Genomic DNA, 72089 nt, shown 5'->3' on the forward strand with positions numbered 1-72089 from the left:
TGTGACACCTCAAATGGTTCACACAACATCATGAACTCTTGGAATAACCATGAGAAGAAGACATACATGTTCAAATTGGCTAGCCCTCAAAATATGTATCACTAGTCTCAATTTCTTGAACTAAAGGGATTCTTATATAGTGTGGCTATTAGGGTTACACCATGTAACTCATGACTTTACCCATTCATTATGCTCCATGGGTTTTAACCTCCATGGAGTATCCATGGATCACCACATGGGTTAAACCCAACATAAAGGAATCTTGGATCATAAGCCCACATATATAAGAATGAATGATTTACAAAATCCATCCCCATATATTTAATTAGTCTCCTTTTGATCACTAAATTAAGTCCAAATTAATTCTTGATCAATACTAATTAAATAACATGATTTCATATTAATATATTAGAACTTATAATATATTAATATGTCACAAAATGTCTTTTCCTCATAAACAGTCTATCCAAATGTTCCGATGCCATGCAACCCAAATGGACCATGCCGAGTCGGGTCAAGTACATACCAATTATAGTTATGGACTTAGACACTAATCCAACACTATGTTCTCACTATGATTTGCAACAAACAATTAAATATCAAGAACCCTAAAAGTACATTGCTATTTTCGAAATTAAGAAAGGGATATTAGAAATTACATACCTTTAGTTTATTGTAGCAAATAAACTAGTATTCCTTCTTTATTGGTCTTTAGAAAGCAAGTACCAGAAGTCTCATGCCTATAGTGGCTCACACCCAAACCCTAGCAAATTGGAAGCTTAAGAGGAGAGATGAGAGGGAAGGAATTTTCAACTCTAAGCTCTTAGAGAAGGGATGGCCAAAAATATGAATCCCATAAGGGGTTTATATAGGTGAGTAAGAAAGCTAGGATAAGGCAGGTTTCCTTGGATAACCTCTATCCTTTTTCTTGCTCCCTAAGGCATTCTAAGCTTCCTTAAAGCCCAAGAATACCTCCAGAAACCTCCTATAGAACTGCCCCCTCTTGGGATGTTCTAGAATTGGTCAATGTTAAACTTTTGAACATTGTCACATTTAGTCCTTCTACTTTTAATTAATCCAATTAATCCCAAAATTAATTCCAATTAATTTCTGATTAATTCTTAATTAAACAATATTATTTCTAATTAATATATTATTCTCATAATATATTAATAAATTATCTATTTTGATTTATAATTAATTTATTAATCATATAATAAATTAATAAATCAGTCTCTCTCTAAAAAAACATTTCAGTCAATTACTAGGTTTAAGGGCAACCCAAAATGACTTTGTTAATCATTAAAGATTATACTAGTTTAGTTATTGGCTTAGACACCTAATCCAATAGTCTCCCACTTGGATAAGTCTAAAACTAACTTACAGTTATAACTTCTAAATCAAATAGCAAATGGTGTTTTCCAAAGAAACTATCAAACTCTAATCCGATCAGATATTTGTCCTTAGATAAGTGATCAAATATTCCTTCGTTCTACAAGATATCGTATGGATATGAGACATGAATTAGAATCAATCTAATTTTCCAAAATTCTTTTTCCCGATTTCCTGATTTGCGATAACTTCATAAGACTTCTAGTTGAACACATCAATTTAGTCCCGGTTGGGCCCAACACTATAAGTCAACACCAAATCACCGATGGGCCCAAAGATATCGCTTTTCCCGTCAAGGAAAAAGGAATGAATAAACTTTGACTCATATGCTTGTATCCTTTACTCACCAAATCATACATCACACTATGTTTTATAACATCAAGTTACTGATGCGTTTTCACAATACCAATGTACAACCGACTTGTAAATTACAACTCATATATCTCCATTTTAAGAATATAAGATATTATCATCTCAGAATTACTCATGATATAATCCATGAAGTAATTCTCTGAGTGTGGATTTATCCAATACTCAAATCTCAATTTTCTAAGTACTCATGAACGTTGTAGCAACACAATCGCTATGTCTAAACTCCTTAGACAATCTACAATCCAATTGATGACAGTCTTCATTCACTACTTACTTCCTAAAGTATGAGCGACTCTTGAAACTCTCAAGATCAATAAGACTCCCACTGACTTCTTGACATATGAGTTGTTTCTCTCAAGAAACATTCCTTGACGAGCTAAAACAAATATTCAAAAGTTTGTTCGGATTTCCGACAAGAAAACACTTTATGAAATAGGTCTCAGTTTATCTTTTCTTTCTCGATCAACGAAAACATCACAGCTCCGATTCTAAATGTGCTAGAGTAAGAAAACATTATTACTCCACATATTACGAGGTGCTGTTATCCTTCTTAGTTTTGAAATGAGTTTCAAGATATGATTCATATTTACTAGAGCATGGCTCTAAAACTTTGATTCGGAACAAAGTATGACTCTTCTTATGATTGAACCATTTATAACAATGTTCGATTCCTCTTCTTAGTCATACAATTGTACTAAGATGTTCTTGGAGGATTAGTTATGATACAATTCCACAATTACTAAGACAATCGTAAAACATGATACTAAAGCATTCTCGTTTCTTTTCAGATTGTAGAATCTGTTTCTGCCTCATAGATTCTTCCATTCTTTCTGCTACTCATGAACTTTTCAAAAGTATTAGAATTCTGTTTAATCTTATAAACAAAACCATATTTATTGAAACATCAGTAAATCATGATGAATAGAGTTATCATCCCTTGTGGTGGATCTGAAGAGTGCATATCAACATCTACTAGATCCATTAGTCCTTCATTTGCCTCACATAAACATGTGAATAATGATTTGTGTCATAATTTTCCAATGAACAAGAATCTCATATATAATACAATTCGAATAGTATGATTCCAAGTATTCGTCTAGTTGGTGATGAGATTTCTTTTCACTTAGTTAATTATGATATTACCACAACCGATATCATAAGAATCAAATCCACAATTAATATTGCTATTATTACAAACATAACCAACACTTTCATTAATGCCATTGAAAGGAAATAAGATAAGGCAACTATGTAAACCAAAACTTCATTTTATTGCTAAAAAGAAAATTAGAACTTGTCCTTACAATGCATAAAATGGAAAACTATATTTCTAGACATTTCTGAAGAGTAATAGCAATCTATTAAATTATCCTAACTCACTAGTAGTAACTCCAAATTATGACCATCGAACCATGTGACCAAAGTCCATTTCCCACGATCAGATTTAGCTCACTTCACTTAAGCTTCCTTCTTCCTTTTAGATCCTTCAATACCATCAAAATGTGATCATCACATTATGTATTAAGAGTCTAAGAATAGGAGCTTATAAAACAATGGAGCTAGATAATGGATGTACCAGAAGTAGAGTCATACGGATTGACTTTACCATCTCTGAGATCCTTCAGGTACTTTGGGCAGCTTCGCAACCAGTGTCCCTTCAATTAGCAGTAGAAACAAATGGAATCTTTAGGTTTAACACATGGAAGGATCCAAAAACAAGCCTTTCTCTTAACCATACGATCAAACGTTTGATCTTAGACGACCCCTTTCCACTGGGAAGAGAAAACTTTTCTGGATCACCAATGTCACCATTGCCAATGTCACTATTGCCAATGTCACCATTTCCAATGTCCATGGAAACCTTGGAATTAGACCCTATAAGAATCTTTTCTTCAGATATGTTCTTTCACATCTTGAGCATTTTTGCCTCAATAACCACCAACATCTGGGTCATATCTATTAGGGTCACATCGAGATTCCTCATATGAAAGTTCTCAACAAACCGACCATATGACTTAGAAAGCGAGATAAGAACCAAATCAATGGCTTGCTCCCTTGGAAATACGGCACCCATCCTATCCAACTTGTCAATGTACGACTTCATTTTTAGAACGTGCGCACACACAGAATTTCCATCTTCATGTTTACATGCCAAAAGGGCTTGAGTTGTTTCATATATTTCAACTCGTGACGTTGGGAGAGTGACATGAGGATGAGGTGGAAGAGTTGAAGAGAGACGATGTCTAGTTCCACCATTTCCTAAGGAAAGGAATACATTTTCAACTTGCCTTGAAAGTGGAAGATCAACTTGTCTTGAAAGTGGAAGATAATCTCCAGAAGACTGAGGAAAATCATTTCCATAAGAACGATGAAGACCATTATTATCTTGACTTGACATCTAATATTTGGGAGAAGAGAGAATTCAAGTTAGTTGATTTTAATCATTAATTATTAACTCGTAATTAAATTAAGGTTAGAATCCATATTTTTTATTCGACCTTTGAATAAGGATGTCGTAATCAGATCCGAATGTATTTTAGGTAGGTAGAGTCATCTCACCAATTTCAATCACATGAAACTCCTAGGTCTTTTGAGATTCATTGAATATTATCAATGGCATGTTTAATCTCGATTATGATCTTACCAATTGTGATTGGGATTCCGAGGATCACAATTAAGATGTGAATAACCATGCAAACCTGCTCAAACACCCTCAATCGATTTATGATTTTGCATTAATGTGTCTGTTAACCATACACGGTCAATCAACAATCATAAACATGAGTTGTTTCACTATTTCACCTTTATAGTCCCAAATTAGTCTGCCGTTTAACCACTCACGCTCCACTAACGACTCATAAGGAAATATTGTGTATTTTCATGGAATAGCATACAATTTCACATTTTTCCTAAAGTAACTAGAGTGGGATTTATAAAAGGTTTAGTTACTTTATATTATCATACTTTTAAAAGGTTATGTCTTATCAAATCCGTTCAGCTAACGACCTTCTGCCATATAAAGGAGTAGTGGGTGAGAGTGGACACCCATTTAACGGTCGTTTTATAGGCTGCTTCTGTTGAATATTTGAGATATTGAAACTGATTTGACATTTTTGTTATTTATGGAAGGCTTTTTAGGGTTTTGTATTTTTGGTAATTGTTTTATTTTCCCTATATATAGTCCATAGTTTAGCTTGTGATGTAAGCTTTTTCCTGAAAAAGGTTTCTCTGTACGTTCATTTCCAAATCAGTGAGAGACAAAAACTTTGTCAGATTACTTGCAACTTTATGGTGATTGATTCATGATTGTTCTTCAGATTCTGCATTCGTCATCTCGTTTTTCGTTCCAACAAGTGGTATCAGATCGGGTTCTTGTAGATCTCAACTAACTTCAGATCTATAAGCTTGGTCTCTTCCTCCAACTCTTGATGCAATGGTTTCCTCTTCAAGCACTCAAGAACACACCAAATGAGTTTAAACACACAAAGGGGAGGCTAGGGTTTGGGAAGGACGAGTATGATCTGTGGAGGCTGAAGTAAGGGATGCTTTGGTGCTCTTTATGTTGCTTATATAGGCCCCAAACCCTAAATGTTAGGGTTTCACCCTGACGTTTATACGCCCAGCGTACACAAGTGTACGCCCAACATACTAAGGTGGACCTTAGTACGCTTAGCATACTCTTACGTACGCACAACGTACTCCCTATTGGCCCAAATTTGCAAACTTGGCCCTTAAGCTTATCTTGGCTCTCCATTACCAATCCCAAGGGCTATAATCGACAAAGTAATGATAGAATAGGGTTCGGAAATACCTGAAAAATCTCAAGATGTTACAATTCTCCCCCACTTGACCTAGACTTCTCCCTCGAAGTCTGCTGCGGCGAATAGATCCGGGTAATGCTCCCGCATCTCGGATTCGAGCTCCCAAGTCCACTCGTACCCTCTCCGATGCTCCCACTATACCTTTACCAAAGATATATCCTTGTTCCGCAGAACCTTCATCTTCCTCTCCAGAATGGCCACGAGCCTCTCTACATAATTCAGGCGCCCATCAACCTGAATATCATCCAACGATACTACTGCCTCCTGATCCATGATGCATTTTCGCAATTGCGAAACGTGGAAAGTGTTGTGGATCCGACTAAGCTCCTCCGGTAGCTCTAGCCTGTAAGCCACCTTGCCAACCCTGGCAACAATCCTGAACGGTCCAATGTAGCGGGGACCCAATTTCCTCCACTTCCTGAAGCGGATCACCCCTTGCCAGGGTGAGACCTTCAGGAGCACCATATCACCCACCTGGAACTCTAACTCAGATCGGCGTCTGTCGGCGTAACTCTTCTGCCGACTCTGAGCGGTCTGCAGTCGCTGCCTAATCTGCTGAATCTTCTTGGTAGTCTGCAAGACTACCTCCGTCCGTCCCATCACCCTGTGTCCGACCTCACCCCAACAAACCGGGGTGCGACATCTCCGCCTATACAACAGATCGAAAGGCGAGACGCCAATGCTGGATTGATAGTTGTTGTTGTAGGCGAACTCTGCAAGAGGTAGGTGGGAATCCCAGCTCCCATCGAAGTCAATGACGCACACCCTCAACATATCCTCGAGGGTCTGAATGGTCCGCTCACTCTGGCCGTCGGTCTGCGGATGAAATGTTGTACTAAAGTGCAGCCGCGTGCCCAGTTCCTCGTGGAACTTCTGCCAGAACCAGGAGGTAAATCTAACATCTCGGTCGGAAACAATAGAGACCGGAACCCCATGGCAAGCGACGATCTTGTGAACATACACGTCGGCCAACTTTTCGGACGAAGAACTCTCCCGTATAGCCAAGAAATGAGCACTCTTGGTCAATCGATCTACGATGACCTATATAGCATCAAACCCCTTCGCCGTCCTCGGCAGTTTGGTAATGAAATCCATCATGATCTACTCCCATTTCCACATGGGAATCTCTAGGGGCTGCAGCTTACCATGCAGCCTCTGATGCTCGGCCTTGACCATCCTGCAGGTCAAGCACCTCTCGACGTACCAAGCGATTTCTCGCTTCATACATGGCCACCAGTAACTCAAACTCAGGTCTCTGTACATTTTGGTGGCCCCCGGGTGAATAGAGAAGTGAGACTTATGAGCCTCCTCCATGACTGTCTGTCTGACCCCACCAGACATCGGAACCCATACCCGACCGCATCAGGTCAATAATCCCCGACTATCCTGCACAAACCGGGTGTTCTCACCCCTGATCCTCTCCAGCTTCCAGTTTTCTGGTCGCATGCCCTCAACCTGAGCATCACTGATCAGACTCACAAGCGAAGAATCCACCGCTATCCTCATACATGTCACTGGGGTGGAAGACCCAGGTGACTTGCGGCTCAAGGCGTCTGCCACCACATTCGCTTTACCGGGGTGGTAAAGGATCTCGCAATTGTAGTCCTTGACTACATCCAGCCACCTGTGCTGCCTCATGTTCAGGTTCGGCTGATCCATGATATGTCTCAAGCTCTTGTGATCCGTGTATATGGTACAACGGACCCCATATAGGTAATGTCTCCATATTTTGAGAGCGAACACCACCGCTCTCAGCTCTAAATCATGCGTAGGGTATCTCGTCTCATGCGGCTTCAGCTGCCGCGATGCGTAGGCTATCACTCGTCCTCTCTGCATGAGGACCACCCCAAGCCTGTGATGGATGCATCACAAAACACCACAAAATCCTCAACTCCCTCAGGGATTGTCAAAACTGGAGCCTCGCACAAACGCTGTCGGAGGGTCTCAAATTCCCTCTGCTGCTCGGGGCCCCACCGGAAATCCACCCCCTTCCTCGTCAGACGAGTGAGGGGTACTGCAATCTTGGAGAATCCCGAATGAATCTCCGGTAGTACCCTGCTAATCCCCATAAAACTCCTGATGTCTGAAGGAGATCTCGGCACCTCCCACTGCATGACTGCCTCGATCTTGGCTGGGTCGACCGAAATCCCCTCCTGGTTAACGAGATGTCCGAGGAACTAGACCTCTCGTAACCAAAACTCACACTTCGAGAACTTGGCATACAACCGTTCTCGCCTCAGAACTCCCAACAACTCCCTGAGGTGCTCCTCGTGCTGCTCTCGGGTCTTTGAATACACCAAGATATTATCTATAAATAAGATGACCGATCGATCCAGCATCGGTCTGCAGAACCGATTCATCAGGTCCATAAATACCGTCGGTGTGTTGGTGAGCCCAAACGGCATCACCACAAATTCATAATGACCGTAACGAGTCCGAAACGCGGTCTTCTCCACGTCCTCCTCTCTGACCCGGACCTGATGATATCCCGACCTCAAATCTATCTTGGAGAACCAAGATGCACCCTGCAGCTGATCAAAGAGATCATTTATCCTCGAGAGTGGATAACGATTCTTCACCGTCAACTTGTTCAACTCCCTATAATCTATGCACATCCGGTGCGAACCATCCTTCTTCCTGATGAAGAGGATCAGTGCTCCCCATGGAGAACTGCTCAGTCGAATGAACTGCTTGCCCAACAGTTCCTGCAGCTATGATGACAGCTCATGCATCTCGGGCGGCGCCAGTCGGTACGACGCCTTGGCGATAGGGGCAGCACCCGGCACCAGGTCGATCCGGAACTCGACCTGCCTCTCCGGAGGTATCCCTGGCAACTCCTCCGGAAACACATCGGCAAACTCCCTGACTACTGGAACCTCTGAAACCGAAATATGATCCCTGGCTCGCGTATCCACCACATATGCCAGATAACCCGCACACCCGTGCTGAATATATGCCGAGCCCTGGTAGCTGAACAGAACCCTGATCCCACTCTGGTGCCCCGCGCCATATACAATCAGTTCTCCCCCACTTGGGGTGCGAACTACAACCCGCTGGCCCTCACAATCTATCATAGCATCAAATCGACTAAGCCAGTCCATCCCTACAATCACACACACCTCCCCCATGGGAATCAGAATCAAATCTATCGAGAAAGATACCCCAAAGATCTTCATCTCACATCCTCGGTAGACCGAAGAAGCAGAAACTCCGTGTTCGTTGGCGATAGAGACTCGCAACAGACACTCTAACTCGCCTACTGTCACACTAAACTCCCTACTAAATGTCTGAAATACGAAGGACCGACTCGCCCCCGAGTCAAATAAAACCAATGCAGGCAAGGAGTTCACAAAAAACGTACCTAATTATAGGTACAACAGATAAGCATCAAACATATATAATAAATGAGATAAAGGATAGAAACATACCGGCAATCACATTCGGTGCTGCCCTGGCCTCCTCGGCTGTAAGCTGGAAGGCGCGCCCCTGAGCCCTCGGGGGCTCTGCTCTACCCTGCCTCCCATCGGTAATCCTCAGTGTAGCTGGCGTTGGAGCCTGCGCTGGCCTAGCAGCGAGTTGCGGACAGTTGGTCATCACGTGACCAACCTGATGACAGTGGTAGCAGATCCTCATATCCTGAACTGGGGCCGTCTGGCGGCAATCCCTCGCGAAGTGCCCCCTTGGCCGCATTTGCGGCATCCGCTACCTGACCTACAAACCCCTGAATGACCCTTCCCGCACTTGCCACAAGTGCGGCCCTGCTGTCCCCCTGCTCTAGAATCAGCGGTCTTAGACCGCTTCGGTGCTGGCTGAGACTGCGTCGGGGCCCACCACTGCTCCCTCAACTGCAGCTCAATCTCCAACTCTCGCCGCCTGGCGACCTCCTGTAGCTCTAGCAGGGTATCACACCGCTGAGTAGCAACGAACTGACAAAAGTCAGTCTTGAGCATGCTCAGATATCGCGTCATCTGAGCCTGCTCAGAGGCAAACTCCGGGCAAAACATCGCCCTCTCAGTGAACATACGTGTGATCTCCGTCACCGACTCACCATCCTGTCTCAGGTCCAAGAACTCCTGTGCCAACCGCTCGCGCTCGACACGAGGAATTTAGCAAGCGTGGAACATATCCCTGAACTGCTCCCAAGTCACAGCAGCTCTCTGGCCATCTGTATATGACCCTGTCACCAGCCTCCACCAGTCCTTTGCCCCAGTCCGCAACAAGTTCAGGGCACATCTTACCTTCTGGTCAACAGGACATGAACATGTAAAGAAACACCCCTCCACATCAGACAACCACCTCATAGCCTTGATGGGATCCTGGATCCCATCAAAAGTAGGGGGCTTCGTGTTATCGAAGTCCCGGTACTGAAAAAACCGTCCGGCTCCCAACCCTGCTGCTGATACAGCTGCGGTGGCTGTTGCGGCAGCCGCCTCAGTGAGGGCTGCATATCGCTCATCAAAGTACTCCACCATAGCAGTCTTGATAGACCCGAACATCTCTGGAAACTGAGCCCGGAACATAGCAACAACCTCATCATGCAGGATCTCTCGAATCCTGGCATCTAGCTCCTCGGTCCCCATCTACAACCACCATTCTGAAAACATACCAAGAAGATATCAGATAACCACATAATAACAGGGGACCAACTTCCAACTAAACCCTAGGGGTTGTGACTTCCTTGCTACGCGTATAGGTCTTGTGCTTTCAGTAGTACGGGCCTATACTACCTTCCACACCTACCCATATTTGTCTCAAGTATCACCACAACACCCCAACACTATACATGCACATGGCGGTCACTCAACCTCACCCCTAGAGGAAGGCTAACTGTCTCACTACTGACCTACCGGTCTCACACAACCCACCCATCCATGAAACTTCCACCAACCCTGCAGCACTAGTGTATGCTAGCCATACATAACGCTGGACCCTATAGACTTTCGAATACCTGATCCTACCCTAATCCCTTCATCAAACAAGAACACGAAATAAGGCCAAAACAAACATTCTCAGGCTATAAGATCTTAGTTATGTACGACCGTGATGCATACACTAAGCAACTACAGTAATGATGTCAATCTCATATAAAGGAAACCCTAGGCTAGCAGGCATCATGTCATCAGGCAATTCTATCATGCAATTCCTGAAGATCCCTAGCCTAGTACTAGCATGCTGTTCTAACATATCATATAATCAATTAACTGTATGGTATTTTGGGGTCTACTTACTGGCTCCGGCTGATCGTACACCCTGCATCCTCCTTCACTTATTTTGAAAACCATTTAAAACCATTTTGAAAATCTTTCCTCGATTTGAGATTGGATTCATACGAATGTTCCTCCAATTCACTCAAACCAAGGCTCTGATACCAACTTGTAACATCCATAAAAAATCATACCAAATTTCAACTTTTAAAAGTATTTCAAAACCGTTAAATCATTACAACTTGTTTTAAAAATGTTTAATATCAGAGTTTTCCCAGAAACATAAACAAAACATGAGGAGCTGTACGATCACGCCTTCGCCTTGTCGCGATCCCCTGATGTACCTGAAACAATAAACTGAAACTGTAAGCCCGAGGCTTAGTGAGTTCCCCCAAAATACCAACGCCATACGAATATAACCATATCAAATACAAATACAGCATGCATAATGAGCCAACAGTATGACTGGACCGAATCCCGGTCCTTAGTCTGTCTGGACCGCTCTCCGAGCCACCGGTACGTCTGGACCGCCCTCTTCGGGGCCTTCAGCCTATCCGGACCGCTCGTTGGGCCTTCGGCCTGACTAAGTTTTGCCCGGCCCGGGCCTGCAATCTACCCGGTCCGCCCAGGGTGTCTTGGCCTACTGCACATAGCATGACCTGCCTCAACCCTTTCCCTCAAACCAATAAACATGTGCACATACATATAAGAAATTAAGCATACAGATCTAACAGATCACTAATCATGGCAACCATCCTATACTCAGGATACTTAACTAACCGATCTATAACATAACAATCATCCTAACTACTAGGATGTAATCTACAACATATCATGAAATAAACCTAGATACAGATCCGATAAGGGCCGGCATTGGTGCCTTAGACCCTGTTGACATAGTGAGGTCAACTCACCTCGCTAGTAGTGCTGAAATACTGTAACTCTTCTTGACTGTTGTCTCACCGGGAATCCCGAACTGACACATAATAATACTAGGTTAATACCCGACATAACTCCCTTGACTAAGTGTCCACATTCCTCATTAAGTCCATTCTCCAAGTCCTTGACTTGAAAGTCTTAATATAAAGTCCACTATTGGCCCAATTTACTAAATTGGGCCCAACCTCCTAAATGGGCCTAACCCCATGATCCACTATCACAACCTGGCCCAAAAAATCTTATTTACAGAGTCTAGCAAAGGCGCAATTCCATTTAGTCCATAAACAACCCAAAACCCGAAGCCCATTTGTCAAAAGCCCAACAGAGGACGTACGCGGGGTGTTCTCATCCAACGTTGACCACCATCGGGGTGGTTGACCCAGTACGCTGGGCGTACTGGACAGTTTGCCAAAACCTTATTAAGTGCTTAATGGCTCAAGCACTTAAACCCAAACTTCAAATCCAGAGACCTGACATGCCTAGAATCCATAAAGTCGTGAACTTTATCACTTTGGGCGTCCATAAAGTTCTTAATGCTTGGTCTTAATCCATTAAGACCTTATTTTTCCATGCATGGGACACATTCAGCTAATGGGACCTCATTTTTATCACTCAAGGTCCCCTCAAGAGTCTAGAAGGACAGTCCTTTTTGTCCAAAACACAACATGCACCACCTTGTGGTTTTTGGGACAAGAAAATGGGTCTTTCAAAGAAAAATGGAGAGATCTAATCATATATGCATAAATTTTGGAACTTTATACCTTCTAGAGTTTCTTGAGCACAAACTAACTTCAGATCTACAAGCTTGGTCTCTTCCTCCAACTCTTGATGCAATGGTTTCCTCTTCAAGCACTTAAGAACACACCAAATGAGTTTAAACACACAAAGGGGAGGCTAGGGTTTGGGAAGGACGAGTATGATCTGTGGAGGCTGAGGTAAAGGAGGCTTTGGTGCTCTTTATGTTGCTTATATAGGCCCCAAACCCTAAATGTTAGGGTTTCACCCTAACGTTTATACGCCCAGCGTACACAAGTGTACGCCCAGCGTACTAAGGCGGACCTTAGTACGCTTAGCGTACTCTTATGTACGCGCAGCGTACTCCCTCTTGGCCCATATTTGCAAACTTGGCCCTTAAGCTTATCTTGGCTCTCCATTCCCAATCCCAAGGGCTATAATCGACAAAGTAATGATAGAATAGGGTTCGGAAATACCTGTAAAATCTGGGGATGTTACAAGAAAGTTCATGAAGTTCTTCAAGTTTCTGAAGAAAAAGTGACTCCAGATGTTCTTGTTGAGGGGGAGTCAAGTGTTTCAAGTTTTTCAAAAATTTCACATTCTGAATTTGGTGGTTCTGAAGACAAATGTCAATGCAAAAATTCAGAAATCGTGAAAGTAAAGGTGTTTTGTTCTATTGGAACTCAAACACAAGATTTTTCATGTTCTGATGATGTTTTTGAAGGAATGGTTCCTTACAGAAAGCCTATCATTCAAGATGTTCAGATTTACCAAAATCCAAATGATTATGTTCAAAAGACTTCTAATGTTCATATCACAAAATGTGATGAACATGTTAAGATCCGAAAATCATTTCTGAAGCCTCGAAATCTAAAAAGAAATAATAAGAAGAAGAAGAAGAGTAAAGTGAAAAAGGTTTGGATGCAAAAAGTACAAGTCCCTCATGCCTGTGAAAAAGTTCAGAAAGTACAAGCCAAGCATGTTGAAAGAAAATTCAATTCTTATTTTTGTTCAGATGAAGATGTTGGAAGTTGGAGAAAAGAGAAAAGGGTATTTGGTTGGTTCAATGAGATATTTGGAAATTTTTGTTTTCCAACTAAGAAGTGGATATCATTTTCAGAAGATGATTGTTTTTCTTCAAAGAAATGGGTTTGCAAGAAGTTTTCTTCATTTTTAAATCTTAAATGGATTCCAAAAGCTTAAAATTAAAAGTCACAAAAGTTTTCAATAAAAAAGGGACAAAATCTGACTTGAGAATCCGTCAAAAAGTGAAAAAGGTGACATTTTCTGCAAAAAAAGTAAGGCTGGAATCTGGCAAAAGCTGCAAAAAGGAGTTGGAATTGTCCTTTTTTTGAAATATTAGGGGTCATATCTGGAACTTCTTGAAGATATGGTAAAAATCGGAAATTACTGCACTTTTTCATATTTCGATCAAATTGTCGATGTTGGCCTGCAAAGAGTTCATCTGAAATCATAATTGGAATTAACAAATCAGAAATCGAAATCAAATTTCGTTGATTTCGGAATTTTTGTGTAGAGGCTCGATTGATTTAATGGAGGAAAATGTGAAATCTGTGTATACTGATTTTTCTTCTTCGGATGACATATGGAATGACATTAAGAGAATCTCGATGTGAAAAACTGAAGGTAGAATATCGATAACTTCTTTAAGAGTAGGACATTGTGAAACGTCCCAAAAATGTCAACAAATTTAAACCTTTCAAAAACAACTCATTTATTAATAAAAGTGTTTACAAATTATTATTTCCAAAACATTATTTAAAATCAGGGTCTTCCAAGATTCGCCTTGCCACGGTCCACTGAAGTACCTGAAACCATAAACCAGAACTGTAAACACGAAGCTTAGTGAGTTTCCCCCAAATACAAGCACACAAACAAATTTATGGGTTTTGAGCATTCTAACACTCCTATGGTGTGCATACAACCCTAGAAACCTTGGATCTATGTTTTCTCTATTATACATGCAAACTTTCATTTTTCCAAGGTTTCATCCTAACTAGCATATCATGGGGTATATGTAATATAAAAAACTAGTAGAATGACATACCTTTCTTGTTGCTTGGATTCCTTAAGACTTTGTGAGCCTAGCACCCCAAATGTGATGCCTCAAATGCTTCACACAACACCACCAACTTTTGGAGTAACTTGAGAGAAGATTATCTTGCACACAAAATCGGCTGGCCCTCACTTGTATCACTTAAGTGACGATTTTGCTAGAGTGAGGCTCCTTTATATAGTGTGCACATTAGGGTTACACCATGTAACTCATGCCTTTCCATATTCCTCATGATCCATGGGTTTTAACCTCCATGGAGTATCCATGGGTCACCACATGGGTTTAGCCTAACATGAAGAACTATGGATCATAAGCCCACTATATAAGAATGAATGATTTACCAAATCAATCCTCATTTATTTAATTAGCCTCTTTTGATCACAAAATTAATTCCAAACTAATTCTTGATCAATATTAATTAAATAATTCATATTAATATATTAGAACTTATAATATATTAATAAATCATAAATATCCTCTTCTCACAAATGTTAGACTTATCCAAATGTTCTGATGTCATGCAACCCAAATGGACCATGCCAAATCGGGTCAAGTACATACCAAATATATTTATGGACTTAGACACCTTATCCAACAGTCTCCCACTTGGATAAGTCTAATAATTATAGTTGCAAGTACAACTTCAGGATCCGACCAACAATCGTAGCTCTTCAAAGTCTCGTGGAACTAAGTTGTGCCATTTTAGATAAGTGATCACATAATACTCTGTTCAAGATATCAGCCGGACAAATACATGGAACAACGTCGTACTTATTGTCTAGCAGTTTGTTTCCCGATTTCCGATTTGTTTGACACAGAACTTAATCAAACACATCAATTCAGTTCTGACCGGGCCCGACACATAAGTTAAAACAAAATCATCGAGGGGCCCAAGATATCGCTTTTAATCCTCCAAGGACTAAAAGGAATAGATAAACTTTGACTCATATGCTTGTACTGACTAATCATCAAATTGTACACAACAACACGTTTTATAACATCAAGTTACTGATGCGTTTTCGCACTATCAATGTACAACCAACTCATAGTCAACAACTCATATCTCTTGGTTTGAAGAGTTACATGATATTACCGTCTCACGATCACTCGAGATAAATTCCATGAAGTGATACAAGTGAGTATGGGTTGATTTCAATACTCAGAACTTATGAGCACTCATGAATGTTGTAGCAACAATTGCTATGTCTAATACAATTCAGACAAATCTACAAACCCAATTTACGACAGTCTTATTTCAATACCTACTTCCAAAGTATGATCAACTGTGGATAGTTTGAATAATATGATATACCATAACATAATTATTCTGGAATTCAAAACATGCAAAATGAAACAATAGTAAATGATTGACACAAGACAGTACCATACTAGTAAATAAAAACACCTTTTATTTAAACATCAAATGTCAATTACATTTCAACTATTACAAGTTTTGAAAGCTATCTAATTACTAAAACTAATATCATCCCTCAGCCCAATGCGCCTCACATGCTGTAAATTCTTAACCCTACACAGTCCCTTCGTGAGGGGATCTGCTGGGTTCTCATCCGATGATACCCTCTTTGCCACGAGGAATCCTTCTTCTATTCGATGTCTAATGAAGTGGTATTTTACGTCGATGTGCCTGGATCTGCCGTGATCCCTTGGTTCCTTGGCTAAGGCAACTACACTCTCATTATCACAAAAAATCTTCATAGGCTCCTTAATAGTTGGTACAACTCCAAGGTCTCCAATGAAGTTCTTCAGCCATATTGCCTCCTTCGCCGCCTCACTTGCTGCTATGTACTCTGATTCGCAAGTTGAATCAGCTACTGTCTCCTGCTTGGAACTTTTCCAAGTAATTGCTCCTCCATTTAGGGTAAAGACCCGGCCCGACTGAGAGCGGAAATTATCCCTGTCAATCTGAAAGCTGGCATCACTATACCCCACTACTCTCAAGTCATCACTCCCACCAAGGGTAAGGACCCATTCCTTAGTCCTCCACAGGTACTTGAGAATGTTCTTTACCGCAGTCCAGTGAGCCTTGCCCGGATTCCCTTGATATCTGCTGACCATGCTCAAAGCAAAGGTCACATCAGGGTGAGTACAAGTCATAGCATACATGATCGAGCCTACAACGGAAGCATATGGTACTCGACTCATCTCAGTTATCTCAGCCTCTGTACTCGGGCTCTGAGTCTTACTCAGTTTGGTGTTACTCTAGACCGGTAAGTCACCTTTCTTGGAATCATGCATGCTGAATATTTTCAGCACCTTATCCAAGTAGGTACTTCGACTAAGTCCAATTAGTCTCTTACTCCTGTCTCTCAATATCCTTATCCCTAGGATATAGGTAGCTTCTCCAAAGTCCTTCATAGCGAAACACTTCCCAAGCCATGACTTAACCTCCTGCAAGGTTGGGATGTCATTTCCTATGAGTAGTATGTCATCCACATACAATACCAAAAAGCTAACTATACTCCCACTAGCCTTAACATATACACATGACTCATCCTCGCTCCTTGAAAAACCAAACTCTTTGACTTTCTCATCGAAACAAAGATTCCATCTGCGAGATGCTTGTTTTAATCCATACATAGATTTCTCAAGCTTACACACTCTGTTAGGGTACTTTGAATCAAAAAAACCCTCTGGCTGACTTATGTAAACATCCTCAGCCAACTTTCCATTAAGGAAAGCGGTTTTGACATCCATTTGCCATATTTCATAATCATGAAATGCATATATGGCTAGCATAACCCTAATAGACTTAATTTTCGCTACTGGTGAGAAGGTTTCATCATAATCAACTTCCGGAGTTTGAGTAAAACCCTTCGCAACTAGTCGCGCCTTATAAGTGTGTACATTCCCATCCATGTCGGTCTTCTTCTTGAAGATCCATTTGCACCCGACTGTCTTACGACCCGGTACATTGTCAACCAAGTTCCAAACTTGATTGTCATACATGGACTCAATCTCGCTGTCCATAGCCTCTTTCCATTTGGCAGACTCAGGGCCTGCCATGGCTTCCTTAAAGTTTTTAGGTTCATCCAAATTTATCAGTGTACTATCACTTATAAATGCATCACCTTCTATAGTAATATGGAAACCATAATAAAAATCAGGTGTGCTCCTAACTCTTGTTGAATGCCTCAGAGGTACGGATTCATCAATTGGCTCAACAGGAGTTTCCTCCTCAGGTTGATTGCTAGTGTTTGATGTTCCTTCACCGCTTGACTCTTGAAGTTCTTCAAGGTCAATTTGCCTACCACTGTTTCCTTGGCTTATGAATTCTCTCTCACGAAAGACTCCTCTCCTCGCCACGAAGACAACATTGTCACTCGGTCTGTAGAAGAGATAACCAAAGGATTTCTGTGGGTAGCCGATGAAAATACACCGCTCACTTCGAGGTTCGAGCTTGTCATGAGTCTCGCGCCTCACGAAAGCCTCGCAACCCCAAATCTTGATGTGATATAAAGTGGGAACTTTCCCAGTCCACATCTCGTGAGGTGTTTTGGCAACCTTTTTGGTAGGGACTAGATTAAGGATATGGGCGGCAGTCTCTAAGGCATACCCCCAGAATAAGATTGGTAACGAAGCTCGACTCATCATGGAACGAACCATGTCCAACAAGGTCCGATTGTGCCTCTCAGCCACACCATTTAGCTGTGGTGTCCTACGAGGTGTCAATTGTGAAACAATTCCACATTCATTAAGATAGTCAGGGAACTCGATACTAAGATACTCACCACCTCGATCGGATCGGAGCATCTTTATCGTCCTGCCCAACTGATTCTCCACTTCTTGTTTAAACTCTTTGAATTTCTCAAAGGTTTCTGACTTATGCTTGATTAAGTAGACATAGCCATATCTACTATAATCATCAGTTAAAAGTCACATAGAAGCGGTTAGCATCCCTTGTGGCGGTTCTGAAGGGTCCACACAAATCTGTGTGTATGAGATCCAATAAACCTTCACCCCTAGCACAAGTACCAGTGAAGGGTGACTTTGTTATTTTTCCAAGTAAACAAGATTCGCAACTATCATCTGACTTTAAGTCAAATGACTCTAAGACTACAGCCTTCTGGAGTTGGCCTATGTGCTTCTTGTTGACATGTCCAAGACGACAATGCCACAAGGATGCCTTATCCAAACTAGTGGAAGAATCAATATGCAATACATTATTTCCTAAGTTGTCTACAACCGACACAGTTTCATATACACCATTACAAGGTAATGCTTTAAAATAAAGAACACCATTATAAAAAGCATTAATAGCGCCACATTCATTATAAAAGGAAATAGTAAATCCTTGTTTGTATAAACCATGAAAAGAAATAATATTTCTCGCCATTTCAGATGAGTAACATCATTTATTCAAATCTAACATTAACACACTACTAAGCAATAAAGAATAAACTCCAATCTTGGTGACAGGTGAAGCTTTCCTATTCCCCATGATCAAGTTTATCTTCCCGTGCTCCACATCCTCACATCTTTTTAGGCCCTGCAAATCAGAACAAATGTGAATTCCACACCTTGTATCAAGGACCCAAGAATTAGAATGTGGTGAGTTATTAGACAATATAGTGTAAATACCTGTATGGGTGGGTTTAACTTTCCCATCCTTAACATTCTGCAAGTACTTGGGGCAGCTTCGCTTCCAGTGCCCTTTTTCCTGACATTAGAAGCATTGTGCAACCTTCGAGTTGGAAGAGGGAGTGGCAGAACCACCTTTGGTTCCACTCGAAGAGGAGCCATCAAGAGACTTCCCTTGGTACCCTTCGAAGGGGTCTTCCTCTTTTTCCCTTTCCCTTGCCCGATTGCCAGAACAGGGGCGGTGGTAGGAGTGGTAACAACATTCTTACCTTTGAGACTACTTTCAGCAGTCCTCAAAAGTCCTTGAAGTTTGTTAAGTGTGACCTCCTCCTTGTTCATATGATAGTTCATGCGGAACTGATCATAACAGGAGGGTAAGGAGTGTAGAATGATATCTATTGCTAACTCCTCATCAAAGTTCACATTTAACTTAAGAAAACGGTCCACGAATCTTTGCATTTTCTGTAGGTGGCCCGTGATAGACTCTCCATCCTTCATTTTTGTTGTTATCATGGAGGTGATGATTTCATACCTTTCCTGACGAGCACTCTGATGGTATCTTTCCATCAGGTCCTGGTGCATCTCATAAGGGTAGAAATCTTCATAGGATTTCTGGAGTTCTGCTATCATGGTAGCCAACATGATACAAGATACCTTAGTGACATCCTTCTCATGGGTAGTGTACTCAGCAATCTCCTCGGGAGTAGCAGACGACTCATCGATGAACTTAAGCTCCTTGTCAAGGACATATTCCTTGTCATCATAACGAGTGACCATCCTTATGTTCCTAATCCAATCATTGAAATTAGTTCCATCAAAGATGACTCTCCTACAAAGGTTCATGAGAGAGAAGGAGCCGGTAGGGTTTGAGCCAGAAGCATTGTTGGAAGACATCTGAAAAGGAAGAAAGACAAGTTTAGATTAGATAAAGAGTCCTTAATAAGACACCCAAAATGAAATATTAAGGCTAGGACCCAACACAATATTTTATAACTTGGAAGAGGGATGCCGTAATCCAAGCTACAAAATATTTGAAGGTAGGTAAATGACGATTTACCAATTTCCACCATGAAAAATGAAACAAATTATTAAGTTTTAATTGGATTGAAACTCCAAGATCTTTTGAGATTCATTGAACAATTCAATGGCATGTTTAAATCTCGATTATGCCCTCCAAGTTTGTGACTGTGATACCGAGGATCACAAAAAAGGTGTGAATAACCATGCAAATTAACTTGGTACTCTTAATTTTATCACCTAACCGATGTGCCGGTTAACCACACACGCTCCACCGATCTATGATAAACCTTAAGCCACCCTTTGCCACCCTTGTTAAGTCCAAGTTAGTGTGCCGGTTAACCACACATGCTCCACTAACGACTTTAGCAAGGTGCAAAGTGCAATTTCATGGGTTAGCATCAATTTCACATTTTCCTAAAGTAACTAAGATTGAGAATTTATAAAATGTTTAGTTACTTTATATTTATCATTATACTTTTAATGAGAACTATAGTCTTTGTCATACCCGTTCGGCTAATGACCCTCCACCAGTAAAGGAAGCGGTGGGTGAGAGTGGACACCCATTAAGCTGTCATTTTATAGGCAACAACCTTATACCCCCCTTATAGACCGGCTTCGTGAATGAGGCCTACTAACGGTAAGACTGACTTGATCTTATACATATAAATATATTATTAACTTATAATACTATAAAATATAAGGGTTGAATTTTAGACTTTAAAAATTCTAGGGTTTGGAATTAAAGTATTAATGTGTGACTTTACAAATTCCAAAACTTGAGGGCAAGTTTTGAAACTATTCAAAACCTTTCATTTCTATAACTTATGAGTTTTAATGATTTTAATGAAAAGACTCTTGGAATTCCATAACTTGAGGACAAGTTATGGAGTCCATTAAAAAGCATTTAGATCAACAGTTAAACTAAGAAGCATGTCAAATAATTTCTATGATCTAACAAAACTCATAAGCATGTATAATTCATATCAACAATTTTCAAGAATCATATGAACTTAATATAAAACTTGAAACTTTGACAATTATCTTTCAATTGGACAAGCAAGAACATTACCCTCTTGGAAAACAGATTTCTAGGTTCAAAAAACAGTTTAGGGTAGTGATCCTCATTCAATAGCAAGCAAAAACCCAAAATTCTGCACACAGGTGCATCACCACATCGTGGTAAAGACTGCCACGTCGTGGTGAGCAGTCAGATGCAAAAATGACAGAATTTCAACTTTGGAAAAAACATGTAGCATCAAGTATAATTGAAAACAAGTCTAGGCTCTGCTACCACTGATGCGTTTTGAGCATTCTAACACTCTTATGGTGTGACCCTAGAAACCTTGGATCTATGTTTTCTCTATTATACATGCAAACTTTCATTTTTCCAAGGTTTCATCCTAACTAGCATATCATGGGGTATATGTAATATAAAAAACTAGTAGAATGACATACCTTTCTTGTTGCTTGGATTCCTTAAGACTTTGTGAGCCTAGCACCCCAAATGTGATGCCTCAAATGCTTCACACAACACCACCAACTTTTGGAATAACTTGAGAGAAGATTATCTTGCACACAAAATCGGCTAGTCCTCACTTGTATCATTTAAATGCCGATTTTGATAGAGTGAGGATCCTTTATATAGTGTGCACATTAGGGTTACACCATGTAACTCATGCCTTTCCATATTCCTCATGATCCATGGGTTTTAACCTCCACGGAGTATCCATGGGTCACCATGGGTTTAGCCCAACATGAAGAACTATGGGTCATAAGCCCACTATATAAGAATGAATGATTTACCAAATCAATCCTCATTTATTTAATTAGTCTCTTTTGATCACAAAATTAATTCCAAACTAATTATTGATCAATACTAATTAAATAATTCATATTAATATATTAGAACTTATAATATATTAATAAATCATAAATATCCTCTTCTCACAAAAGTCTATCCAAATGTTCCGATGTCATGCAACCCAAATGGACCATGCCAAATCGGGTCAAGTACATACCAAATATAGTTATGGACTTAGACACCTTATCCAACACAAATCACATATATCGATAACAACATATACTGGGTCCACAACTAAAAGACTGGATTACCCTTGAGCCCATAGTATGAGTCTGGCATGCCATACACGGCCCTCAGCTCATATCTGGCTTGCTCTTGAGCCCACATCATAAGTCTGACTTGCCCTCAACCCACAACTTATGTCTGGCTTGCTCCCTGTCCCAATCATTCATCGGACTGGAATACCAATGTTCAGCCCTTAGTACGAGTTTGGCATACCAACCGGTCCTCAACTCATATCTAGATTAATATTGAGCCCTCAGTATGAGTCTGACATGCCCTACCCGACCCACAGCTCATATCTGGAATGCTCCAGGGTTTGTTGGCTACAACACAAAGCAGTACAACCTCAACCCAACCCAATATGTCAACACATAATAGATAACAACATATACATATAATCATGCAGAGAGAATCACAGTTAGCCCTACAGATCTACCAGACTAGTATATCGGTATCTAGCATAAACATGCATATTTGTTCCATACTCAACATATCAACGAATAGTAGGATATCAAACCAATGGGCCGGCCTTGGTGCCTTCGACCCGTAAGTACAGTGAGGAAAACTCACCTCTCGATCTGATCAATAGCTGATGAGGCCCCGACTCTGAATCTCAGCTTTAACCGCCACCTATCCAACCAAAATACCAATTCGGAATCAACATCCAAAAGACCAATTCTCAAACACCAACCAAAAATACCCTTTAGGTCAAACTTGGTCAAAGTCAAAAGTCAAAGTCAACAGTCCATGTTGACCCCAACACGCCGTGTTGCCCCTTGGCCACGCCGTGTTCCGCCAGCATCCACACAGCCGGGAAAATCCTAGCCAACACGTCGTGTTGACCTAGAAACACGTCGTGTTTGCCGCAACTCTAACATCTTAAGACATTAAGTTGTTTTCTTCGATTCCTAGAGCTCCAAAGCTCAGATCTAGCCCAAAATGGGATCCAGAAGGATAAAGTTTCTAAATTTATCCATTAGGGCTACCCAAAAAGGTCCATAACCCAATCCATAAAGCTTAAATATACAAGGGCTTAACCAATAAGCACTTAATCCTTAAAGATCCATCCATTCCAAGAGTGATTCTATCAGCAAAACCATCCCAAAGGTTGGTGCTTTATAGACATACATGTCCAATGCATGTCTTGCACCCAAAATAGGTCAAAATGAGGATTTGAGACTTAATCTCTATGCATGATATCAAGACTTGATTATAATCCAGATCCAAAACATTACTAGGTCACATTGACCTGGAGATTCATAAAGTTGCAAACTTTATGAGATCTAACCATTTCAACATTCAAGAACAAGAAGCAAAAGGGACAAAACCCCAGATCTAACAACTTGGAATGATAAAAATCGAGTCTTGGACACTTACAAAGGTCCAAAAGAGTGCCAAACTGAAGAATGGGGGCTTGCTTGCTAGATCTTTGCTTCATTCTTCCACTTTCTTCCTTCTTTAGTTTCAAAAACACCAAACTAGCTTCAAAAATGGTGGAAGGTGATTAGGGTTTCTTTCAGATCTTGAGGGGATGAGGATAGACAAACCCTAGCCATCTTATTCCTTTAAATAGGGAGAAAAAACCCGGAATATTAGGGTTTTCATTCCAGTTGTCAACACGCCGTTTTCCAAGAGGCAACACGTCGTGTTGACCTTAATAAAAGCCATGCTTTTTCTTATCTAGACACGCTGTGTTGGTGCCTCCAACAGGCCGTGTCGAATCTCAGAAGGTGATTATACCCAAAGTTGATCCTCAAATTTCTGGGTGTTACACCCTGTGTACGGACTGTTTTCACCTTCTCAAAATCAAATTCCAAAAATACCTTTTGGACTTTTGTTCTCAATTGATTACAAGACATCTCATCTCGACATATAAACGTATGAGCTAAAACCGCTAGTGTCTGAACCAAGAGTTTTGAATCGAAACAAATTGCATGTTTGGAACGTCAATGGCTTGCATCTATCAGAATAGAAATTAGCAATCGGGTTCATCGGAGTTTTTTGGATTCAAAAACCGAACGGTTCCGATCATCGAAATTGATTGGAATCAAAACCGTATTCAAAGATTCAGAAACCAAAAATTGCAATCCATTAGGTTCAGTAGTTCGTCTCGGAATCGGAATTAATTGCAAATCGGAATTGGATAATCATTGAAGGTCTTCAGTTCAGAAATTGTTTCGGAGGAAACCTGCATCGGAATTTTATAAATCGGAATTTGTTGGAGCCGAAATCGAACGTATTTTTCTGATTTTGACATTTTCCAGTCAAAGAAGTATCTTTTTTCCGATCCAATGAAGAAGAAGGGTTAAGTTTTCAACTCCGGTCCCTATACTTTCAGAACTTAACATTTACTACCCTAGTTCCTAAAATCTTTACAAATACATGGGTTTTTATCATTCATATATATATATATATATATATATATATATATATATATATATATATATATATATATATATATATATATATATACCTTTTCTACCCAGTTATTTTTGTTTCTTAACTTTTTCTTTGGACTAATTTTTTCCAATCCCTTCTAATAATTGTTTCTTATTCTTTTCTTTTTGTCTAAAATTTAAAAACCGAAAATACAAAATGTTCTTTTTTTTTGTTATTTTTCCGTTTTTAATTTCTGAAAATCCTGAAAATCCAAAAAGAATTTATTTCATCATTTGATCAAATCTGATGGGTTTTGAAGATCCACTTTAACGAACTTGCTCTTTGTGACATAGTAGGTTATAAGCGGACTTGCTCTTTGTGATAGAGTAGGTTGTTGGTGATTATTCTTAACTTTTCGGATTCTCTCAATGATATTTGTTGAAGATTCAAGGGGGAGTGTTGATTATTCAAGGGGGAGTTCACATTTGAAAGATGATATTTGATTCTCTCTATTTGAAGACCCCATGTACTGATGAGTCTCACAATTTAGGGGGAGAAATGCCAAGAATATTGGAAATCGTGATCTTCATCAGTTTCAACATCTAATGGGAGATTGTTGAGTATTTGAGATATTGAAACTAATTTGACATTTTTGTTATTTATGGAAGGCTTTTTAGGGTTTTATATTTTTGGTAATTGTTTTATTTTACCTATATATAGTCATTAGGTTAGCTTGTGATGTAAGCTTTTTCCTGAAAAAGGTTTCTCTGTACGTTCATTTCCAAATCAATGAGAGATAAAAACTTTGTCAGATTACTTGCAACTTTATGGTGATTGATTCATGATTGTTTTTCAGATTCCGCATTCGTTATCTCATTTTTCGTTCAAACACCTTTCTTATACCCCCATTAAAGTATGGCTTCGTGAATGAGACGTACTAGCGATTTGACATACTTATCTTATACATATAATATATTAAACTTTTAATCATATATATATATATATATATATATATATATATATATATATATATATATATATATATATATATATATATATATATATATCGTATAAGGTGTATTTTAAACCATTCAAAATACTAGGGTTTCAAATTAATCTTTCGAATTAAACAATTAATAATAATTAATTTTAAACTAAATAATGATTTAATATTTTATCTTAATTAAACAATTAATTAAATAAATTTAAATAATATTATTTACCAATTAAACAATTAACTAAATGATTTAATTTCATGGATTAAATAATTATTTACCAATTAAAGAATTAATTTAAATAATGCAAATTTAATCCTAATCCTTTATCCTTCTTTTTATCAATTCATTTTAGTACACAATCAAATAGAAAACCTACGACTCTGATACCACTGATAGAATTTCTAGGTTATAAACAAAAATTACATGTGGCGGAAAAACACTTAAACCCTTAAGTTCACATACAACCTAGAAAAGATATATGTTTTCTCTATTGATAGCAACTAACTATAAATTTCAAGAAAACCTTAGGAGACAAGGCTATGAAATCGAAATTCATACATAAAATTAGGGTTACATACATTTTGATTATTATTGTAAATAATCAAAGTAGAATCCTTTTTCTAGATCTTGGAAAGCTAGCATCAAAAGAAAGGATGCCTCTAATGGCTTGTACCTAAAACCCTAGTAGCAAGAAGACTTGAGGAGAGAGGAGACTACAACATAAATTCGGCTCTATGAAAGCAAGTAAAGGTGTGTCAAAAATAGGCACCATGGTGTCTTATTTATACTTGCTTAAGGAAACTCTCATGGAAACTAAAGAGTCATTGAATGATTAATTCTAATTAATCCTAGAATTAAATACAAATTAATTCTAATTAATCAATTAATCATTCCTATTTTCAATTAATATATTAATCATATAATATATTAATAAATCACATATTTCAATTTCCAATTAGTTTATTTTTCGTACAATAAACTAACAAATTATCCTCCATCTTCAACTGTCATTCTAATTAGTTACTAGTTTTGAGGGCAACCCAAAAAGGAATTTGCTTCTAATTCAAGAATATACCAATTTAGTTATTGGCTTAGACACCTTAATCCAACAGCCATACCGATGCTTAAATACCAACCAAATCCTAAAAATTAGGGTTTCCTCATTTAGCAAGTACGCCCTGCGTACATAGATGTACGCCCAACATACACACTAGTATGCATGGCGTAGTCCTCACTTCCAAAAGTATGAAAATGCCACTAGGGCTCCAATGCATTTTCTTGGACTTAGGGAACAAAACGCAATATAATAAAATTATATGGTTGAAATTAGAAGTACCTTAACATCGGGATGTTACATGGCCCTTATGCCTACTGTCCCAATTACTGTATACATTTCTCCGTTAAATGTATATGAAATAACAAATTTACCCATATATTGTTTTTTTCTCTTAGTTTGTCCCCCCCCCCACCTATAACGTCCCAAAATACTGATAAAAATTTTCATTTTTAAAATCATCAAATACGTACATTAGGTGTCTCAAAACTAATCATAATACTGTTGGATTAGTGTCTAAGTCCATAACTATAATTGGTATGTACTTGACCCGACTCGGCATGGTCCATTTGGGTTGCATGGCATCGGAACAATTGGATAGACCGTTTATGAGGAAAAGACATTTTGTGACATATTAATATATTATAAGTTCTAATATATTAATATGAAATCATGTTATTTAATTAGTATTGATCAAGAATTAATTTGGACTTAATTTAGTGATCAAAAAGAGACTAATTAAATATATGGGGATTGATTGTGTAAATCATTCATTCTTATATATGTGGGCTTATGATCCAAGATTCCTTTATGTTGGGTTTAACCCATGTGGTGATCCATGGATACTCCATGGAGGTTAAAACCCATGGAGCATAAGGAATGGGTAAAGTCATGAGTTACATTGTGTAACCCTAATAGCCACACTATATAAGAACCCCTTTAGTTCAAGAAATTGGCACTAGTGATACATATGTAAGAGGGCTAGCCAATTTGAACATGTATGTCTTCTTCTCATGGTTATTCCAAGAGTTCATGATGTTGTGTGAACCATTTGAGGTGTCACACTTGGGGCACTAGGCTCTCAAGCTTCATGGAGTCAAGCAACAACAACAAGGTATGTATTCTATCTATTTTAGTATCCTAGTATCAATGTTTTGATATGCTAGTTAGGATAATACCTTGGATAATCATATTTGCATGTATAATAGAGAAAACATAGATCCAAGGTATTTAGGGTTGCATGTACACTTAGGAGTGTTAGAATGCTCAAAACCCAACAAATACAATGTATCAAAATCATAAGAGTAAAATAATCATCGATGCGGTAATCATAAGGGGATGTTGTGCAGTCAAGTTGTGCCCTTCCTTTTGGAATTGGAAGTACCTGAAAATGTTTAAACTACAAATCGTATGCACAAAGCTTAGTGAGTTTCCCAAAATACCATATACCATACATAATCTCGGCCCCCGCCCACATATCAGGCCCGACCCATCATAACGGGCCCTGCCCAACATACAAATGGGCCCCACCCAACATACATAACCAACCTCACCCAACATATATAACGAGCCCCGCCCTATCATACAAACGGGCCCACCCCAGTATACAATCGGGTTCCGCCCAACATACAATGCGAGAGTCACAAAGACAGCTAGCATCCTAGACAGTATAATGAGAAGACTCACCTCACAAATGCAGTCAAAAGTCAACGAATCAAATAGTCAAGAAATAAGTGCTAAACTCCACCTAGATAACCACACAATACGAATCCTTAGTCCACCTATAAAAACTAGCAATTTGACCAAAAGTCAACTAGATCAAAGGTCAACTGGTGGGATGTCAAGTCCACCAAGCAAATTACACCCTCTGTTTGCAAATAAAACGGAATATAATGGTAAAAAGGGGTATCGATCCTCGGGGAAATGGTTATATTCAATCACCAATGCAATCCAATGGAACTAGTGTAATAAAACTAACTAACTACTATTAAACTAAAAGGGGGTGTTGTGATTGCTTGAAAACGAAAAGACTTGAATAACTAAAAAGCTTGCAATTAAGCAAGATGGTGAGATGCTCAAATATTGGAGAGAATTGGTCAACCAAGACAATTAAACACAATGAGCATTTGTGTGTTTATCATTAGGATTCAATATGAAGCTTATCATTCATCCCAAATTGGTTATAGCAATCATGAAACATGATATGTCAAGATTCCTCATAGGTAGTATGGAGGTTGGAGAAGCCCACAACACACCTTCTTAATCAAAATCAAGGCTTCAATTGAATCAATTGAACCCAAGAAAGTTGATTAGCCTTAAGAATGAAGGAATCCCCAATTCCTAGAGGATGTCAATGCTTACACATCCATAAAGGAGTTATGATCCATAAGTTAGAGATGATTTCTACCATCATAAAGCCCTTGTTCTAAGTAAAGTCAATGATTCAATGCTAAATCAAAGAAATAAACCAATAATTGCTCATTCAAGTACTAAACTCATGATCAAAGTATTAAACAGACATAAAAAATATGAACTAGAATCATAAACATAAAATAAATGACAATCAAGCATGAATCCTTCAAAACACACAAATATCCAAAAGTTTTAGCCAAAGTTAACCAAAATAAAGAAACTAGCCACTCATGGCAACAAGATAACAATCATAAAAGTGTTTTTGCATCAAGAAACTTACAATTGGTAGAAAGATGAGAAGAATGTGTATCAAGCTCTCAAAAATCGCCTCCAATGCTCTCTAATGGTGGAAAATCGAAGTATGAGCTGCTAGACCTAACCCCCAAAGTAAATCATGAGCAAAATGACCAAAATGCCCCAAATTGTGCAGTTGCGCGGGTACCCTCGCAAGTGTTAAGCGACTAAGACTCCACCCTCGCAAGTGTTGCTGGAATGCTATTGGCTCTTTTTTTTCTCCACTACACCACCCCACTACTCAAGATTCCCTTGGTCCCCTCCATACCTCACATGATTCAAATTTGGCCAATCATCTTCAAGCTTCAAATGTGGATAGTTCAAGCCCAAAATAAGAATCCAAGACCTATCTTTATAAGCCCACTTCATCCAAGTCTTCAACATTTTAAGCCCAAATTTTCTTTGATGGATCCGTAAAGCCTAATAACGCCTCTAAATCCCACAAAGCCTGTCCCCAAGCTAATCTACAACCGCAATGAGCTCCAAAACCCTGCAAAATACCTCATGCAAAATAGAAAGTACCCGACAGGATCCATGCTAAAGAAAATAAAGAATATACAATGCAATACTAATAAAAAGAGCTAAAAAGACTAAAATAAACTATAAAAAAGAAATAAAATAAACTATCATCAACCCTCAAAGTCAACGGTCAAAGTCAATGTCAAAATTGCCAACAACAATCCTCCACGTCGTGGCCTCCCATTGGCCACTTCGTGGGCACAAAACGACAAAACAATCGACTAATCCCCCAGTCGCTACATCGTGGAAACCCAAGACCACGCCGTGGGAACTGGTCTGAACAGCTTAATCGTGTTAAGCTGGTTTCTGCAAATTCCAAGGGCTCCAAAGCCCAAATCTGATCCTTCCCAAGGTCTTGATGGATAAAGTTTCCAACTTTATCTATTAAGACATCTCAATAATACAAGATCTCTAAACCTAGGTCCTTAAAGGCTTTAAGAAGCAAGACCTAACCATTAAGCCTTTAATCACCAAAGATACTCCTCCAAACTTTCCAGAAGGTTTTCCTTCACCTAATGGGTCATAAAGATTGGTGCTTTATGGACATGCATGTCCAATGCATGCCTCTTCAATTTTAGGTCAAAAATGTGGATGAAAAGGACTTAAACTCATGCATGATTTCCAAACCACAACCAACTCCTGAATCTATGAGATATAATGATCTTGGGACTCATAGAAATCCTAAAGTTGCAAACTTTATCTGTTAGCTTCACTCAAAATCCACTAAAGGGTTCTAACATGTAAGATAACCTTAGATCCACTAAGAAGAAACTAAAATATTAGATCAATAAACCTTACAAATGGTCCAACAAGGTGATTTCAGAGATTGGGGAGTGTTTCTTGCTTGCTTTTTGCTCCAAACCTTCCTTCACTTCCTTTAAAATGCACCAAAACACCAAAGAGAGCTTAAGAATCACCATTATGAACTCAAAGATCACCAAAAGGAATTAGGGTTAGGGTCCCGAGGTTTGAGAGTGATGGAGGCTGAGGGTAAACAAAGCCTAGCTTATACTTTCCTTTAAATACTAAAAAAATTAGGGTTTTCTCATCAGACGGTCGCCACATCGTGGCCAACATGTTGCCACGCCATGGGAACCAATTTAGAACCCGCGAACATTCCAGATATGCCACGTCATGGTTGTGCCTCCCCCACGTCCCGGTGACCTAAACCCAACATATTAAATTATATAAATAAAATAAGAATACCTCAAGCGATCCGGATGTTACACCACCCTCACGTGCATCCCCCACCCTTAATCTTAAACATGTCACTACTCCATCAACATCTACCAATCACCATCAACCACCATGAACTACCGTTATCACCATCATCATCATCACCACCACCACCATCCTTTAACAAACCCACAAAAACCAACAAAACCCTAATCTTATTTTTATGATCGAAATTGAAATATTTTCCTCTCACAAAATTTATATTGGATTATTAATTGCCATTAAGAAATATCCAACTCGAAGCCACTCATTTTAAGAAAACCAACGCCACTCTCCTCCTTCTCCATCTTACTGACTACCATGTTTTGCCTTCATCACCAAATATCACATCTACATTAAGCATAAAGTAAGTTAGCCCACATCAAGCATATAACAAGCATAAAACACCATAAAAGAAGTACGTAAAAATAAATAAAATAAACCTTCCAATCAAAGACATAATTGCATTAAAAATCTAATTGCAAAATTGAAAACAACGGTAAATTGAAGAAATCACACAAAAATTTAAAACCATGTGTAAATGATTCCTCCTCTAGAATCCCTTAAGATCAAATCCCCTTATATTCTTACTAATTCTAATGTTTCACTAGTACATATGATTCCTTCTCAAAACATCTCTTCAATAACCACAACCACAATTGCAAACACAAACTCCTAATTATGCGTCCGGAAAGTACAATATCATTATGTACTATTGTAACACAATCCAAAATGTTAGCCCAACATATATAGATTTGACTACGGTTGTCCGGAATTAACTATGTCAGTCCAAAATGTATGACTACACGTTTCGGAATCCAAACTCTACCAACCCTGCCAACTCCAAAATGAACATCACTACTTCGTAATGGCCTAATTCCAAAGAGAATAGTCATATTTCCAAATTTGAAATAAGTTGATTATTTTTATTAGACAAAACTTCAAAAATGGTCCCTGTGGTTTCCGAAAATATCAAGTTTAGTCCCTAAGTTCAAAAAACCTCACAGATGGTCCCTGTGGTTTCAAAACTTTTAACAAATGATCATTTTCGCTAACTCCGTTAACATTTAGCCGTTAAGTGAAGGGCATTTCTGTCATTTCACAACCACAATGACCATTTATGAAGTTTTGCCTTAATTTTTTTAAAAAAAAGAAAAATAAATATAATTATTTAATATTAAACACCCTCTCTCTCTCTCTCTCGTGAATCAAATCATTCTTCGTTGCCCCCACCATCGCGTCGTTACTCACCGTTTTGTCACCACCAAATTCTACCACCGGTTCCTCTGGTAAACACTCCGATCCCCATCCCATCCTTCTCTTCCTCCCTAAAAGTTCACCAAGAAATTGAGCCTGGGTAGCAGACATGAAATCGATTAGCAACCCCAATGAAATCATTCACAAAATCAAGAAACGGGTTCTCCGTTTTAGTCACCGGAGCAGCCAAAAGACGAAATGGGGACAACCCTCCTCCACCCCTCCTCCTGTTGATCGGAAACAACCAAACACCCTGAGGATCGCTGCTTCCCTCCGCTGCTACTTCGCTGTTTCCTTCCCTTCCTCCCACAGAGAAGGAACAACCAAGGAGGCCACCGGAGCAACCCCCTTGCTGTAACAGTCACCCAACATCATAAGTTGCCTTCGTTTTCTTCCTTCATTTTGGCGATTGTCCAAACCCCCCACCGAACCACCTCTGCTTCCATTCTTCTTTCTCCATTCGATCCAGTGTTTCCCATTCCCCTCGATTTGTGATCGTCGACGACGAGAGAAGAGCCAAGGGGAGTTTGCCGGAGATCGACTCCCTTCTTGCGATCTATTTAACCATCAGACCACCATTTTGACTGCTTCCATTCGTGTTCCTTCTTCCCTTTCCCGATCAATGAAGAAGAGACGTAAACCAACAAGGGGTTATCGGTCTTGACGGACACCCTTTTCCCTCCTCGTGATTTCCTAGCCGCACGGGACCTCCCATCGATCTGCCTTTCGTTCGTCTGTTCCTTGCCCAATCTGATGGATACGATGATTATTCAAGGTCAAAGTTGGTTTGGCTTTTTGGGGAAGATGAAGGTATAAGAATACGTATTGTACAAGTCTCAAAGCAACGGGGGGGGAGAGAGAGAGAGAGAGAGAGAGAGAGAGAGAGAGAGAGAGAGAGAGAGAGAGAGATCAAATTTCTTTCATTTTTTCTTTTTTTTTTTAATAAAAAAATTAAGATAATAAGAGAAAACCTCATAAATGGTCCCCGGATATTGAAATGACGAAAATACCCCTCACTTAACGGTAGAAAGCTAACGGAGTTAGGCGGAATGACTAAACATTAAAAGTTTTGAAACCATAGGGACCATCTGTGAGGTTTTTTAAACTTAGAGACTAAACTTGATATTTTCAAAAACCACAGGGACCATTTTTGAAGTTTTGTCTTTTTATTAAATCATTCATTTATAATGGTTAGTACTCAATTCGACAAAAATATAATAATATGAGGGCTTAATAGTCATATTGAGCATAATATTAGATGCTCCTGATAAAAAAAGTCTCAGCGACAGCAACCAAAATAAACAGCTCTTTGCTTTTAACAATGGTACACGAAGAAGGCGGAACCCGCGCACCACGGCCTCCCTCATCGGCGGTTGCTCCTCCATCAACGAAGCGTTACCGCGAGGAGGAGTTTGAGGGATCGTTAACTTGCGCGGAATTGCAGCCAATAAAGCGTCGGGCAGTGTTAGGGCAGGATATTTTGTTCAGGATATTGTTGCCATCGAAACAGATTGGGAAGGTAATTGGTAGAGGAGGACACCGTATTCAGAAAATCCGAGAGGAAACTAAGGCCACTATCAAGATCGCAGACGCCATCGCGGTTAGTTAAATTGCTGCATATGCTCATATGTTGTGCTGTGTAATGTATATGCACATACTTAATCTGAAATTAGTCAACTTCCTCGTGAATTAAGTTATCTATGGGATATGCTTAGGTTATAATTTGGGTAGAACCACTAAAAGGTGGATAGGTTGTGTATACTTATTTATCTATATATTTGGTGTTAAGATTAGTGTCTAAAAAAAGTTGTTTAGCTTTAAATTTGAAGTATTTAAACAATAAAACTACAGAACTATATGAACAACATAAACTATTCAATGGAGAACTAATGTATTATGTATAAAACGACTATGTATTTGGGGGAATACTACTTGAGAACAGAGATAAAAAGCATACATGATGTATGATGAAGTAATAATTGGTATATATTCTTAAGACTAGTTGAACAGCAAGTGTTATAGAGTGGATGTGGAGATGTGATCGTTTAGCTTTAAGTTTGCATTTTGCAGATAACTATGTTTATTGCTTATAGAATGTTGTTTTAATCTTTATGCTAGAAGGCCATGAGTCATTTATACAAGTTAGAATCTTGTGTTAAAGGGCAACCTAAGTTTGGTTATCTTATTAGGAAGATAGTTATTTGCTTTTTGACAGAATATTACCTGCAGAGATACTTCTTCACATTTGGTTTATATCATGCCTACATATGTTTATATTATTTATTATTTTTTTCATAAATTACAGAGACACGAGGAGCGTGTTATCATCATAAGCTCTAAAGACAATGAAGACGCTTTTACTGATGCAGAAAATGCTCTCCACAAAATTGGCAGTTTGGTTCTCATGGTGATGTGATATTTAATCTTGAGTTTTAAAGCTTTATTTCACTTTTTCTTTGTAAATAGTATAAGTAATATCAAACCTTTTTGTTAGTACCTTTATTTAATCAAAACCTAGCATTTGTCATCTATTGAGAAATCAGTTAATTTCTGGTGAGAGTTTGATTCTTTATCGATTTAAGTTTGATGTCAGAATATGTGCAAATATACGATGCACAAATTCCATTTATCTATGAATATCTGTGAATCAATGGGTTATTACTATAGGGAAATCCTTTTCTTTTATTAGTACATTTTGTCTTTTTACCATCTAATAAATCCTTTCTTAATATTGGCCATTTTTGATAGAACAGATGTAGATCAGAGAAAACTTGGTGGGATTATAACCAAATTGGAGGTCAAAGGTAAAAATAACAGTTCCTTTCCTCCTTCCTTCTCCAATCCCCATCATACCCCTTCACTCCCCCTCCTTCCCATCCATTCCCTTTTATCCTGTCCCTTGCCCCCCCCCCCCCCCCCCCCCTCTCACTGTGTACCAGAATAGAAATATTGTTGCAAGTTCCTGTTTCTAGTTAAACACTTGGTGAATGTTGGTTTACTTGTGTCTTGATCCATTCTATATTCTTTTGAAGTTTTGTATAGAAAAATGACATTTTTGTAGATTAGCCATCTTTCATATAATACTTGACCATTTGATCTCGTTTAAATCATGGTAGAAATGTTAAACTATAGGAGAGTATGTTTCTTTATTTATGCAAGCATGTTTATGTGTTGATAACTTTGAATTTTGTCTCATGTGATGTCACTTTCTTTAGCTTCTAAATCCTCCTTATAGTTTTGCATGTGGGTGTTTCATCTTTTTCTTTTTTCAGTCCTTTTAGTTCCTGTTTTACCTTTTCTTACCTGTTTTCTACTGATGTAATGACTATTCATTGCAGGATGATCAAAATGTTGAAGGATTGAAAATTGCAACAGGACACGTGGCAGCAAATACTATAAGACTGTTAATTTCTGGGTGCCAAGCTGGCGGGTTGATTGGGGTATCTGGTCAAAACATTGGTCAACTAAGAAACTCCTCTGGTGCAACAGTTACTGTACTTGCTCAAAATCAGTTGCCATTATGTGCATCTGCTCATGAATCTGATCGAGTAGTTCAGGTAGTCATTTTTATAATATATTTTAAGGCAATTTTATTAAAATCATTATTTTTTTTTGTTCTTTTATTATGGAAAATGTAGATATCTGGAGATGTTCCTGCAGTGTTGAGGGCTTTGGTGGAGATCGGATGCCAGTTGAGGTTTGGGTTTTTGAGGAATTCTTTTTTTATCGAGTGGATTTAGATTTAGTTATAGTTAATTAATTTGATTTTATTTTCATATTAGGGATAATCCACCTAAGCAAATAATCTCCATCAGTCCAACTTATAATCTTGGCTTCACTCATCGTCCAACTCAACAATATGTGGACCCGTCTTCAGGTTATATAATTGCATCCCATTTCTACTGGCTAAGAAAACAATATGTTGAATCTATTATTTACCTTTCAGCTGAATATGTAACTCTGGAGATGATGATTTCTGAGACATTCATTGGTGGATTAATTGGGAGATGTGGTTCAAACATATCTCGGATCAGAACAGAGTCAGGAGCAACTATTAAGGTTTTGTTCCTGTTGTTTTTGTTAAATGTTAATCGTTACTGAAAGGAGAAAAAAAAATCAAAATTTGTTTTAATTTTGATTTATTTGATGTCTCGTGTCTTGCAGGTTCATGGTGGGAAAGGTGAAAACAAACATAGACAAATTCACTTGGGTGGTAGTGCTCAGCAGGTTGGTGATTCCTTTAAAAAAATTGCAACTTTTAGATATCAAAATAAGATTAATATTTTTATATTACAAATTTGATTGAAATGAGTTTAAGAAGTTGATGTGAAATAGGTTGCTTTGGCAAAGCAGAGAGTTGATGAGTACATATACACTCAGATGATGCAGGAAACTGGTGGTCAGCAGTCTATGTAAGTTTTTTGATTTGAAACATCTTGTATTCAAGAAATAGCAATGTACTTTCCATAAAAAAATTATAAATTATATTCTTTGAAAAATTTGCCAAATTGGTAGGTTTAAAAGTAGAATGTCCTAATAAGAATTAATTTGCCAAATTTGTGTTGTGTTTACAGGGTTGATGAAACGGCAGCATTGATGGCAGGTCCTATGTACTACCCACCAGTTGCAGCTCAAGGTTACTATGGTTTACCTAACCCCTATATGTAGTCATAAATAAATTTCATTTACTTTTTAAACATGTTTTTTTCATGGGTATTCTGTATACATGATGAAGTTGCTATTGGAAATTGTAACATGTTACATGTATTTCAAACTTTATTCTAAAAGTAAAAGAGTAAAGCAAATTTCAATTGTTTTTTTTTTAACAATTTTAAACTTGATCACTAAAATACTATAAAAATTAGTATTTTAGCTTGATATTATTTATAATATCGGCTTATAAACTTATGTATATGGGTTAATTACATGAGATGGCAATCAGTTTTAACACTAATTATCGCTTTTTTTTTTTTTTTTTTTTTTTTTTATGTATCTGATTTCTTAGATTGATCATTCAAATAATCTTTTCTTTTTTGTTTTGTCATTAATTTTGTTTAAAAAATTCTATTATCATAAATTTTCTGTAATCCTTGACAATTCCTAAAAGCCTTTTCTTTAATTAATTAATTTAGTGTAGTATTTTAATTTTGTTTTGTTAAATTTTCTCATCTAATTTGTCACTCTTAAACGTACATTATTTTTTAAGGAAAAAGAATATTACCCAACAATAACATCTAAGGAAAAGAGTATGTTATAATACGGGCAAAAAAAAAAAAAAAAAGATAACCTTTACGAATCTAATTTCAGATATTATAGATCAAAATGAAATAAATTAATTAGTTAAAAATAAGAAAGACTTGAAGCTTGAATATAATTAGATGAGTAAAATGAAAAATTATTGAACAAAAGAGGTTAAATGCATAAAACCAAAATAATCGTTAATAAAATCTATATCATAAAAAACCATTTTATGGGGTGAATCATAAATGCAAAATTTTCAGGTTTTGAAAAAACTCTGATTAGAAAGGCTCTAAATCATGGGGCATTTGGTTCGATGATTACAGGAGATTTCTTGGAATCTGAATTCAATTCCGATGGATGAATTCCCAGTTTGGTTGCATAATTATATGAATTTGAATTCCATTATAATCCAAAAACTGTAAACTGACAGAAAACAACAAACAACGAACTGGACAATTTTACACAGAAGCATATTTTCAAAATAACACGATGCATATTTTCTTGTGAAATATGATGAGTAGGAGAAAAATGGAAACAAGAACAAAAATCATGATTTATTCTTAGACAATAAGCTGGTTTATGATGATGATTGGCATTGTAAAAATCAAACAGTATTTACAGTATCACTAAGTGCACGAAGAATGCATCCAAGACCAGCTTTGTGTGTAAGCTTTTCATGAATCCGTAGGCATTGGTCACAGGTGGGCCGATCGCCGGTTGACAATCCTCTATACAGGTACCTGTTGAATTATACAAACAAGAGCTCAGATTCAGAATCAAAGAGCATGAAACGAAAAACACAGAATGCAGGAGATGAAGAAACCAGGTACTAACTTCATGAGAATATCGTAGTACTCGGGATCCAAAGAGGTGAACATTAAATCCACATCTTTTATCGCCATTAACGCTCTATGCACCACAATCCAATTTGCAGACTACATAAACAATTTAGCACTCAAATCGACGATAATCGGCTAATGAATGATTACATATTACAAATTTCAGTTTTCTATCATGGATTTTCGGTAGAACAAACCTTGCATCGTTCATCTCTCGTCTTGGGGGGAGATCCTTCCAGAGCAGTTTTGAGGGCTTCTACTGGCTTGTACCTAATCGATCACGATCAATCGACTATTAGGGCTTTGATAAATTGGGGAAAGTTGAAATTTGTTATGAAAATTAGGGTTGTAGTGCACTAACTGTTTGAGTAAACTCTCGATCTTGCGAGACTTGTGTTCGATCCTTGTGATGATGGCTTCTGCGTTGTCTGCTTCCACATGCTCCCCCATTTTTGCACAACCTTCCCTTTCTCTCTCGACTCAGACTTGGGCTTTTGCCAAGTTTTTAGGTTCAAAATAAAAATGTTTTCTAAGTTCAGGGACCTGAAGTGAAATTGTTACCAAACACACCTTTTGTTATTTGTTGTTTATTGGGCATTTGGGCTGGTATTAGTGTCCTGATATATTACATAAATAACCTTTTGCATTAGTTTGTTCAATTGAAAATAAGATTTTTACATTTTGACTATTGTTTTTTTTTTTTTTGGTCAAAATTAACCTTTTGTACATATAGGATTAATAAACTCAAACTGTAAGCATAAATTTAAAATTCTCATTAAAAGCAAAAACTAAGAAAAAATTGATTACAAAAATATGTTGGTGTCGGATACTCATCATCTCGGATACCATGATGGCATGATCCAATAATTTTTTGACTAATCTTTTTTGGAATTATTAATTAGCGAAACATTTTATGGATTGATGATGGTATGCATGTCATCCATGGTCTAAGTACAATAAAAAGACATCATCATCTAGGAAACGTAGTGGAAATTTCTATATATGCAATGCTTCAAAGTGTAAGCAGAATATGAATATATGCTTCCTGAGTCCATACGCTAAGAAACATTTATCAACCACGACAATAATTTAAGAATATTCTCCCATGAAAAGAAAAGTTAAAGTGATAAATGACCAAGTAAAGCCACATAAGAATTAACTTGAAGGCAAAAGATATGAGCATGGATTTTGTGAAACTACAGAGAAAGTAACCAAAGAATCATTAATAAAAAGACCATGGACAGAGGTGACTGAAAATGTGAAATTACAGAAAAAAAATAATTATGGGAAATCTTCTAACTCGGGTTCTTGTTGCAGCAAGAAAAACACCATCACCATCATCAGCACCAAGAAACAGGTCCTTATCTCAACGACAATCATCCTTTCTTAAAATGAAACGTTCTACTTCTATTTCTACAAAATCTAGAAAAAGTGACAAGAACAAGTATGCATACATCCCAGACAACTATTCTTCACTAGAACAGGTTCCTTCTCCTTAATTAATTAAATCAGATTGTTTAATTTGGTCAACTATTAGGTTACTAATGTCCTCTTTTACAAAAACTCAGTAAATGTATACAATGGCCATTGAAAAATTCCTTACGTTTTCAGATTTCATTATGCAGGTTACAGATGCATTAAGAGCATCTGGGTTAGAGTCTTCTAATCTTATCCTTGGAATAGATTTTACTAAGAGTAATGAATGGACAGGTTGCTAATACTCTCAGTTTTGTAATTCATTTATCTAAAATGAATCACTACGAATTGTATTTTATTTATAATGGGTCAAATTAAGAGTAAAGTTAATAAAGTTAACTAAAAATAAGAGGCATATATAGATGTGAATGTGTGTGATTATATATGTAAGCTAAAGCTAGATTTTGTTTATGATAGGTAGAGTTTCATTCAATAATCGCAGCCTTCATGCCATCACTGATTCTCCTAATCCCTACGAGAAGGCCATATCCATCATTGGAGAGACACTCGCTCCTTTTGATGATGACAACTTGATTCCTTGTTTTGGGTTTGGAGACTGTAAGTTTAATTACACGCAAAATCAAAACATCACAATTTCAAAATCTTCACTAATTAATCATCTAAACAATCTCTCTCTCTCTCTCTTTGTTTTTTTTCCTAGCAACAACACATGATCAAGAAGTATTTAACTTTCATGAAGACGGTTCCCCTTGTCATGGATTTGAAGAAGTCTTAACATGCTACAAGAGGGTGGTGGAAAATGTACAGTTGGCAGGTAAATACTTTGTTATGCTTTGATTCCTAAGCTCAAACATATATAGTAGTTATAACTTATATGGATGGAAAGCTCATAAAACTGGATTTTGTTTAAAGGGCCAACATCTTATGCACCCGTTGTGAATGCTGCCATAAATATAGTAGAGAAAAGTGGAGGCCAATTCCATATTCTCGTTATCATAGCAGATGGACAGGTCAGTTTTAATTTAAACATCACCTCCAAGTTTCCTTCCAGGAAAATACAATATAGTGATATAAATTCTTCTTGAAAAAAGGTTACAAGAAGTGTTAATACAAGTGATGGAGAAGTCAGTTTACAGGAGCAGAAAACAATTAGTGCAATTGTTGAAGCAAGGTACTGCTTCGATTGATAATCCAATTCCTCAAAGTTTTGTCAGCTAAAACTCAAAATGCATTCATCCATACTTCTTTAATATCTAATTACAGTTGTCTTTGTGTTTAAAATTCTTTAGTCAATAAAAAAATCATGGATGCAGAGAAGTATAAGATTTTAAATTGATCATAGTTACACTTTTTGATCAGTTTGTATCCTCTCGTGATCATTCTTGTTGGTGTTGGAGATGGTCCTTGGGACGACATGAGAAAGTTTGATGACAAGCTTCCTACTCGTGGATTTGATAATTTTCAGGTATATATACACATGCGTTACTTTTGTGCTTAGGATTTCCTAAAAAATTCCAAAAACTATTATCAACTTTGAAGATGAATTTAGTCGATTTGACTACCTCATAATAGCCAAACTCATATCTATTTGTCCTTCTTATCTGCAGTTTGTTAATTTTACGGGTATCATGTCCAAAGATATAAGTCCACCTCATAAAGAAGCAGCTTTCGCACTTGCTGCCCTTATGGAAATTCCCATACAATATATGGCAGTAACTGAACTTGGCTTACTTGGGTATGTATAGACCATCCAATTTATGATGTGTTCTATTTCTTCTCCACTTTTCAATCTATAGGAATATATATGACACAAAAGATAAACATGATAAATACAACCAAATTGAATACTTAATTTCTTGTACATTTTTCAGTAGATATATATGACATCCACAACACTGTTTTCTTGTTAATTTGCATGGATCAAATAAGACGAGTGACTGGGAACACAATGAGAATATCTCCACGACCACCTCCACGTCCAAGAGGCAGCACTCATGTTCCTCGTATGAACAGCACATTGCCTACACAACAAGATGATGATAACAAGGTTATACCATTTAATTTCACTCTACATTACTACATTAGTTATATTGATATATTGTATCCCAAAACTTGACTTCTTTCTTTTATTCTAATTTGGTGAAGACATGCCCAATCTGTCTCACAAACGATAAGGATATGGCCTTTGGATGTGGACACATGGTGAGTCGCAGTGTTCTTTTTTACTTTTATATTTCCAGTTTTGTACACTAGCTACACAAAAAAAAAAAAAAAAACGATTTCATCACCAGAAAATAACTGCAACCCAAAAAGTTTTGTTCGAAAGGGTCGCACATCATGCTGTGGCATGCATTCTGCCCATTATTAATTTATACACACAAACCTCTTGTTGTTGCTGAAACTGTCAGTCGCAAAGCACTAATGGGTTGGCAGAGTTGTTTCATAGATTGATTTGTCATCATGTAATTTAATAATGTACATGATTGCAATAGGCTTGTAGAGAATGTGGATCAAGGTTGAGTCGCTGTCACATATGTCGCCAACAAATCAGCTCCCGGATCAGGCTTTATACATGATGATCACATGGCGATCAATATTCATATGTAAACTAAACTAAATGGAAGTTTGTAAGTTGATAAAACAAGTCTATTGGTATATATCTGAAGGGAAATACAACCAATATTGTATATTAATTAGCGGTTTATTCAATCATATCATTGATGTTTCAGTTTTATCAACTTAAAAAGATGAAAGTTTGTACTAACCTAATGATAATGATCGTAAACCTTAATTTTCATTTGAATTATTTTGCTAAAGTTAATGCAACCATTTTCTAAAAAACGGTGCATTTTCTACCGTGCAACTTTTTATTTTAGTTTCCTCATAAGTAACTTTTTTCTTAAACAATTAACAATTGTTGCCGTTTTATTATGGGGAGCCAAAATTTCTCTATTATTAAGGTGACTACTTAGTTGTCAAGTCACACCGTTAATTATGAAGTTTTTCATGTTATTAAGGCCTTAACGGATTTTTGAGTTGTATTAGAACATTCCATGTAACGCTACGATAAAGCAATTAGGATGTGCTTTTTATTCATTTCATCAACGTTTTCTTCTCCATCATGTTATAAGCTTCTTCTACCCCTTCCATTGAAGTTTTATTCAATCTTAACTATGAGATGAACCCGGACTACGCCTGGGACTAATTTTATAAATATTGTGTTACAACAAATTTCATAAAAATAACAGGAAAAAAGTCACCGAGTATAATAGTGTTATAGGAAGATATAAATGTACCATGTTTTAATAGAGGGAAAATGTCATTATAGCAAAATAAACTATCATGTTGTGTCCGATTTGGTTTTTTTTTTTTTTTTTTTTTTTTTTTTTTTTTTTGCATAATATGTCATTAAAGTTACATTTTAACTGTTAAATAAGGGATCATTACAGGTTTGTAGGTTACCATGCTTAATTGGCACTGGTGACATGGAGACAATAGGGCCACATCATTGCCATGTAAGCGTTTGTATTTAAAAATAAAAAATAAAAAATGTTATATCCATTTACTAACTGTTTCCTCCACCGTGACATGGAGACAACCCCTCTTCTTCCTTCTATGTAACAACTAATAAGATCTAGTGATAGCTCATCACTTTCATCTCCGACAACCACCATCGGTAACCTCCAACAACCACCATCAGTTACTACTAACCCAAAGCAAATGATACCAAAATCAAAACAAAAACTAATCAAAATCAAATCCACTTCATCTCTTTCATGTCCAACAACCACCGCATGTAACCTCCTCCGACAACCTATATCAGTTACTACAAAACCAAGGCAAATGAAAATTAAAACTAGATATGATAACAATCAAAACCAGACCTAATGAAATCAAAATCAAATGTGATGAAATCAAAACAAAACCTTCTGGAAATAGAAAAATAGTATAATATAGGAATCAACTACGTACTACTAATGTATGAACCAAAACCAAATCAAACAATAAATGAAAATCAAAATCCAATACCGAAACTATAACATATTTTTGGAAATCCAAAGATTTTAGTTATATGCCGATGGTGGTGGTGGATCCGATTCACGAGGTTCCTGAAATGACTTTCGAATAGAGTGTCAAAAAATCAGAGGAAGTATCTAATTCACAGGAATTCTAATATGATTGCCACGGTTAGGGTGGCTATGATTCACGTCAATCATCAGGGATGGAGGTCGCGATTACTGATATGCCAATTGTGGGTGATTGTGGGCTTCAATGGTGTGTATCACCGAAAGCGGTCACCGGCGGTAATGAAATAGTACGAGGGTGGGTGGGACAAGAATGGAGAAGGAGACGGTCACCGGAAATAACCAAGGCGACGACATCATTTCCATGGAAGGTAACATCTTGTCAACGGAAAAAGTTAAGGCAACGTCAACAATTTCTCTTCTTCGGGAAAACGAAGATCAGTGGTAGTCCGATGATGGTGGTTTGGTGGATGGCGACTGTAGCTCTGTGATTTAGGGTTAAGAGGTTAATATGGGTTGAGCATAAAGGAAGTAATGGGGGAATTGATTTAGATGAGTTCTAACTTTTATCAGTATTTATTTTAATTTTCTTAATTAAAAAAATAATAAAATAAGTATCACGTGGCTTTTGCAAAATATATATCTTAATTATTAAATGCTAACAAATCGATGAAAACAATGTAGTTAGATACCAAAAATGTAACTTTAATGATTTATTGCGAAAAAAAAAACAATAATGACCAAATTGGACAAAACATGATAGTTTATTGTGCTATAATGATATTTTTTCCTTTAACAGACAACCAAATGGAAGTACGTGGCTATCAAACTTAACTTCATAATACATGAACTTGTTGCAAAAAGATGAGTCTTTACTAAAAGAGTTGCTCTCTATTTTGATCGTGTTACTTTTTTTTTCTTGCATGATAGATGGCATAGCTTATAACCAACCTTAAGGTCACTTTAGGTTGGCAATTTTACTGCATATTTGGTAAAGACTAAATTTAAGAAATAACAACAAACTTCTCTTTATGCTAAACTATCTATTTCCAATTAATATATTAATTATATAATATATTAAAAAATCATTTACTACAATTTATTAATCATATAATAAACTAATAAGTTTATCCTCTGTCTACAAATGGCATTCTAACCAAGTTCTAGTTATTAGGGCAACCCAAAAGGACTTTGTTTCTAATTACAAGTTTATACCAATTTAGTTATGAGCTTAGACACCTTAATCCAACACACACATTATCCAACTAAGGTGTATAAGCTTGAGAAGTATAGTCAGAGACTTAACGAAGCATCACATAACATAAATATGCTAATCTATATGAAAGTCAAAGGGTATTGATTTCTTGAAGTCCATTTGATTTCTAGGTACAAGTCAAAGCTAGTTGGAACATAATTGTTATGGTAGTATTGCATGTTGGAAATACTGCTCGTATGAAACGATATCTCTAATTTGCCAATTGCAAGGTTCGAGAATTATTTCGCTATAGTATAGTTGGGGAGAGGACACTCATACTTTATTTCAAATCTAAAGGTTTAGATTGTATATTTTAATAGAACTTAGTCAAAGACATATATGAATATCATGTTGAAATGGTTCAACATAGGAGATTCCACATATAGAAATATTATAGCAAGAAAATGAACATATATTAAATCCTTGTACAGGTAATAATGAGTCGAGTCCCATATGCTTCAGATATAGGATCGATCACATATGCCACACTATGTACTTTGCCTTGGGCATTGTGAGAAAATGATTAGAATTTGGTGTGATTGAAGTTGTTAAACAACTGTCAAGAACATTCTAAGGTTTTACCAAAGACTTTTGCTTGTCGACAATTAAAAGTATGATATTATTTAGGACAGACCATAGTGACACGTTTTGGATTGAGATAATTCTTTTTCAGAATTTATGGTCATATGGGAATATGAAAATGTTTCCATAATGGGAGATGCTTATAAAATCTACATGTGGGTTGGAAACTTTAATGCAAGAGAAGTGTTCAAGGAGTGTACCTTGAATTTGAGACATCATTACCATCGAATTGGTTCAAGTAAACAAATTTCAGTGGAACATTCTGTAATAACGAAGGCTCAGTCTCTGTGACTTTAAAACCACGACATCACAGAAGGTCAATGCATGTAAAGATGAAATTCCATTACATCTTAGATAAGGATAAGAATTTGAAAATCTGAAATGAGCATCATTGGAGTAATGTCTAGTCAATCTGCTCACAAAAGAAGAACCATAATGAGGCATATTATGCATGTTTAGAACAAGGCATCACTGATGTTATTTAATTCAAGTGGTTAGTTGAGTACACGAAACAATATACAATGAATAAATTCGTAATTGTTATGGTGATTAAATAATACAAATTTATTTATATTCAAGGGGTATGATACCATAGTTAATTAGTTTGTTATTGTGTTTCACTTTGAATGTTTACTTCCTGAATAATTTTATTATTCTAATTCCATAATCTTTCATACTTTTAGAAGTAAGTAGTGAATTAAGACTGTAATGAATTGTTTGTAGATTGTCTATAGAGATTAGATACTACATACTGATTGTTGCAATATTCATGAGTACTTGGAAATAGGAATTTAAGTATTGGGTAAACCCATGCTTAGAGATTTCTTCATGGATTCAATCACAAGTAAATCTAAGATGATAATATCTTCTATTATTCAAATGGAGATACATAAGTTGTAATTTGCAAGTTAGTTGTGCATTAGTGTTACGTAAATGCATCAGTAACTTGATGTTATAAAACATAGAGTCATGTGCGATTTGATGAGTAAAAGTTATAATTATGTACTCAAAGTTTATTCTTTCCTTTTGCCTTAATAGGAAAAACGATAACATTGGGCCCCTCGGTGATTTGAGTTGATCCATAAGAATCAAGCCTGGTCCGTATGTAACATCCGGATTCCCAGGTATCTTATTTTAAGTATTTATCTTGAGTTTTAGGGAGGGACTCGGCGAGTAGGCGCTCAGACTCACCGAGTAGGATCACGAATTCTTGTATGGTTTAATGATCGGACTCGACGAGTCGATGCATGGACTCGGCGAGTCCGCGCTATAAAGTGAAACCCTAAACCTCAGGGCCTGAGCCCTATTTAAAGGCCCTTATGGCCGTCAATTGCAACCACTACTCCCCTGTGAAAAACCCTAGAGAGCAAAGAGAGCTGAGAGAGCATTTTGGAGGCTAATTCTTCATCCTTTGGTGTGATCTTGCAAGAAGGAGTGGGAAAATCCAAGCTAGATCGATTGTGGAGCTTGGATCTGTGTTGTTCACACTGAGATTCACGTTTTGAGGTACAAGTTCCTTCCCATTTCGTGTATTTGATAGATTCCTTGAATCTAGGGTTTCCTTTGCATAATTTTGAGTTAGATTGTGAAGCATATGAGGTCCCTTTGGGTATAGATGATGGATCTGGACCTTGAGAGGTCCAAAAGGTCCCAAGCTTCCAGCTTTATGAGGTTTCATGTGAGCCTTGAGAGTAGAACCCCATTTTAAAGGTTATTTCTCCATTTTTGGTCTTATAAGCATTGCATGAACGTAAAGTTTGAACCTTTACGTGACTTTCGAGTGTTAGAAGGTTAGATCTACTGGTTGGTGAAGCAGATCTGACCTCAAAAGATCGTTTGAGTATTTTCATGGGAGGAACTCGCCGAGCCCATAAGGGACTCGACGAGTCGAGTCAGGTTGCCCTGCGATTCGTAACCTGTGATAACCCGTTGAGTGTAAGGTTGACTCAGCGATTCGAGTGAGGACCAGGGGCGAAAAGGACACGCATGTACTCGCCGAGTCACACGAGTGCACTCGACGAGTCTGGTCAAAGTTTGGCCGTTGACTTTTAGGGTTTGGTCAAAGTTAGGGTCTTTGAACCATGAGAGGGGTAAAATGGTCTTTTACCCTTCTGAGAGTGCTAAGAGAGGGATTAGTCTAGCCTTGAGGGTTGTATTGATTAGAGTGCTTATTCCATGTGATTAGGCAGGGGCTAGACCAGATTTACCGAGTTACCCGAGGTGAGTCTTCTCACTATACTTTACCTAGATTGGTAATTAGAGTTATATGACAGAGTATCTTGTATGCTATTTATGTGATTGTGATACACTGCATTATTTCTATGTGATTCATGCTGTGTATGTTCCAGAGTTACAGAGTTAGAACCGGAGGGTTCACAGAGTTAGGACCAGAGGGTCCATAGAGTTAGGACCAGAGGGTCCACAGAGTTATAGCCTCGAGTGGCTATTATGTGTTATATGTGGTATTTTGGGGAACTCACTAAGCATTTATGCTTACATTGTTGTGTTATGTGTTTCAGGTACCAGTGAGGATCGCGGGAAGGCGCCGGCATGATCAGTACACACATGAGGAGTTTTATACATTATGATCTTGGGTTGTGTTTCTATGGATTGATATGTGATACAATGAGATTTTTATAATATTTATGAATGAAAGTATGCTTTTAAAAATGTGAAAAAATTGTTTGAAAAATTACGGTGTTACAAGTTGGTATCAGAGCCTTGGTTTGAGGGATTCGGATGCACCTTCGAGCGCATTTGAACTCAAACTAAGGATTTGAGGAATTTTTTTCGGAATAAAGCAAAATTTTTCTAAAAGAGTAAAAAGGTTTTGAAAAGAGCAGAGCAGAGCAGTGCGTACGATCAGTCAGCGCCCGAACGGTGATTTCCCAAAATACCCTTATATTATGTGTTATGAGATATGAGATAATATGTTATGCATGCTAGAGTAGGCTAGGTATTCTTATTAGGACTAGAGTGGCCTGATTTGTGATGCATTAGCCTAGGGGTTTTGCTGCTAGGAGATGCTTGAGAGTGAGTAGATAGCAGCGAGGAGCTTATGAGAGATTTGCTAGAGAGTAGACTATGCATAGTGAGAGTAGAGTACTTGGGATTTGGGATCCTAGGAGGAGGACTTGGGGTGAATACTGATACGGTGTGGACGGTAGTATTGGGCCCGTACTACTGAAGACACCGGATCAGTGCGCATCCCAAGTAAGAATCCTTAGGGGACCAGGGATCGAGTTGGAATGGGATATTGAGTGTGTGTACACTCGAGAAAGTCTCTGATATTTTGTGTTGTATTTCAGAGAGACATCATGGTTGGGACACGCCACACACCTGAGAGCAGTGGTGTTAGTGATGAGGAGATCCGCAGGTTGATTCATGAGGAGGTGGCTGCTGCCATCCGAGCCGAGATACCAGAGATGTTTGGGTCTATCAAGACCACCCTGATCGAGACTTTTGACGAGCGTTACGCTGCTCTTACTGATGCTGCTGTTGCTGCAGCCACCGCAGCCGTCGCTGCTGCGAGGCCGCAGGGGGGTGACTCGTTGCTGTACCGAGAGTTCAGCAACACGAAGCCACCACAGTTTGACGGGACGCGGGATCCGATCGCTGCGATGAGATGGATTTCTGATATTGAGGGATGCTTTTATACGTGTTCTTGTCCGGAGCATCTGAGAGTTCGGTTCGCGCTGAACCAGCTTCGCTTGGGAGCGAAGGACTGGTGGAAGTTTGTGACAGCGCACTACTCTTCTGCAGAGCTTGCCGCAGTGACCTGGGAGAGGTTCACCGCTATGTTTCGTGATGAGTACGTTCCCCCGGTGGAAAGGGAACGTTTGGCCCAGGAGTTCTTGACCCTCAAGCAGGGTACCGAGTCTGTTCCAGTGATCACCAGGATGTTCCATAAGAGGGCGATGTTCTGCCCTGAGCATGTGTCTTCCGAGCAGGCACACATGAGTCGGTATTTGAGCATTTTAAGGAGAGACATCCACGAGTTCGTGGCGAACTCGTCGTACCGGACATTTGCCGAGCTTCAGGCGAATGCCCGGAAGAGGGAGATTGAGCTCGAGACTCAGGCCAGGGAGGAGGCGGAGTCTCAGGGGAGGGATCGGCGACCGACACAGTCCCAACCGGCAGCCAAGCGGGCCAAGCCCGCCGATTCGAGATCAGGGAACCAGAAGAGCCGCACTTGTGGCAAGTGCGGCAAGAGTCATGAGGGGGTTTGCAGAGCAGGGTCTTGCTACAAGTGTGGCAAGGAGGGGCACATGGCCAAGGATTGCCCCAAGGGGTTTGCAGTCTGTTTTCACTGCAACCAGACCGGACACCGGAAGGCTGAGTGTCTGCAGTTGCGGGGGTCAGCCCAGGGAGCATCACATGGATCTGCCCCTGCTGCCGTTCGAGCTGCAGAGAGTCGACCAGTGAAGGCCGCGGCGCCAAAGGCTCGCAGGAGAGCCTTCCAGTTGACAGCGGAGGAGGTCCGCGCAGCGCCAGATGTTGTGGCTGGTATGTATTCTTTCATCCATTTATTTTGAGTTTGTGGTGTTATGCTTATATTATGATATGCGTAGGTACATTTCTTGTGAGTTCTGTACCTGCTTTGGTGTTATTTGACTCAGGTGCGAGTCGGTCTTTTGTGTCGTTAGCCTTTAGTCAGCACATCAGTATCTGTAGAGAGGCGTTGAGTCGACCTTTGCGAGTTTCCATAGCTGACGAGAGAGCGGTGTATGCCACTGATGTGATCCGAGGATGTGTACTCGATTGCGATGGGAGATGTCTGTGTCATCGTGGGCATGGACTGGTTGAGCAGGTTTGGAGCAGTTATCGACTGCGAGCGACAGCTGGTGACCATACGAGACCCTAGTGGGGGAGTTCTTACGATTTATGGCGAGGGTACGTGTTCTGGGTCAGCATTTTGTTCGGCCGCTAGAGCGAGGCAGAGCCTACAGCAGGGCTGTAGTGAGCTGGTGGCTTATGTGGTGGATACGAGACTAGATGCAGAGAGACCGAGGTCGGTCGATGAGGTCCCGATAGTGCGTAAGTTCTCGGACGTTTTCCCTGAGGAGTTGCCGGGAGTGCCTCCTGAGAGGCAGGTGGAGTTCCGTATCGATTTGGTTCCGGGGGCAGCGCCTATCGCCAAGGCGCCCTATCGCCTTGCGCCACCAGAGATGCAGGAGTTATCCTCACAGCTGCAGGAGCTGCTGGGGAAGGGGTTTATTCGACCGAGTAACTCGCCGTGGGGAGCGCCAATCCTTTTTGTCAAGAAAAAGGATGGTTCACACCGGATGTGCATTGATTACCGGGAGTTGAACAAGCTTACGGTCAAGAACCGTTACCCCTTACCGAGGATCGACGATTTGTTCGATCAGTTGCAGGGAGCGTCTTGGTTCTCCAAGATTGATCTGAGGTCTGGATATCATCAGATGAGAGTGCGTGAGGAGGATATCCAGAAGACAGCGTTCAGGACTCGTTATGGGCATTACGAGTTCGTGGTGATGCCTTTCGGGCTCACCAATGCACCGGCGGCATTCATGGACCTCATGAACAGGGTGTGCAGGCCGATGTTGGATCGTTCAGTGATCATGTTTATTGATGACATTTTGGTGTATTCGAGATCCAGAGAGCAGCATGAGGAGCATTTGAGGGAGATCCTCGGAGTTCTGAGATCGGAGAGGCTTTACGCCAAATTCTCCAAGTGCGATTTCTGGTTATGAGAGGTCCAGTTCTTAGGACACCTCGTCAACCAGAATGGGATATTGGTCGATCCGGCCAAGATTGAGGCGGTGATGAGTTGGGAGGTGCCGAGATCCCCCTCAGAGATCAGGAGTTTTCTAGGGTTGGCCGACTATTATCGGAGATTTATCAGAGATTTCTCCAAGATTGCTGTTCCTCTCACCAGGTTGACTCGGAAGGGCGTAGCATTCAGTTGGGGCCCAGAGCAGCAGGCCTCATTCGAGACACTTCGCCAGAGATTATGCGAAGCCCCAGTATTAGCCCTTCCGGAGGGGATGGAGGATTTTGTGGTGTATTGTGACGCGTCGATATCAGGATTGGGTGCGGTGCTGATGCAGAGAGGTCATGTGATAGCATACGCATCGAGGCAGTTGAAGCCTCATGAGACGAGATATCCCACTCACGATCTGGAGTTGGGGGCTATGGTGTTCTCCCTCAAGATCTGGCGTCACTATTTGTATGGGGTCCGGTGTACCATATACACAGATCACAAGAGCTTGAAGTATCTGATGGATCAGCCCAACCTGAATATGCACCTGAGGAGATGGTTGGATGTGGTAAAGGATTATGAGTGTGAGATCCTGTACCACCCGGGCAAGGCTAATGTTGTAGCCGATGCCCTGAGTCGCAGGGCGGAGAGTGCCCCGATACGAGATGTTTGTTTGAGATTGACAGTGATGACTCCGGTGTTAGATACCATTCAGGAGGCCCAGGTAGAGGCCATGAGACCAGAGAACCGCAAAAGAGAGCGGGTGATCGGGCAGATATCTGAGTTCATTGCCGATATCCGTGGGCTTATGACCTTCTAGGGCCGGATTTGGGTGCCATTTGAGGGCGGGGCACGTACCATTTTGATGGAGGAGGCGCACAGGTCGAGGTTTTCGATCCATCCCAGGGCCACTAAGATGTATTTGGATCTGAAGAAAGATCATTGGTGGCCCTGTATGAAGAGGGATGTAGCATGGTTTGTTGAGAGGTGCTTGACCTGTCGCAGGGTTAAGGCCGAGCACCAGCGTCCGCATGGCAAGTTGCAGCCACTTGAGGTTCCCCAATGGAAGTGGGAACAAGTTTCTATGGATTTCATCACCAAATTGCCGAGGACCGCGAAGGGTGTCGATGCAATTTGGGTGATCGTCGACCGACTGACGAAGAGCGCTCACTTTCTTGCTATCAGTGAGAGCTCTTCTGCAGAGAGGCTGGCAGAGTTGTATGTGAGGGAGGTGGTATCGCGCCATGGAGTGCCGATCTCGATTGTGTCAGATCGGGATGTACGTTTCACTTCCAGGTTCTGGAAGAAGTTTCACGAGGAGTTGGGCACGAGGCTGCATTTCAGTACCGCTTACCACCCACAGACGAGCGGACAGAGTGAACGGATGATTCAGATGCTCGAGGACATGCTTCGGGCATGTGTGTTGGACTTCGGAGGGAGTTGGGATACGTATTTGCCATTGGCTGAGTTTTCCTATAACAACAGTCACCATTCGAGCATTGGTATGCCTCCATTCGAGTTGTTGTATGGGAGGAGGTGTCGGACACCCATCTGTTGGGGAGAGGTAGGACAGCGAGTGATGGGCAGCACTGAGATAGTGCTTCAGACGACAGAGCAGATACAGCAGGTCAGACAGAGGTTGTTGACACCTCAGAGTCGCCAGAAGAGTTACGCGGATAGGCGACGATCCGAGCTCGAGTTTCAGGTTGGAGACTTCGTACTCCTGAAGGTGTCTCCTTGGAAAGGAGTGATTCGATTCAGGAAGAGGGGCAAGCTGGGGCCCCGGTATATTAGGCCGTTCAGGGTGACCGCAAGGGTGGGTAGGGTAGCATATCGGTTGGAGCTACCTGCGGAGTTGAGTCAGATACATGATACCTTCCACTTGTCTCAGCTGAGGAAGTGTATAGCCGACGAGTCGGCGGTGGTACCATTGGAGGATATTCAGGTGGATGCGAGCCTGAATTATGTTGAGAGGCCAGTCGCGGTGGTGGATCGGAAGATCAAGGTTTTGAGAAACAAGGAAGTGCCACTGGTTCTGGTTCAGTGGCGGCATCGAAAAGGGTCCGAGCTGACCTGGGAGCCGGAGGCGGAAATGCGGAAGCTTCATCCAGAGCTGTTTGTAGAATGAGACTTCGAGGGCGAAGTCTGATTCTAGTGGGGGATAATAGTAACATCCGGATTCCTAGGTATCTTATTTTGAGTATTTATCTTGAGTTTTAGGGAGGGACTCGGCGAGTAGGCGCTCAGACTCGCCGAGTAGGATCGCGAATTCTTGTCTGGTTTAATAATCGGACTCGACGAGTCGATGCGTGGACTCGGCGAGTCCGCGCTGTAAAGTGAAACCCTAAACCTCAGGGCCTGAGCCCTATTTAAAGGCCCTTATGGCCGTCAATTGCGGCCACTACTCCCCTGTGAAAAACCCTAGAGAGCAAAGAGAGCTTAGAGAGCATTTTGGAGGCTAATTCTTCATCCTTTGGTGTGATCTTGCAAGAAGGAGTGGGAAAATCCAAGCTAGATCGATTGTGGATCTTGGATCTGTGTTGTTCACACTGAGATTCACGTTTTGAGGTACAAGTTCCTTCCCATTTCGTGTATTTGATAGATTCGTTGAATCTAGGGTTTCCTTTGCACAATTTTGAGTTAGATTGTGAAGCATATGAGGTCCCTTTGGGTATAGATGATGAATCTGGACCTTGAGAGGTCAAAAAGGTCCCAAGCTTCCAGCTTTATGAGGTTTCATGTGAGCCTTGAGAGTAGAACCCCATTTTAAAGGTTATTTCTCCATTTTTGGTCTTATAAGCATTGTATGAACGTAAAGTTTGAACCTTTATGTGACTTTCGAGTGTTAGAAGGTTAGATCTACTGGTTGGTGAAGCAGATCTGACCTCAAAAGATCGTTTGAGTATTTTCATTGGAGGAACTCGCCGAGCCTATAAGGGACTCGACGAGTCGAGTCGGGTTGCCCCGTGATTCGCAACCTGTGATAACCCATTGAGTGTAAGGTTGACTCAGTGAGTCGAGTGAGGACCAGGGGCGAAGAGGACACGCATGTACTCGCCGAGTCACACGAGTGCACTCGACGAGTCTGGTCAAAGTTTGACCGTTGACTTTTGTTGACTTTTAGGGTTTGGTCAATGTTAGGGTCTTTGAACCATGAGAGGGGTAAAATGGTCTTTTACCCTTCTGAGAGTGCTAAGAGAGGGATTAGTCTAGCCTTGAGGGTTGCATTGATTAGAGTGCTTATTCCATGTGATTAGGCGGGGGCTAGACCAGATTTACCGAGTTCGAGATTTACCGAGTTACCCGAGGTGAGTCTTCTCACTATACTTTACCTAGAGTGGTAATTAGAGTTATATGACAGAGTATCTTGTATGCTATTTATGTGATTGTGATACACTGCATTATTTCTATGTGATTCATGCCGTGTATGTTCCAGAGTTACAGAGTTAGAACGGGAAGGTTCACAAAGTTAGGACCAGAGGGTCCATAGAGTTAGGACCAGAGGGTCCACAGAGTTATAGCCTCGAGTGGCTATTATGTGTTATATGTGGTATTTTAGGGAACTCACTAAGCATTTATGCTTACAGTGTTGTGTTATGTGTTTCAGGTACCAGTGAGGATCGCGGGAAGGCGCCGGCATGATCAGTACACACATGAGGAGTTTTATACATTATGATCTTGGGTTGTGTTTCTATGGATTGATATGTGATACAATGAGATTTTTATAATATTTATGAATGAAAGTATGCTTTTAAAAATGTGAAAAAATTGTTTGAAAAATTACGGTGTTACACCGTACTAAGTTGATGTGTTCGATTTTATAGTCTGAATTTGATCACAAAATCGGAGATCGAAAAACAACAAATGAACATGAGGTTAATCATTTAATTCGTGAATTTGTTCATACGATCTCTTATAGAACAAATGAATAGTTTATCACTTATTTTAGGGCCAACATTTGATTAGAATCAGAGTTCGATAGAGGATTTGGAAAGAACACTTTGCTTTTTGTGTAACATCATGAAACCAGGTATATTTTATTATCTCTTGAATCTTTATCAAAAGTGGCACTTTTGGTCCCTTGAAGAAAAAGGCATGCGGAATTGGTCGTACGCAGGGCGTACATATGAGTATGCGCAACGTACTCATGCAGTGTGCAAGATCGTGGATGGACAGCTAATACGTTGGGTGTACGTGTGGTACGCCGGGCATACTAGCCCAAATTTCAAACCTTAATTTTAAGGGTTGCCCCTATTTAAAGAACATTATGTATTCATTTTGAGCACCCTTATCAGCCTCCAAACCCTCTCTAAAATCCTAATCCCGAGTTGTGTTGCTTGTGTGAGCTTTTGCAAGTTTTTGAGTGTTCTTGGTGCTTGTAGTGGAAGAAGGAAGCTTGAGAAGATGGAGTGGGTGCTATCAAGCTTGTAGATCCAGCAACCTTCCTTCTTTGTGCTTCATTTTCAGGTATAAAGTTTATACCTTGGCAAGTCTTTCTTTAGATCTTCATGGTTGAAGTTTTATGCACTTTTGTCCCTAAGATTGAACCTTTATGAGTTTGGAGCACTCCAGGGAATTGTAGCTGTCCTTTCATGCATTTAAGGACCTATAGATTTATAAAAATGGTTCCTTGATCATTTCCTTTGGTTCATGCATGAGTAAAGTAGCTTAGAGTGGACTAAAAGCTAAAGATTGTTGCATTGGGTCCTTCCTAGCCATGCAAAGCCTTAAAGCCAACGACTTTATGGGTTAAGACATCTTGGATTAGTCAGATTTGTGGTTGGGTTAGTTGTCTTAAAGGATTGAGACACTAACTTAGTGAAAGTAGAGGCATACGGAGTATGTCGGGCGTACTCCTGGATATGGGCAGCGTAGCTTGATCCTTCCCCGATAAAAGCTGGCTTCGTTGTATGCCCACCGTAAGAATTGGCATGCTCAGCGTACTCGCTGAGCATTGACTTTTGTTGACTTTGACAATTGGTCAAGATTTAGGGTTTTGGACCATGAGAAGGGAAAATTGGTCCTTTTTCCCTTAGAAGGTTTAGCCATGGGATTTGGATTCACGAGTGAGTTTTAGACCATAATTATTAATTAGGGTTAATTATTTTGTTGACTAGGCGGAGTCTAGATCCGGCAGTTCGGGTGCTAGATTTACGTGTCGTCAGTATCTGGTGAGTCTCCTCACTTATTCTTACATGTGTGGTAGAATAACTGTGACTGAGGCTGCTGATAGACAACTAGGGTTGCTGATAACCCACAGGGCGTGCTGCTAGCTCATTGGGACTCCTGATAGTCCCCAAGGTTGCTAATAACCCATAGTTATTTATTTATGATGTGTTGTATGTGGTATCTTGGGGAACTCACTAAGCTTAGTGCCTACAATTGTTGATTTATATGTGGCAGGTATTTCCGAGGACCGGGGGAAGGCGAACGTCTGATTGTACACATGCCCTGGGAGACTTACTATTGAGACATGTTTATGAACTCTGATATTTTTAATACTGGTTGTTTTGGGATAATTATGTAATTGATAACTTGGTTGTGAAACTCTGATTTTGGCAAATTAAAAATGAAAAATTTGGTCTAAGATTTGAGGTGTTACATTTTGGTTCAAGGTTATACTTGCAATTGTAGTTATAGATTTATCTAAGTGGGAGACTGTTGGATTAATGTGTTTAAGCTCATAACTAAATTGGTATATTCTTGTAATTAAAAGCAAAGTCCTTTTGGGTTGCCCTCATAACCAGAAATAACTATAAATGATATTAGGAGAGAGAGAGAGAGAGAGAGAGAGAAAGATAGGAAATGATTTGTTAGTATATTATATGATTAATATATTAATTAGAAAAAAATAATTGATATGTTAATTTATTATGTGATTAATAATTTAATATGAGATCAATGGTTAAATAATTGATTTGTTAATTTATATGATTAATAAATTAATAAGAAATCAATGATAATTAATTTAGAATTAATCAAATTTAATTGAAATTAAAATTTGGATTAATTAGAATTAATTAAAGGTGCAAGGGGTGAATTGTTTGATGGATTTTATATGTTACAAAAACTATGTGCTTGAAGAATTTCACTTAAACACTTAAGGCACATGCAACCTAAAGGATCTATGTCATACAGTATGAATGCAACATACTATGAACAACAAAAACTAGATGAGCCCTAATATAGTCAAAATACAATACAAGAATTAGGGTTACAAACATTGATTTGATGTAGCAAACAAATCACTTCAATCCTTAATTTGAAGAGCTTGGAACGCTAGCACCAAAATGATGATGTCTCTAATTTTCATTCATATTCCTCTAGGAAAGTGTATGCACAATATTTGAAAGCCAAGGGGTCATATTTATAGTTTAGGTAACTTGAAGGCAAAGCAATATTTAAATGATTAAATAATATATTTAATCCTAATTCAAATTCTTTCCTTTTATGCAACCAAGGGGCTTCTAGAAACCCTAAAAGAGCTCCTAAAATCGTCCATGCTTGGAGGGTTCTAGAATTTCCTCTTTTATTAAACTATGGAACAATTATAATTCATACCTAACACCTTAAATTAACTCCAATTAATCCAAAATTAATTCCAGATTAATTATGATTAATAATTAATCAATTCTAATTGATTTCACATTAATTTATTAATCTTATAAATTAACAAATCAATTATTTTAACAATTGATCTCATATTAATTTACTAATCACACATAATAAATTAATAAATAAAATATCTATTTCCAATTAATATATTAATCATATAATATATTAACTAATCATTTATTATAATTTATTAATCACATAATAAACTAATAAAGTTATCCTCTCTCTACAAATGTGATTCTAATCAAGTTCTAGTTATGAGGGCAACCCAAAAGGACTTTGCTTCTAATTACAAGAGTATACCAATTTAGTTATGAGTGTAGATATCTTAATCCAACAGTCTCCCACTTGGATAAGTCTATAACTACAATTTCAAGTATAACCTTGAAACAAACAACAATGTGTGATTCTCAAGCCACTGTTGAATTCTGATTCAAATCAAATGTTGGCCCTAAGATAAACAAGATATCGTATGAACATAATCATGGTTTAAATGATCAACCTCATGTTCATTTGTTCTGTTTCCCAATTCCCCGATTTGTGGTCAGATTCAGATTACAAAATCGAACATACCAATTTAGTATGGACCAGGCCTAGTTCTTATAGATCAACTCAATTCACTGAGGGGCCCACATATATTGCTTTTCCTATTAAGGCAAAAGGAACAAACACAATTTGACTATATAATCATTCATTTTACTCACCAAATAATGCATGGAATTACACTTTATAACTCCTAGTGACGAGATGCGTTGGAGTAAACCAGTGCACAAATGATTTGCAAAATATGAGTTATAGATCTCTGTTGATGAATATAAGATATTATCCTCTTAGAATCACTTGTGATTGAACCCATGAAGTAATTGATGGGTTTTATAGGTTATAATTAAAAAAATGTGGCGGAAAAACTTAACCCTTAAGTTCACATGCAACCTATTTGGGTCTAAGTTTTCTCTATTGATAATAACAATCTATGAACATTAAGAACCCTAAAGAAACCCTACTATAATCTAAATTACAAGGGATTAGGTTTTACATATCTTTTGATTATTATTGCAAATAATCAACCAAATCCTTCTTCAAAAAGCTCTTAGAAAGCAAGCACCAGAAATCTAATGCCTCTGATGGTTTGTACCCAAACCCTAGCAATTAGAACACATGAGACATGGATTAAAATCAATCTCTTTTCCAAAATTCTGTTTCCCAATTTCCTGATTTTGTGATGACCTCATAAGACTACTAATTGAACACATAAATTCAGTCCTGGTTGGGCCCAACACTATAATGTCAACATCAAATCATCGAGGGGCCCAAAGATATCGCTTTTCTCGTTAGGGCAAAAGGAACGAATAAATTTCGACTTATATGCTTGTATCTTTTACTCACCAAATCATGCATGACGTTATGTTTTATAACATCACGTTACTGATGTGTTTACGTAACACCAATGCACAACCGTCTTGTAAATTACAACTCATATTATCGTCTCATAATTACTCGTGATAGAATCTGTAACATCCAATTTTTCAAAACAATTTTTCATTTCAAAACATACTTTCCACCACATAAAAATCACAAAATCATAATAAATCTCTGTATCATCACAAAACATGTCCCAAGATCTCATATAAATAAATCCTCTCTCGTGTGTACGAATCATGCCGGCGCCTTCCCGCGATCCTCACTAGTACCTGAAACACATCACACAACAACTGTAAGCATAAAAGCTTAGTGAGTTCCCCAATATACCACATACAACACATACGCCACTCGAGGCTACAATACGACCCTCCGGTCCGATGTGTCTCAGCGGGCCCTCCAGTCCCGTAGCTAGTTGGACCCTCTGGTCTGGTCATAGCTCGTTGGACCCTTCGGTCCGGTCTGTATCGTTGGACCCTTCGGTCCGGTCTATATCGTTGGACCCTTCGGTCCGGTCTATATCGTTGGACCCTCCGGTCCGGTCTATACAAAACATAGCATACATATAACACAATGCACATAATCTCATACATACACATAGCATACAAGACCCTCTGGTCTACACATAAATACCACTCTAGGTAATGTATAGTGAGAAGACTCACCTCGGATGTCTCGGATAATATCCCGCCCGTGTATATACTGATCTAGCCTCTGCCTATACATATAACATAATCATCTCAATCAATCACGACTCTCTAGGCTAGACTAGACTCTCACATGTCCTCTAAGAAGGCTAAAAGGCTATTTTACCCTTCAAACAATCCACAAGTTCCATTGTTGACCAAACCCAAAAAGTCAACAAAAGTCAACGGTCAACCCTTGACCAGACTCGCCGAGTGCACAAATGTGACTCGGCGAGTTCAGTCGTGAACTCGAGTCCTCTAACCCCCTTCTGACTCACTGAGTCATTCCCCCAATTCGGCAAGTCACTCACAGTGTGATTCACGGAAAACCCTAACCCTACTCGCCGAGTCTGCCCTTGGACTCGGCGAGTTCATGTCATGCACAAACTCAATTGACCTCCTGAGGTCAGATCTGTTCCTTAGAACCATAGATCTGACCTTCCCAAGCCTGATAATCACGTAAAGCTTGGATCTTGACACTCATGTGACGCCTAGGAGGCTTTACTTGGTGATTTAGCCCCAAAAAAAACAACCTGAGCTCATTGCCTCCATAGCTCAACATAAAGCAAGCTGGAATAAGCTCTTTAGACCACTATGGGTCCAGATCCGAAGTCTCAAAGTGAATAGGGGCCATATTCTCACAACTCCTTCCAATAAAAGACATAAAAACTCTACATCTATGGATTCCTTCAACAAAACAGATAAAGGGGCGACATAATACCTCAAAGATGAAGTCTTTTGCTCGAAATCCCCAGATGCACAACCTCCTTGGTCCCCTCCAAGCTGGAATCACCTCCTTCTTGTAAGAATCAATCACAAAGATCAAGAAATGGCTCCTTTCCTCTCACAAACGCTCTAGCTCTTTTAGGGTTTCTCTCTGGGGTTTGGTAGCCGCAAGTGACGGCCCTAAGGGCCTTTAAATAGGTCCGAAACCCAAGAAATTAGGGTTTCATTAAACAGCGTGGACTCGCCGAGTCCACGTATGGACTCGCCGAGTCCAGTCATTAATCCAGTCCAACAATGCGCGGCTCTACTCGGCGAGTCTAAGCGCCTACTCGCCGAGTCCCTCTCCAAAACTCAAAAATAATTAGATAAAATACAGTACCTAGAAATTCGGATGTTATAATTCTCCCCTACTAGAATCAGACTTCGCCCTCGAAGTCTCTCTCAGCAAATAACTCTGGGTACTGTTCACGCATCTCTAACTCCGGCTCCCAAGTCAGCTCGGACCCCTTCCGATGTTGCCACTGGACCTGAACCAATGACACCTCCTTGTTCCTGAAAACCTTGATCCTCCTATCCCGAATCACGATCGGCCTCTCAACATAGTTCAGGCTCGCATCCACCTGAATGTCCTCAAGGGGAACCACTGCCGACTCATCGGCGATACACTTCCTCAACTGAGATACGTGGAAGGTATCATGAATCTGACTCAACTCCGCAGGTAGTTCCAAACGATACGCTACTCTGCCCACCCTGGCGATCACCCTGAAAGGACCAATATACCGAGGCCCCAACTTGCCTCTCTTCCTGAATCGGATCACTCCTTTCCAAGGAGATACCTTCAGGAGGACGAAGTCACCAACCTGAAATTCGAGCTCGGACCGGCGCCTGTCCGCATAACTCTTCTGGCGACTCTGAGCGGTCAACAACCTCTGTCTGACCTGCTGTATCTGCTCTGTCGTCTGAAGCACTATCTCTGTACTACCCCTCACACGCTGCCCGACCTCACCCCAACAAATGAGAGTCCGACACCTCCTCCCATACAACAGCTCAAAGGGTGGCATACCGATGCTCGAATGATGGCTGTTGTTGTAGGAAAACTCTGCCAAGGGTAAATATGTGTCCCAACTCCCTCCAAAGTCCAATACACATGCCCGAAGCATGTCCTCGAGCGTTTGAATCGTCCGCTCACTCTGCCCGTCTGTCTGTGGGTGGTATGCGGTACTAAAATGCAGCCTCGTACCCAACTCCTCATGAAACGTCTTCCAGAATCTGGAAGTGAAACGCACATCTCGATCTGAGACGATCGAGATCGGCACTCCATGCCGTGATACCACCTCCCTCACGTACAACTCTGCCAACCTCTCAGCGGAAAAGCTCTCACTGATAGCAAGGAAGTGAGCGCTCTTCGTCAACCTGTCCACAATCACCCAAATTGCATCGACGCCCCTAGCAGTCCTCGGCAATTTGGTGATAAAATCCATGGTAATCTGTTCCCATTTCCATTCGGTAACCTCCAACGGCTGCAATTTACCATGCGGTCTCTGGTGCTCGGCCTTAACTCTGCGACAGGTCAAGCACCTCTCTACGAACCATGCAACATCCCTCTTCATACAGGGCCACCAATACTCTCTCTTCAGGTCCAAATACATCTTAGTGGCCCCGGGATGGATCGAGAACCTCGATCTATGCGCCTCCTCCATCAAGATGGTACGCGTTCCACCCACGAACGGTACCCAAATTCGACCCTAAAAGGTCATAAGTCCTCGACCATCGGTAACGAACTTCGATACCTGTCCGATAACCCGCTCTCTCTTCCGGTTCTCCGACCTAATGGCCTCAGCCTGCGCCCCTCGAATGGTGTCCAACACCGGAGTCATCACTGTCAATCTCATACAAACATCTCGTATCGGGGCACTCTCTGCCCTGCGACTCAGGGCATCAGCTACAACATTAGCTTTGCCCGGGTGGTACAGGATCTCGCAATCATAGTCCTTCACCACATCTAACCATCTCCTCTGACGCATGTTCAGGTTGGGCTGATCCATCAAATACTTCAAGCTCTTATGGTCCATATATATGGTACACCGAACCCCGTACAGGTAGTGACGCCAGATCTTGAGGGCGAACACTACTACCCCCAGCTCCAGATCGTGGGTGGGATACCTCGTCTCGTGAGGCTTCAGCTGCCTTGATGCGTATGCTATCACATGCCCTCTCTGCATCAGCACCGCTCCCAGCCCCGATATCGATGCGTCACAATACACCACAAAGTCCTCCATTCCCTCCGAAAGGGCTAACACCGGGGCTTCGCATAGTCTCTAGCGAAGCGTCTCGAAGGAGGCCTGCTGCTCTGGGCCCCATGAAAAAGCAACACCCTTCCGGGTCAATCTGGTGAGTGGTACGGCGATCTTGGAGAAATCCTTGATAAATCTCCTATAATAGCCGGCCAACCCGAGGAAACTCCTGATCTCGGTGGGGGATCTCGGCACCTCCCAACTCATCACTGCCTCAATCTTGGCCGGATCGACCAAAATCCCATTCTGGTTAACGAGGTGCCCTAGGAACTGGACCTCTCGTAACCAGAAATCACACTTGGAGAATTTGGCATAAAGCCTCTCCGATCTCAAAACTCCAAGTAACTCTCTCAAATGCTCCTCATGCTGCTCTCTGGATCTCGAATACACCAATATGTCATCGATGAACACAATCACCGAACGATCCAACATCGGTCTGCATACTCTGTTCATGAGATCCATGAATGCCGCCGGTGCATTGGTGAGCCCGAAAGGCATCACCACGAACTCGTAATGCCCGTAACGAGTCCTGAATGCTGTCTTTTGGATATCCTCATCTCGTACTCTCATCTGATGATATCCAGACCTCAAGTCGATCTTGGAAAACCAAGACGCTCCCTGCAACTGATCGAATAAATCGTCGATCCTCGGTAAAGGGTAACGGTTTTTGACCGTCAGTTTGTTCAGTTCCCGGTAATCAATGCACATCCGGTGTGAACCATCCTTTTTCTTGAGAAAAAGGATCGGCGCTCCCCACGGCGAGCTACTCGGCCGTATAAACCCCTTCCCCAGCAGCTCCTGAAGCTGCGAGGATAACTCCTGCATCTCTGGTGGCGCAAGGCGATAGGGCGCCTTGGCGATAGGCGCTGCCCTCGGAACCAAGTCAATACGGAACTCTACCTGCCTCTCGGGAGGTACACCCGACAACTCCTCGGGGAAAACATCCTGGAACTCACGCACTATCGAAACCTCATCGACCGACCTCGGTCTCTCTGCATCTACTCTCGTATCCACCATATAAGCCACAAACCCACTACAGCCCTGCTGTAGACTCTGCCTTGCTCTAGCGGCCGAACAAAATGCTGAGCCAGAACGGGTACCCTCGCCGTACACCGTAAGTACTCCCCCAATGGGGTCTCGTATCGTCACCAACTGTCGTTCGCAGTCTATCACAGCCCCAAATCGGCTCAACCAATCCATGCCTACTATGACACATACGTCCCCCATAGCAATCGGGACCAGATCTATCGGGAACTCGACACCGAAGATCTCGAGTACACATCCTCGAATCACATCAGTAGCATACACTGCTCGCTTGTCGGCTATAGAAACTCGTAGAGGTCGACTCAACGCCTCTCGCTGAACACTGATGTGTCGACTAAACGCTATCGACACAAATGACAGACTCGCACCCGAGTCAAACAACACCAAAGCAGGTACAGAACACACAAGAAATGTACCTATGCATACCTCAAAATAAGCATAATATCACAAACTCAATATAAACCGAGGAAAGAATACATACCAGCTACCACATCGGGTGCTGCGCGGACCTCCTCCGCTGTCAACTGGAAGGCTCTCCCGCGAGCCTTCGGCGCCTCGGCCTTTGCCGGCCGACTCTCTGTAGCTCGAACAGCAGGCGCAGATCCCTACGCTGATCTCTGCAGTAGCTGTGGGCACTCGGCCTTCCGATGGCCGGTCTGGTTGCAATGAAAGCAAACCGTGAATCCCTTGGGGCAGTCCCTCGCATAATGCCCCTCCTTCCCACACTTATAACACACCCCAGCTCTGCATGTCCCCTCGTGGCTCTTGCCGCACTTTCCACGAGTGCGGCCCTTCGGACCCCCAGATCTCCACAAGTGCGGCCCTTCGGACCCCCAGATCTCGAATCAGCGGGCTTTGCCCTCTTGGCTGCCGGCTGAGACTGTGCCGGTCGTCGATCCACCCTCTGAGACTCGGCCTCCTCCCTGGCCTGCGTCTCCAGTTCAATCTCCCTCTTCCGGGCATTTGCCTGGAGCTCAGCAAATGTACGATAAGTCGAGTTCGACACGAACTCCCGTATATCCCTCCTCAAAACACCCAAGTACCGGCTCATACGTGCCTGCTCAGTAGACATCTGCTCAGGGTAGAACATCGCCCTCTCATGAAACTTCCGGGTAACCACAGTAACCGAATCAGTACCCTGTTTGAGGGTCAAGAACTCCTGAGCCAATCGCTCCCTCTCCACCGGAGGAACATACTCATCTCGAAACATCGTGGTGAACCTCTCCCAGGTCACCGCAGTCAGCTCTGCAGTAGTGAAGTCTGCCGTCACAAACTTCCACCAGTCCTTCGCTCCCAAGCGACGCTGGTTCAGCGCAAACCGAACCCTCAGATGCTCTGGACACGAGCAAGTATAGAAACAACCCTCAACATCGGTAATCCATCTCATAGCAGCAATCAGATCCTGCGTCCCATCAAACTCTGGTGGCTTCGTGTTGCTGAACTCTCTGTACAGCAACGAGTCACCCCCCTGCGGCCTGGCAGCAGCAACAGCTGCGGTGGCCGCAGCAACAGGTGCATCAGTAAGAGCGGCGTACCGCTCATCAAAAGCCTCCATCATCGTGGTCTTGATAGACCCGAACATCTCTGGAATCTCAGTGCGGATGGCAGCAGCCACCTCATCATGAATCATCTGGCGGAGCTCCTCATCGCTCACAACCCCCTCGCTAGTCCCTGGCCGATGGCGCGTCCCAACCATGATGTCTCTCTGAAATACAACACAAGATATCAGAGACTCGCTTGAGTATACTCGCACTCGATAACTCAACCCTACTTGCTCCTTAGTACCCAATGAATTCTTACTTAGGGTGCACACTGCTCCGGTGTCTTTAGTAGTACGGGCCCTATACTACCGTCCACACCGCATCAGCATTCACTCTAAGTCCTCCTCCTTGGATTCTAGATCACAAGTACACTACATCTCTCTGGCATAGGCTACCCTTCGGTAGGCCTCCCAACAGCTCCTCACTGCTACCTATTCGCTCTCAAGCATCATATAGCAGCAAAATCAATCCTAGGCTAAGGCATCACACATCAGGCCACTCTAGTCCTAATATGATCACCTAGCCTACTCTAGCATGCATAATACCTCATAATATCTCATAACACATAAGGTAAGGGTATTTTGGGAAATCACCGTTCGGGCGCTGGCTGATCGTACACACTGCTTCCTTCTGCCTTTCTCAAAATCTTTTATTCTTTTAGAAAAATTGTTTATTTTATGAAAACTTTCTCATCTCCTCAGTTTGAGTTCGGATTCATCCGAAGATGCACCCGAATCCCTCAAACCAAGGCCCTGATACCAACTTGTAACACCCAATTTTTCAAAACAATTTTTCATTTCAAAACATACTTTCCACCACATAAAAATCACAAAATCATAATAAATCTCTGTATCATCACAAAACATGTCCCAAGATCTCATATAAATAAATCCTCTCTCGTGTGTACGAATCATGCCAGCGCCTTCCCGCGATCCTCACTAGTACCTGAAACACATCACACAACAACTGTAAGCATAAAAGCTTAGTGAGTTCCCCAATATACCACATACAACACATACGCCACTCGAGGCTACAATACGACCCTCCGGTCCGATGTGTCTCAGCGGGACCCTCCAGTCCCGTAGCTCGTTGGACCCTCTGGTCCGGTCATAGCTCGTTGGACCCTTCGGTCCAGTCTGTATCGTTGGACCCTTCGGTCCGGTCTATATCGTTGGACCCTTCGGTCCGGTCTATATCGTTGGACCCTTCGGTCCGGTCTATATCGTTGGACCCTCCGGTCCGGTCTATACAAAACATAGCATACATATAACACAATGCACATAATCGCATACATACACATAGCATACAAGACCCTCTGGTCTACACATAAATACCACTCTAGGTAATGTATAGTGAGAAGACTCACCTCGGATGTCTCGGATAATATCCCGCCCGTGTATATACTGATCTAGCCTCTGCCTATACATATAACATAATCATCTCAATCAATCACGACTCTCTAGGCTAGACTAGACTCTCACATGTCCTCTAAGAAGGCTAAAAGGCTATTTTACCCTTCAAACAGTCCACAAGTTCCATTGTTGACCAAACCCAAAAAGTCAACAAAAGTCAACGGTCAACCCTTGACCAGACTCGCCGAGTGCACAAATGTGACTCGGCGAGTTCAGTCGTGAACTCGAGTCCTCTAACCCCCTTCTGACTCACTGAGTCATTCCCCCAATTCGGCAAGTCACTCACAGTGTGATTCACGGGAAACCCTAACCCTACTCGCCGAGTCTGCCCTTGGACTCGGCGAGTTCATGTCATGCACAAACTCAATTGACCTCCTGAGGTCAGATCTGTTCCTTAGAACCATAGATCTGACCTTCCCAAGCCTGATAATCACGTAAAGCTTGGATCTTGACACTCATGTGACGCCTAGGAGGCTTTACTTGGTGATTTAGCCCCAAAAAAAACAACTTGAGCTCATTGCCTCCATAGCTCAACATAAAGCAAGCTGGAATAAGCTCTTTAGACCACTATGGGTCCAGATCCGAAGTCTCAAAGTGAATAGGGGCCATATTCTCACAACTCCTTCCAATAAAAGACATAAAAACTCTACATCTATGGATTCCTTCAACAAAACAGATAAAGGGGCGACATAATACCTCAAAGATGAAGTCTTTTGCTCGAAATCCCCAGATGCACAACCTCCTTGGTCCCCTCCAAGCTGGAATCACCTCCTTCTTGTAAGAATCAATCACAAAGATCAAGAAATGGCTCCTTTCCTCTCGCAAACACTCTAGCTCTTTTAGGGTTTCTCTCTGGGGTTTGGTAGCCGCAAGTAACGGCCCTAAGGGCCTTTAAATAGGTCCCAAACCCAAGAAATTAGGGTTTCATTAAACAGCATGGACTCGCCGAGTCCACATATGGACTCGCCGAGTCCAGTCATTAATCCAGTCCAACAATGCGCGGCTCTACTCGGCGAGTCTAAGCGCCTACTCGCCGAGTCCCTCTCCAAAACTCAAAAATAATTAGATAAAATACAGTACCTAGAAATCCGGATGTTACAGAATCCATGAAGTAATTCTCTGAGTGTGGGTTGATCTAATACTCAAAATCTTATTTTCTAGGTACTCATGAACATTATAGCAAATCTTATTGCAATGTCTAACTCCTATAGACAATCTACAATTCAATTCATGACATTCTTAATTCACTACTTACTTGTAAAAAGTATGAACGATGGTGGAGTTTCGAGTAATAAAATCATCCAGGAAGTAAAACATGCAAAGCGAAACACAATAATAAACAATTGAAAAGGGCAGTAACATACTCATAAATCATCTCTATTATTTAATCACAAAAATCAATTACATTCATTTTGTTACAAGTTTCAAACTACCAACTACCAACTAACTACTAAAACTAATATCATCTCTTAAGCCTATTCTCCTAGCATGTTGGTTATGCTTAACCCTACTCAGAGCTTGCGAGAAAGGATCTGCAGGATTATCTTATAAGGACACTCTCTTCATCAGGAGACGCCGTTCTTCAACCCTATATCTGATGTAATGGTACTTTCTATATATATGCTTGGATCTACCATGATACTTGTGTTTTTTGGTCAAAGAAACCACGCCTTCATTATCACATAAAAGTTCCAATAGCTCTTGAATGGTCAAGACCAGTGTTGTAAAACTCGACGATTTGGCCGATTACTCCTCCGGTACTTGCTATTCGGCTCCTTACCAAGGCGAGTTAGAAAATCCCGAGTACTCCCCGATCAACCCCTTACTAAACTGAGCAGTGTAGTAAACCTCGGTCAACTCGATTATTCATATGTATAATATACTTAATGATTTATTATTTAACACACACATGTGATTATTACTACATATATATCTTAAATTTTCAGCAATTATTCACGTAGTGAGACCATTATGTGTTTTTTAGTTTTTGTGTATTCACATGTATCTAATTTTGTTATATATTTCAATCAACTTATGATCTTTACATATATAATTTCCCTAAAAATATTTCTATATGAATTACTAAATCCGAGTACTCCCCGAGTACTCCCGAGTACTCGCTACTCGGTAGTCGGCCGAACAGGTACCGAGTAACGAGTTCTACAACCTTGGTCAGGACTACTCCGAGATCACTGATGAAGTTCTTCAACCAAGCTTCTTCCTTTGATGCCTCACTTGTTGTGATGTACTTTGATTCATAAGTAGAATCATCCAATGTTTCCTATTTGGAACTCTTGCAAGTAATCGCTCCTCTATTTAACAAAAAACCTAGCCCGACTGAGAACAGAAGTTGTCTCGATCTTTTTGAAAAGCTGTCGTCATTATATCCAGTCACTCTCAATGTATCACTGCCACAAAGTACTAGAAAAATTTCCTTTGTCCTTCGCAAACACATAAGAATGCTCTTTACTGTAGTCCAATAAGCTCTACCAGGATTGCCCTGAAATCGGCTAACCATGCTCAAAGCATAAGATACATCAGGGTGAGTACATGTCATAACATACATGATCGATCCTACAACCGAAGCATATTGGACTCGACTCATGTCAGCTATTTCTTCATATGTACTAGGGCTTTGAGTCTTACTTAACTTGGCATTACACTGAATAGGCAGTTCCCTTTTCTTGGAATTTTCCATACTAAAACGTTTTAGTACCATGTCCAAGTATGTACTATGACTAAGACAGATAAGTCTTTTCTTTCTATCCCTCAGAATCCTTATCCCAAGAATATAGGCTCCTTCCCCTAGATCTTTCATGGCGAAACACTTCCCAAGCCATGATTTCACTTCTTGCAAGGTTAGAATGTCGTTTCCTTTGAGGAGTATGTCATCAATATACAATACTAGGTGATAAGATTATTACGCTATAAGATCGATAGATTCTAAACAAATAAACGATATTGATCAAGTAAAGAACACAAGAATGGATCAAATGGTGTCGAATGATTAATATCTCACACCTCAGAAGAGCTCGATAAAGAACTTCGACTGTAGAGGTGTGTAAGGGTTACAATGCAAAAGCTATTAATGAGATCGTTAACTGAAAGCTATACATGCATGCATAATATATATAAGCTAATCATAATGATAATCCATAGTTGGACAGGCCCAAACCGGGTAAACAAAATGGACTAATAGACGAGCCCAAAGACGCAACACTTTAAACCCAACAATCTCCCCCTTTGCGTCAATAGAGGCGAGATATCAATTCGGTTGAGCAAGTGTAGACTTCTTCACTGTCTTGAATATACTCGGTATAATGGCCAAAAGAGTGTGACGAAAAGCTATGTACCACCGAAGCACGTCAGAGAAGTTCTTCTTATCCGAATCACTGTTCTGTTTACACCTGTGAGTTATATCAAGTACGTGCTCCATACAAGTTGTGGAGAACAGGTGTTTGTCAACAAGAGCGAAAAGAAATTTTTCACCTTCGCCTCTAGTGAACGTAACAGTGTGATGAACCGGATCTATCTTGCCCATTTGCATCTTATTTAGATCACTTGGCTTCCCGATATTCTTCATAATCGGCTTCTTCCTCAAAACATTTGCAACCTCCTGATCCATCTTAGCAACTTCATGGATGTAGGAAGCCAACATTCTTTTAAGGTGATCAAGGATCGGCTCATACTGCAGTTTATTGGAAAGCAGAATGTTGAACAGCGAAATCCAATAGTGTGGGTTCAGGTTTGGAAGATCAGCTAATGAAATCATATGAACCGAATTATCAGAACCTCGGGTTACCCTGAACCTAACATTGATAAATTTTCCAGCACCAGTTGGTTTCAATACCTTGACAGAGGTTATTTTCTGAGCACTCCAAGTCAAGTATTGGGGTTGAGCAAATTCAAGATAATAATCTATTAGATCCAGATCAACCTGTGGGTGAGGAGAAGGGACTTCAACCGTTGAATCAAAACAATGGAACACGAATGCCCTACAGGTGATGGGCATGTCAAATTGAGAATCCCTTGTGTTTTCACAATCAAACGAGGCAACTGGTTCCAACCAGTGAGTGCTTGGAGACTCAATCGCTTCTTTAATTAATCTTTCCCGGGTCCAAGGAGGAAAGAGAGCCTGCTTGCATATCAGTGCGTCTTGAGCTTCTTTCTGCTTTCGCTCTTTCTCTTCTTCCTCTCTGGCTATTCTCAGATTTTCATTGATCTCTTTATCCCTTTTCTTCCTCTTTAAAACTTCAGCAATCGTTTCTCCTTCTTCATCATCACTGTCTTGTCCACCAGAACCCGAAGCTACATTATCCTTCGGTTCGGTTTTAATAGTGACTTTGGGAGGAATTGGAGGATCTTGAGCACCTTCTCCCCCTTGTTGCAGAGTGACAACAGGCTCCGTAACACCCTGAATCCGACTTAAGATTTGAATAGCAGGAAGGAGTTTAGCAGTCAAGTGATTCCGGATAGTAAGGGTGAGAACAGGATCATGAGCATTAACAAGAACACTGAGAATCGAGAGAACATCCCCAACACTACTTTTAAGAACAACCCGCTCAGTCTTGAGTAATGCAATCTCCTTTTGGGCTTGAGCAAGGAGAGCAGACTGGACTTCAACTTGTGTAGTCTTCCTAGCAAGTTCGTCCATGATCTTATTTTCCATGGCCAGTTCAGCCTGAAGCTTATCAAGGCGAGAATTGACCGAAGCGAGAAGAGAAGTGTGATCATCTTGTAACGCAGTTCGAACAGAGTCAAACTTTTCTTTCTCTTCTTGAAGGGACTTGGAGAGTGAATCAACAGAAGCATTGACCTTTGCGGCATTGGAGTCTGCATGGCCCTTGAATGATTCCAAGAAGATCTTTGAATCACGAATAA

The 72089-nt window shown here is 40.2% G+C and overlaps 3 protein-coding genes across 6 annotated transcripts; 2 read left to right on the forward strand and 1 right to left on the reverse strand.

The window, feature by feature from the left end:
• Positions 1-33642: 33642 nt before the first annotated feature.
• On the forward strand, positions 33643-37282 carry LOC145106211 (flowering locus K homology domain-like). Of its 3 annotated transcripts, none has more exons than XM_079043226.1 (9): positions 33644-33970; positions 34676-34777; positions 35709-35930; positions 36009-36067; positions 36153-36247; positions 36317-36429; positions 36535-36597; positions 36706-36782; positions 36945-37282. In XM_079043226.1, exons 1-9 carry the CDS (start codon positions 33692-33694, stop codon positions 37036-37038), a joined length of 1104 nt encoding a protein of 367 aa, XP_078899352.1. In that variant the 5' UTR covers positions 33644-33691; the 3' UTR covers positions 37039-37282. The 3 variants fall into 3 exon arrangements, with proteins under 3 accessions (XP_078899354.1, XP_078899352.1, XP_078899353.1); XM_079043227.1 differs by having other exon boundaries at positions 33645-33970; positions 35709-35927; XM_079043228.1 differs by lacking the exon at positions 36945-37282 and having other exon boundaries at positions 33643-33970; positions 36692-36782.
• An 858-nt stretch (positions 37283-38140) lies between these two features.
• LOC145106216 (actin-related protein 2/3 complex subunit 5A) lies at positions 38141-38949 on the reverse strand. Its single transcript, XM_079043235.1, has 4 exons — positions 38812-38949; positions 38648-38720; positions 38446-38546; positions 38141-38351 (listed from the first exon to the last, which is right to left on the reverse strand). The coding sequence occupies exons 1-4, from the start codon at positions 38898-38900 to the stop codon at positions 38216-38218; spliced, it is 399 nt and encodes a 132-aa protein (XP_078899361.1). The 5' UTR covers positions 38901-38949; the 3' UTR covers positions 38141-38215.
• A 631-nt stretch (positions 38950-39580) lies between these two features.
• LOC145106215 (E3 ubiquitin-protein ligase RGLG4-like) lies at positions 39581-42621 on the forward strand. 2 transcript variants are annotated; one of them, XM_079043234.1, is made up of 12 exons: positions 39581-39696; positions 39768-39934; positions 40076-40160; positions 40344-40484; positions 40588-40701; positions 40800-40897; positions 40979-41058; positions 41247-41352; positions 41495-41622; positions 41817-41934; positions 42033-42089; positions 42380-42621. In XM_079043234.1, the coding sequence occupies exons 1-12, from the start codon at positions 39687-39689 to the stop codon at positions 42461-42463; spliced, it is 1188 nt and encodes a 395-aa protein (XP_078899360.1). In that variant the 5' UTR covers positions 39581-39686; the 3' UTR covers positions 42464-42621. The 2 variants fall into 2 exon arrangements, with proteins under 2 accessions (XP_078899360.1, XP_078899359.1); XM_079043233.1 differs by lacking the exon at positions 39581-39696 and having other exon boundaries at positions 39703-39934.
• The last annotated feature ends 29468 nt before the right edge of the window (positions 42622-72089 follow it).

This window comes from Lactuca virosa, chromosome 4 (assembly GCF_052849685.1).
Source record: "Lactuca virosa cultivar CGN04683 chromosome 4, Lactuca_virosa_CGN04683_v6, whole genome shotgun sequence".
Classification (NCBI taxonomy): Eukaryota; Viridiplantae; Streptophyta; class Magnoliopsida; order Asterales; family Asteraceae; genus Lactuca; species Lactuca virosa.

What these genes read in the sequence shown, in the direction of transcription:
- LOC145106211 (XM_079043226.1), top strand. Translation starts at nt 33,692, where the DNA reads ATGGTACACGAAGAAGGCGGAACCCGCGCACCACGGCCTCCCTCATCG. An exon ending in AGATCGCAGACGCCATCGCG is followed by an intron (nt 33,971 to 34,675) that starts GTTAGTTAAATT and finishes CATAAATTACAG; the next exon opens with AGACACGAGGAGCGTGTTAT. An exon ending in AGTCAGGAGCAACTATTAAG is followed by an intron (nt 36,430 to 36,534) that starts GTTTTGTTCCTG and finishes CGTGTCTTGCAG; the next exon opens with GTTCATGGTGGGAAAGGTGA.
- LOC145106216 (XM_079043235.1), bottom strand. Translation starts at nt 38,900, where the DNA reads ATGGGGGAGCATGTGGAAGCAGACAACGCAGAAGCCATCATCACAAGG. An exon ending in ATCGAGAGTTTACTCAAACA is followed by an intron (nt 38,721 to 38,811) that starts GTTAGTGCACTA and finishes GTGATCGATTAG; the next exon opens with GTACAAGCCAGTAGAAGCCC. An exon ending in TACTACGATATTCTCATGAA is followed by an intron (nt 38,352 to 38,445) that starts GTTAGTACCTGG and finishes ATAATTCAACAG; the next exon opens with GTACCTGTATAGAGGATTGT.
- LOC145106215 (XM_079043233.1), top strand. Translation starts at nt 39,734, where the DNA reads ATGGGAAATCTTCTAACTCGGGTTCTTGTTGCAGCAAGAAAAACACCA. An exon ending in GTGGATTTGATAATTTTCAG is followed by an intron (nt 41,353 to 41,494) that starts GTATATATACAC and finishes TCTTATCTGCAG; the next exon opens with TTTGTTAATTTTACGGGTAT. An exon ending in AACAAGATGATGATAACAAG is followed by an intron (nt 41,935 to 42,032) that starts GTTATACCATTT and finishes AATTTGGTGAAG; the next exon opens with ACATGCCCAATCTGTCTCAC.